This window comes from Trachypithecus francoisi, unplaced genomic scaffold, assembly GCF_009764315.1.
Source record: "Trachypithecus francoisi isolate TF-2019V2 unplaced genomic scaffold, Tfra_2.0 Lachesis_group13, whole genome shotgun sequence".
NCBI lineage: Eukaryota > Metazoa > Chordata > Mammalia > Primates > Cercopithecidae > Trachypithecus > Trachypithecus francoisi.
In genome coordinates, this window is record NW_022681458.1 from 91623871 (window position 1) to 91695663 (window position 71793).

General features: G+C 40.3%; 2 protein-coding genes across 5 annotated transcripts; both read left to right on the top strand.

Annotated features, from left to right (window-relative positions):
• The first annotated feature begins 2914 nt into the window (after positions 1 to 2914).
• Positions 2915 to 22705, top strand: NMI (N-myc and STAT interactor). 2 transcript variants are annotated; one of them, XM_033231539.1, is made up of 8 exons: positions 2915 to 3236; positions 9520 to 9606; positions 10722 to 10817; positions 13812 to 13974; positions 16937 to 17043; positions 17131 to 17317; positions 21374 to 21480; positions 22295 to 22705. In XM_033231539.1, exons 2-8 carry the CDS (start codon positions 9526 to 9528, stop codon positions 22475 to 22477), a joined length of 924 nt encoding a protein of 307 aa, XP_033087430.1. In that variant the 5' UTR covers positions 2915 to 3236; positions 9520 to 9525; the 3' UTR covers positions 22478 to 22705. The 2 variants fall into 2 exon arrangements, with proteins under 2 accessions (XP_033087430.1, XP_033087431.1); XM_033231540.1 differs by having other exon boundaries at positions 16937 to 17037; positions 17125 to 17317.
• A 9045-nt stretch (positions 22706 to 31750) lies between these two features.
• Positions 31751 to 57898, top strand: RBM43 (RNA binding motif protein 43). Of its 3 annotated transcripts, none has more exons than XM_033231542.1 (5): positions 31766 to 31905; positions 37186 to 37396; positions 40076 to 40164; positions 41250 to 41435; positions 57866 to 57898. In XM_033231542.1, exons 1-5 carry the CDS (start codon positions 31903 to 31905, stop codon positions 57881 to 57883), a joined length of 507 nt encoding a protein of 168 aa, XP_033087433.1. In that variant the 5' UTR covers positions 31766 to 31902; the 3' UTR covers positions 57884 to 57898. The 3 variants fall into 3 exon arrangements, with proteins under 3 accessions (XP_033087432.1, XP_033087433.1, XP_033087434.1); XM_033231543.1 differs by lacking the exon at positions 57866 to 57898 and adding an exon at positions 46953 to 47811; XM_033231541.1 differs by lacking the exon at positions 57866 to 57898 and having other exon boundaries at positions 31751 to 31905; positions 41250 to 44307.
• Positions 57899 to 71793: the final 13895 nt, after the last annotated feature.

Consider the following 71793-nt stretch of genomic DNA (forward strand, 5'->3'; position numbering starts at 1 on the left):
TACCCAGTTATCTCCACCACACTATCAATCTCACTCCCTCCTAGCCATTTCTAATCCTTCTTTAACAAACAGTTGCTGGCTTTGCATTTCTCTTTCCTCCAAAATCTCCGAGGCCTTGACTTACTGCTAAGAAAAAGGGAGACTCTGTATATTTTTAAATGAAGAGCACTGTTTTTACCTAAATCAATCTGGCATGATGTATGACAACATAAAACAACTCAAGGATAGAGCCTAAAAACTTGTCAACTAAGCAAGCAATTACACTGAACCCCCTTGGGCACTCTGTAATTGAACATCCTGGGTGCTCCCAATTCTTAGTCCTTTAATACCTATTTTTCTCCTTTTATTTGTACCTTATGTCTTTCGTTTAGTTTCTCAATTCATACAAAACCACATCCAAGCCATCACCAATAATTCTATATGACAAATGCTCCTTCTAACAACCCCACAATATCACCCCTTACCCCAAAATCTCTCTTCAGTTGAATCTCTCCCACTGTAGGTTCCCACGCTGCCCCTAGTCCTGCTCGAAGCAGCCCTGAGAAACATTGTCCATTATCTCTACCCACCTCTACCCACCCCTGTAGAGGACTACGTGCTCGCAAAGGAGACATTCCCCATAAGTCCTGCTCTTGCAAACGAAGCAGGGCGTTCCTTCCCTGTTTGCAGGGAGGACAAAGGAGCCAGCTGCAAAGGGCAGACCCTGGGGGCTTGTTTATGTGTAAACATCTTGAAAATCCAGAAAGTCAGGGAAAGGTCAGAAAAACAACAATGTGTCTTGTGACTTGGTAACATTCCACAAACGACTGTATAAAATAAAGCGGAGCGTGTCGACTGTATAAAATAAAGCGGAGCGTGTCGTTTGGGGCGGCTGCCATGTTTGTCTTGTCTTGTGTTGTCTTGTGTGTTCATTCCTTTGTTCAGGAAACACGTGGACCCTAACACACCCCCAAAAATTTTTGCCGCCCCAACACTTTACTGCTATTTTGTTTTGTTTTTCTTATTAACATAAGAAGACAGGAATGTCAGACCTCCGAGCCCAAGCTAAGCCATCATATCCCCAGTGACCTGCACGTATACATCCAGATGGCCTGAAGCAACTGAAGATCCACAGAAGTGAAAATAGCCTTAACTGATGACATTCCACCATTGTGATTTGTTTCTGCCCCACCCTAACTGATCAATGTACTTTGTAATCTCCCCCACCCTTAAGAAGGTTCTTTATAATCTTCCCCACCCTTAAGAAGTTTCTTTGTAATTCTCCCCACCCTTGAGAATGTACTTTGTGAGATCCACTCCCCGCCCCCAAAACATTGCTCTTAACTCCACCACCTATCCCCAAACCTGTAAGAACCAATGACAATCCCACCACCCTTTGCTGACTCTCTCTTCAGACTCAGCCCACCTGCACCCAGGTGAAATAAGCAGCCTTGTTGCTCACAAAACAAAGTCTGGTGGTCTCTTCACACGGACCTGTCCTTTCGTATCTTCTTATAAAAAATAAAAATAAAAGAAGAAGAAATGAGATTCAACTAAATAACCTTGAGAGTTCATATTCCCTCTAAAATTTCAAGGTAAAACCAAAGTAATTATTTCTCAAGTTGCAGCAGATGGAGTTGTATTTTCTTTTCTTTTCTTTCTTTTTTTTTGATGGAGTCTTGCTTTGTCACCCAGGCTGGAGTGCAGTGGCGTGATCTCACCACAAGCTCTGCCTCCCGCGTTCACGCCATTCTCCTGCCTCAGCCTCCTGAGTAGCTGCGACTACAGGCACCCGCCACCGTGCCCAGTTAATTTTTTGTATTTTTGGTAGAGACGGGGTTTCACCGTATTAGCCAGGATGGTCTCGATCTCCTGACCTTGTGATCCGCCCATCTCCGCCTCCCAAAGTGCTGGGATTACAGGCGTGAGCCACCACACCCGGCCGAATTTTTGTGTTTTCTAACTGGTCTGACAAGCCCAAAGAAGTCTAGTTTTTTTACTTAGAAATGCCACTTTACAAGAGGCTGAGGTAATGGGATCACTTGGGGACAGAGCTCAAGATCAGCCTAGGAAACACAGTTAGATACCTGCCTGCAGCCCCCAAATTAAAAGTACAAAAAATCTGGGTGTGGTCGTGAATTCCTGTAATCCCAGCTACTTGGGAGTGGAAGTGGTAGCTTTGAGCTCAGGAGTTGGAGACTGGGCAACACAGCAAGACTTATCTCAAAAAAAAAAAAAAAAAGAAAAAGAAATGTCACCACTTTAAACTAGTTCCCATCTTTTTGATATAAAGAAAATTCGCTTTTGTTAATCTGTTATTTTAGACAATTATATCAGTTATGATATGTGACCAGGAAGCATGATAACCTAGAATTTATGCCTTGAAATAATTTTGATTCATTTTCTTCCCACATCTGTATTTATGAGCAGGGGCAGCTGTGGGGTGGTTCCTTGTGTGGGATTAAGAGACAGGGCAGTTCTTGAAATAAACCAGATGTTTGAATTTTCAAAGGAAAAGTTCACACCTAGTGAAGTATTTATTTACAAGCTCCACAACGAAACGAGATTATAAGAAAACTTTCAAGGGACACGGGTCATAGAAACCAACAGGAACACCACAGCTTTCCCAACTTCACGGCCTGGAGGATGTTACAAAAGACACAGAAACGCCGATCTTGTGCTGGCTGTAAAAATTTGTAAACTAGTGTTACAATGACTAAGAAATTACAAGAGTTACAATCTGAAGAGCGATTCCTGCTTTGACTTTATTTGGTTTCTATCCACTTTTCCTACATGCCTTGTAAAATACATGCAAAAATTGGTTAAAAAACATTCCCTAAAATTACTGTGTACGGAAACTTTAGGGATACTTCTGCTTTTCTCCGCAAAACCACCCCTTTCTAAAAATCGAAAGTGAAATTAGTTCTAACTTTTTTTTTCTGTTAGTGACTCATCATTGGGGACACCAGATTCAGTATTTGAGCAGCGGTTAAGTGCTAAAGAAAAATCGCCGTTAAAGCAGTTTTCTTTTTCACTTTTTCCTTTCGCAGGGACCCGAGCTGTTACTGCGAGGCCCACCTCCTCAGGACTACTCCCAGCTCTCCCGAGGCGCTTCCGCAGGAGGCAGCGCCAGTTTCGACAGCCTGACCCTTCCCCTCCCGGTGCCTAAGGGGGTTCCGGCGTCCCGGTCGCTGCTGTTTTCCGGAAAGAGCAGGCGCGCTGGGCTTCGGGGAGCTGCGCTCGGCGGGCGGACGCGGGTGAGTGGGGAGTCCCTTTCCCGGCTGCCATTCCCGCCGCTGGCAGTCCCGGGCTGGAGAGCGGGGGGTGGAAAGGGAGGCGGGGGACCTCAGCGCCGACGGGAGTGGGACAGCGCCAGGGTTGAGATCCCGCTCCCAGGAGCTGCCCGCAGGCAGGTCGCAGAGGCCACGCCGCCTTCGAGGGGGCGTACCTGCTCCTGGGCCGGCTGTGCAGTCTCTGGGCCATCAGGGCTTCGAGCCCTATCTCTTGTTTGCTTTGCTTCATTCAGGAAATTAAAACAGAAAGTTATTTATGTTTCCTCGCTGTTTTCTCGGAGTGTCTCTAGATATAGTTCTTCGGGAAGCGGATTCCTTAAGAAAACGGTTCTTAGCAGGGGCAGTGTTGTGCATTCATGGCTGGCATTTCAGAATAGGCAAGGTTTTTCTTGAAGGAGACATCCTAAGGAGAATAGTATGTTTCCAGTCTGTACAACAGGCAGGCGTTCTCTTGCCTTTCTTTCTTTTTGCTGCCAGGCATGCATATAGGAAGATTCGATTGTACACGGCCTGGCACCGCAGTGATATGATTATACTTAGGGAAATACGGTGATGGTGATTTGTATTAGTTTCTTTTTTTATTCGCTGCCATAACAAATTACATGGATTTAGTGGCTTAAACACATAGGAACGCGCGCGCGCACACATACACACACACACCCTCACACACACAATTTACTATCTTAGGATTCCGTAGCAGCCCTGCTGAGGTCTCACTGGGTTAAAATCAAAGTGTTGGCAGGCTTGCCTTCCTTTCTGGAAGCTCTTGGGGTGAATCCCCTTTCCATCTTCTGGAGGTCACCTACCTCATTTGGCTCAGTAGCCCTTCCTCCATCTTCAGGGCCAGCAACATTGCACTTCTGAGAGTTCTGGGTTCACATCGCACTCTTGACTCTCTTCTGTCTTCCGCTTTCACTTTTAAGTATCTTCATGATTACAGTGGGCCCCCACAGATAATCCAGGATGCTCTCCATATTTAAAAGCAAGCTGATTAGCAATCTTAATTCAATCTGCAGCCTTAATTCTCATTTGCAATGTAAACAAACGTAATCACAGATTCTTGGGATTAGGATGTGGACATCTTGGAGGGAGCCATTGTTTTGCCTAGTACATGATTGCATAAAAGGAATGACCATACATCCCACTCATGCATAGAGCAAAAGTATCCAGACTGTAAAGATGCCAAAACGGTTCTTGGGGTGTTAGATAGTAGACCATTTATGCTGAGAACCTTTATTACAGGCTCTTAGGAAGATTGGCATTGTCACAATAATAAAGATAAAAAGCAATTAAATAACATTGCAGTTTCTGTCTTCTGAAATGTAATAAGAGGACTTCATATGCATGTGATGTCCTGAGTCCAACAAATACTGAAGATCCCACATAATTGTCTAAATTGAGTGTTTTCAATGTGTTAGCTTATACTGAGAAAGTGCTCTGAAGGTCTGCAGGGAGGAGTAGACATGGTCCCAGCCCTCAACATCTTTACTGACGTGTCATGGAAGATGACACAGGTACACACATAATTAAAGTGCTGCAAAAGAGATAAAGGAGGGGGAGTAACATCCTTTAGGGGAATCAGAAAAGGCTTTGGGAACTTGGGGAAAATTTGGAATGGACCTTGAAGAACAGTAAGATTTCATTAGATGGAGATTAAGGTTGGGAGAGGAGGAAGGATGTGACAGTTTGAGGGACAGAGGAAAGAAAAGGAACTATCCACGTGTTCAGTGTGGTTAGGGAACTGGGTTGAGGAATTGACTAAATAAGACTGGAAAGTGAGTTGGAATTAGAATGCATCAGACCATGGCTGACCATTAGGAAGATTTTGCAGTTGTTGATACAATAGCGATATATATGTATGCTGTGTGTGCGTGTGTGTGTGTGTGTGTGTGTGTATGTGTGAGAGATAGAGATAGAGATGTGGTTTAAATATATATGTATATATATGTGTGTATATATATGTGTGTGTATATGTATATATATCGTCTCAAACCATCTCAAACTTACAGAAAAGTTGCAAGTACAATAAAACAACTTTTCCTTTTCCTAAATTATTTAAGAATAAATTTCCAATCTGGTGACCTATCATCTTTCATTATATACTTGAGTATATATTTCCTACAAAAAAGATGTGCTCCGATGTAACCACAATACAGTCATCAAAATCAGGAATGTGGAGTGCTACCTTACTACAATTTAATAATCAGATCCAATGTGAATTTCACCAGTTGTCCTGATAATGTCTTGAATAGTGTAGGGGTCAAGGGAAAACTTCCTCTTTGCTCTCTGAAGGGCAAAGGCAGATTAAATAGGAGAAATGGCATACACATTTATTAATGTGCACAGGGGAAAAAATCACATAGTGATTATACTGCACAATGGGGTACAGATATTCCCTACTTTTTAGGGGAAAGGGAGATAGGGAAACGTGAATGATTATAGGGGGTTAGTAAATGATTTCTAAGGGAATTCAAGGGACTCGAAGAACACACAATGGCCTTGTACAAAGCCTGTTGGGCTTGCAGAGCAGACAGTGGTTGTAACAAGTATCTGTCCAGGTTTGTTGACAGACTTCAGTCTTCTTTCTGTGATATGAATTCAGAAAAAACTCAGGGAAGGGACTACAGGTAATTGTTCTGTTTTCTGTCAGGTTCCACAATTAGGCAGATAAGAAAACATTAGTGCACCTTCATGCTGTGCTTTGGGAGAGACAGAGGAGGAGAGGGAGGTCAGAGAGACCTTGAGCCATCTTCAGTTCAGGATGTCAAAGTGCCATACTTGAGGGTATCAGTTTCTGAGCCCCAATGATAGCAAAAGGATCCAGTTGAGGATCATGCTTTCTATTTAGTTGTGATGTCTCTTTAGTCCCCTTCAGTGTGGACGTTTCTTAGTCTTTCCTTGTCCTTTGAACTTGAAACTTTTGAAGAGAACAGGACAGTTGTTTGAGTTTGTCTGATGTTTCTTCATGCTTAGATTCAGATTATGCATCTTTGGCGGGACTATCGTCGAAGTTACATTGTGTTCTCAGTGCACCTTGTACTATGTTACGTTATTTTGATTTATTCTATTATTTACTTTGATTATCTCATTATGTTGATGTCTGCCAGACTTCTCCAGTATAAAGTTACTCTTTTCTTCTTTGAAATTAATAAACATTTTGTGGGGAACTATTTTGAAGGTGACTAAAAATTCCTTTCTTCACCAACATTTCGAATTTATCTGGACTCAGTTTTTTACTTTAATCAACAGATTTAATCATCACTACCATTATCTATTTTAATCTTTAATTTATCCCCAGATTTGGCCACTGAAAACCATCTCAAGGTGGATTCTGTGTCCTTCTGACACGTCATCATTCTTTAAGCATCTCCTTGCTTTTTGGCATCATAAGATGTCCCAGGCTCATCTTGCAGTTTTTCCGTCCTGGTTTTGGGATCAACCATTTCTCTAAAGAGTCCTGGTTCCTTTTAGTGGAGAATAGTATTAGAAACCAAAGTCTGAGCTGAGTGTGCTCATTGCTCATTGTGGTTCTATCTACTCTCCCAGGCCTTCTCAACAGACAGAACTAGGGTATATACATATTTGTATATAACCAAAATACACACATAGGCATTTCTTTTTTTTTTTTTTTTCTGAGATGGAGACTCACTCTGTTGCCCAGGCTGGAGTGCCGTGGCTCAATCTCAGCTCACTGCAACCTCCAGCTCCAGGGTTCAAGCGATTCTCCTTCCTCAGCCTCCCAAGTAGCTAGGATTACAGGCATGCGCCACCCCACCCAGGTAATCACAGGCATTTCTGTCTGTCTGTCTGTCTGTCTGTCTGTCTGTCTATCTATCTATCTATCTATCTCATCAATCAGAAACCACAGCTGTAGGATTACATTGAAATCTAGTTCTAATCAACAATATTTATTCTCGTTTTCTCCCTTTCCATATTTATAATTATCTTCTTAATGGTGAAAAACTTGGCTCCTATTATCCTCCATATATTTACTTACTTGATCAATTATGTGTATGTACCTTTGGCCACTGGAGCTCTTTCAGTTGGCTCCCCATGTCCCTTTTACACACTTCCATCATATTGTATGTGTCTGTGCATGTGTTTTAGTGCTTTTTACTTTTCTAGCTCTACAAGATATTCCAGGCTTATTTTGTATATTTTATGCCCCAGACCCAGAATCAGCCATTGCTCCAATGAGCCCTGGTTTCTTATATTGAAGAATATTATTAGAAACCAAGATCTGGGTGTTATGCGACTCTCCTTTTTTTTTTTTTTGACACTCCTCTAACTAAACTGAGACATGGCTAAGTATTTGCTAGTCTTCTATTTTATTTTTAAGGAGGAATAGATGTCTTTTATTTCTCTTTCAAGAATATTGAGAATTTAGCCACTTGAAATCTTGGAAAATTATATTGCAGACTGTTTATTAATGTGTATCTAAAAACATAGAATCATGATATCCTTTGTCCCATTTTTGATCCCGGAGTTTTTCATCTCAGTAAATTCATATGTAGGCAAGAGTTCTTAAATTTTTTTGTACCATGGATTCCTTTGCCAGCTTGGCAAATCCTATGGGCCTTTCTTCAAAAAAAAAAAAAAAAATTTGGTGGGGGCAGGCATGGTGGTTTATCCCAGCATTTTGGGAGTCCAAGGAGGGCAGATTGAGCCCAGAAGTTCGAGACCAGTCTAGGCAACTTGGCGAAAACCCATGTCTACAGAAAATATAAAAATTAGCTGGGCATGGTGGCGCACACCTGTAGTCCCAACTACTTGGGGGGCTGAGGTGGGAGGATCACTTGAGCTTGGGATGTTGAGGGTGCAGTGAGCCATGTTCGTGCCCTACTGCACTCCAGCCTGGGCAACAAAGTGAGACCCTATCTAAAAAAAAAAAAAAATTAAATGCATAAAATAAAATACTTAGAATTACAAAGGAAATCAATTGTATTGAAATATGGCTGGGATTATAGGCACCTGCCACCACGCCCAGCTAATTCTTTTTTGTATTTTTAGTAGAGATGGGGTTTCACCATGTTAGTCAGGCTGGTCTCAAACTCTTGACCTCGTGATCCACCCGCCTTGGCATCCCAAAGTGCTGGGATTACAGTCGTGAACCACTGCGCCTGGCCAGAAATCAATTGTATTGAAATATGGTTATCAGAATATTTTAAAAGCAAATGTTTGATATAGTGATATATATCAATGTATTACAATATATTACAAGACCTAGTGTTGAGGTTAGTAACTAATGTAGAAGCAACATTAGACACAAACTATTTTAGCATATCTGCAACAATATTCTATGAAACTATGCTTTCTACTGGTGACTATCACAGGTGCTGTGAATACTACTGTAGTTTGTTACCATATTCATAATTGAAGAGAATGCTAAACTTCAATTAGACGTTATTAGAAATAAACATGTAATTTCTTCCCAATCCATGTTTATGGACCCAGCGGGAGAGTTAGTGAAAGCTCCAGGTAAGAACACCTGTGTAGAGAAAGCATATGTTGGAGGCCTCTTGACTTTGACTTTGTTTATATTTGGGGAGAACAATAAGGAGAATTAAATATTTTAATCAAAACCTTTGAAAAACGTTGGAAAACCAAAATAGTATTCTTTTAAAATGGAGCATGATATTATGATTGGAATATGAACTACAAAGGAACGTTAATGTTCATTAGTTTCTGTATATTATTTTGTTGAAAAGCAAAGGATTTTTAGAATCTTTTTATATATTATAGATGTGAAAGTTATTTGAAATAGTGGCCAGGCGCGGTGGCTCACACCTGTAATCCCAACACTTTGGGAGGCTGACGGGGGTGCATCACTTGAAGACGAGTTCAGGACCAGCCTGACCAACATGGTGAAACCCCATCTTTACTAAAAATACAAAAATTAGCCGGGCATGGTGGCAGGTAGCTGTAATCCCAGCTACTTGGGAGGCTGAGGCAGGAGAATCTCTTGAACTTGGGAGGCAGAGATTGCAGTGAGCCGAGATCGCGCTATTGCCTTCCAGCCTGAGTGACAGAGTGAGACTCTGTCTCAAAAAAAAAAAAAAAAGGAGTTATTGAAATACAGACTTTGTTTGGATACAAGCAATATGAGAATAAAGCCTTTGATGATAGGAAAAAAGATATAGCAAAGAAAAGAGATGTTTCTTCCATAAAAGGGTAAAAGTTGTTATTTCTTTGACTGAAATTTGTGTATATATGCTATGCTTACAATATTTATTTTTTATAATGTTAGGGAATCATGGAAGCTGATAAAGACAACACACAACAAGTTCTTAAGGAGCATTGGCCACTTGAATTTATACAAGATGAACAAAATAAGGTAAAAAGGAAATTACTGGGTATTATTAAAAATTAATTTATATCTATTAGTTTTGCAGTAAGGCATGTTTTGTATGTCTTTGTCCAACATTACCTTGAATTTGGAAGGTTGTTAGGCTTTAAAAAATGTTTTAACTTCCATTATGTTATTTAAGTCTTACAAGAAGTGTCGTATTTTTATTCTTTCTCATATAAGGCTTACAACACTAACTGCTTTCTCACTCACACCCTCATTTCTTGGATTTGCATCAACAGGTTAAGAGCATAGTTAGCAATTATCTCATTAGACCCCAAGAGGGAACAGAGGCCAGGTAGATTAAACTACTTCCCCAAGGTCATATGTCTGGCTTGTTAAGGCAGCTGTGTACTATGGGATACTATAGGAATCACAGATAATTAAAAACACCACAGGCCGGGCGCGGTGGCTCAAGCCTGTAATCCCAGCACTTTGGGAGGCCGAGACGGGCGGATCACGAGGTCAGGAGATCGAGACCATCCTGGCTAACACGGTGAAACCCCGTCTCTACTAAAAATACAAAAAACTAGCCGGGCGAGGTGGCGGGCGCCTGTAGTCCCAGCTACTCCGGAGGCTGAGGCAGGAAAATGGCGTAAAACCCGGGAGGCGGAGCTTGCAGTGAGCTGAGATCCGGCGACTGCACTCCAGCCCGGGCGAAAGAGCAAGACTCCGTCTCAAAAAAAAAAACAAAACAAAAAAACACCACCACCACCACCAACAAACTGCCCCAGAATATGTCCGCTATTACAGTGCAATTTAAGTCTTATCGTGGTCACAAATAGCTGAGAGAGGAGTTGATGCAGCACTGAAGTAATATTCAGAAGATCTGATCTCAATCTTTGCCTTACTATACAAATTTCTATGACTTTGGCCTAGTGTAAAAGGTGGTTTCCTGATTTATATAATGGAGTACTACTTGGCAATGTTAGAATAGACAGGCGATGATGTAATATATTCAACAAATGCATTATGCACATAGTCATATTCTGAGACTGTCTAATGTCTTTCCTCAGGATGAGAGAAATTTATAGTCTTTAGTTCATTCAGAAAAATGAGTTTGGGGCTATTTACTTTCTTTGGTACCGTTTGGTATTTTTAAGGGACTAATTGATGAAATGACAAAGGAAAATACTCAACTAAAGAAGGAGATTGAAAAGCTTGAAACGGAGTTACAAGAGGCTACCAGAGAATTCCAGGTACTCTCTTAATTATTTTATACACTACATTTTTGATGGACGCATGGTTTTTGGAAAAAGCATTTAATTATATAAAATTCATTTTTAAAACCTTATCATCCATGGCACCACCATTTGTAATAGTTCAAAATGGAAAACAACCCAATGATTCCTTCATAATAGAATGAGTTAGTGAAGCGGGGTATAGTCATATGATAGAAAACTACACAGCAGTGAGAACGAACAGATCATAACGACATGCAGCAACACAAATGAGTTTCATAAACACAATGTTAACACAAAAAAGACAGATGAGGGCGTACCATATGCTTCCCTTTAAATTAATTAAGCAAAAGCAGGATGTTCGAAGTTAAAACAGTGGTTACTTTTGGAAGCAGGTAAGACCCAGAAGGGAACCCAAGGGAGTTTCTGGAGTGTTGTCATGTTTTGCCTGTCATCTGTGTGCCAATCACATATGTGTTAGCTTTGTAAAATTTCATCTTGCTGTACTTACGATACATGCATTTTTCTATTATTTAGGTACACTTTAATAAATTTACAAAAGCAAACATTAATAAAATTTACTGAAAAAAGATGGTCATTAGCAAATCACTGTTGGATCGAATTCTGACTTTTCTCACTGAGTTCTTTTATTATTATTCTCATCCAAGGTGCTTTGCTACTTTAAATGAGTTTCACAGTTTAAAAAATTGGACATATATTAATCTTCACTATTTAAATTCTCTCCTAAATTTTCATGTATTTTAATTATACATAATTTTCACCCATTTTTTTCTTAACAACTCAGATTGTTAAAAAATTAAAGCATACAGGCTGGGCGTGGTGGCTCATACCTGTAATCCCAGCACTTTGGGAGGCTGAGGCGGGTGGATCATGGCGTCAGGAGTTCAAGACCAGCCTGGCCAAGATGGCGAAACCCTGTCTCTACCAAAAATACAAAAAAAAAAAAAAAAAAATTAGCTGGGCATGGTGGCAGGTGCCTGTATCCCAGCTACTTGGGAGGCTGAGGCAGAGAATTGCTTGAACCTGGGAGGCGGAGGTTGCGGTGAGTTGAGATTGCGCCACTGTGCTCCAGCCTGGGCGACAGAGTGAGACTCCGCCTAAAAAAAAAAAAAAAATTAAAACATTGACACTTTTTGTTTCTGAAGTGGGAGATAGGATATTGAATATCAGGAAGTGAGGTTTTCTGTGTTTTTAAGATGGGTGACTTTGCAGAAGACTCTGTTAAGATTCTGGTTACTTCTCAGACTGGAGCTAGAATCATGCAGTCTTACAACCCAGAGAGCCTTTAGAAACCAGCCAGCCTTAGTCGACCCACTTTGCAGAGGACCAAACCCATGATCAGAGAGCTGAAGTGAATTTGCTCTCTCACAGTGTGGTCAGACATAGAATCAAGCTTTCTCACTCTAATTTCAGAAAGGCCTTGGCTCCTCAGCATACACTGGGTATTTCTGCATTATTGGGTAACAGTCTGCCTTTTCTCAGACATTGTAGATTGTTTTGATGTCAGCCTTACCGTAATCAGAAGTTCCACTGGAGTTATGTGTATAGGCAAAGAATAAATGTAAGATTAAATCGAATTACTCACTGAATATTTCTCATCTCTGTGTCATTTTCAGCATGTAAAATAACCATGGGAAGTAGAAATGCAAGCACATAGCTCATTTGTGCATTTATGTGTGGTTATACAAATCTGTTAATCCCAATAATTCTAAGCGGCTAAGTATAACCACCTACCTTTATCTTTCAGGTTGCAATTTTTTTTTGTTGTTTTGTTTGTTTTTTTGAGACAGAGTTTTGTTCTTGTTGCTCAGGCTGGACTGCAATGGTGCGATCTCAGTTCACTACAACATCTACCTCCCTGGTTCAAGCGATTCTCCTGCCTCAGCCTCCTGAATAGCCGGGATTACAGGCGGTTGCCACCACGTCCAGCTAACTTTTGTATTTTTAGTAGAGACGGGTTTTACCATGTTGGCCAGGCTGGTCTCCAACTCCTGACCTCAGGTGATCTGCCTGCTTCGGCCTCCCAAAGTGCTGGGATTACGAGTGTGAGCCACCTGCCCAGCCTCAGCTTACAATTTTTGTTGATACTGTCCCTTCTCATTTTTTATGAACCTAAGTTGTGGTAATGGTTAAAAAGTTGATGGGCAGGTGTTGGGGAAGGTGGAATTTGTAAATTTGATAACTTTAACATCATCTAATTCTGGGCCAGGTGTGGTGGCTCACGCCTGTAATCCCAGCACTTTGGGAGGCCAAGGCAGGTGGATCATGAGGTGAAGAGATTGAGACCATTCTGGCCAACATGGTGAAACCCTGTCTTTACTGAAAATACAAAATACGAAAATTAGCTGGGTATGGTAGCGCATGCCTGTAGTTCCAGCTACTTGGGAGACTGAGGCAGGAAAATTGCTTGAACCTGGGAGGTGGAGGTTGCAGTGAGCGGAGATCACACCACTGTACTCCAGCCTGGCAACAGAGTGAGACTTTGTCTCTAAATAAATAAATAAATAAATAAATAAATAAAATTATCTACTTCTGGAGTCTTTCTTTTTGGATGAAATTATCTGGATTTGAAATACCATATTATACCCAACACTATATTTCATACTTTGCAGCAAAATTAAACATGCTATCTAATGATTTCCTTTTGAGATAGTCTGTTATTGACACTTGTTTAAAAATTCCTTATTCATATGAATGATGTAGGCTTTAGAATTGAACACTATATAATATTGACAGTTTAAACACTGATTAGAAAAAAGTGAGAGGATTATGTATTTTTAATTTCATCTGTGAAATGATATTAAAAGATCAGCATTTGATTACTTTACTGAGTACTTACATGGGAAAAAGCAATTACTAAAGAGGTTAAGTAAGACCATACTCAATATTCTTAAGGTTCTAAAATTATTAGTTGACCAAATTACATTATCATTGGAAGAACTTAAGTTATTTCTTGTCTTGATTTTAATCAAACAATTTCATTTGGATTAGATTAAAGAGGATATTCCTGAAACAAAGATGAAATTCTTATCAGTTGAAACTCCTGAGAATGACAGCCAGTTGTCAAATATCTCCTGTTCATTTCAAGTGAGCTCGAAAGTTCCTTATGAGCTACAAAAGGGACAAGCACTTATCACCTTTGAAAAAGAAGAAGGTATGACTAATGTTAAAAAATATGACGATGTTATTTGGAAAGCACTTTCATAGACATTTAGCTATTACTTCGCTAATATTACTTTGCTTATATTATTTCTTATCCTCATAGTGACATTCTGAGGCAGGTATGATTATTCCCATTTTACAGATGAGAAAACTGACTCTGAGACAAGTGCTTTGAATATGATCTCTTATTCGGAAAGCCATGACTGTGGGACTTAAATCCAGGTGTTATGATGATGTCCAATACCAGCCTCTTTCTACTCCACATGCTACCTCCAAATAATGATAGTAATATATCAAGGTAGTAGAGCTTGTACAGTTCTCAGAAACATTATCACATTTTATACTCACACAATGCCATAAATGTAGGAGGATAGGATAGCTATTATTGTGTACTTTAAATATAGACATGCAGAGCCCAGAAAACAGATTCTGAGGATGTTTAAGTGATTTACCTAAGGGCACATAGCCGACGAATGGGAAGAGCCTGGGAGTTAGAGATTTGGGATGAGACCTGATGTTTGTTAAGTCTGCCATGGTGAGGGCCCCTAGTCAGAGCTGGGGGTTCCTGAATGGGGAGGATCTGGCTTTGAGTGCCAGGCTTGTCCCTTCCTGGAAGCATGATTTGGGATGGGTTCTTTATAAACCTCAGCGTTTTATACAGGTGCTTCATGGTAGTTCCTACTTCATGAGGCTGCTTTGAGTATTAAATGAGAAATGTTGATAAAATACTTCGCACAATGTTGGACACTTTATGCAAACTTAATGAATGGTAGTTGTTATTATGGCTACATGTTAGGAATTTTTCAGATAAGGAAACAGAAACTTAAAGAAGATAAGTAACTTGCTTAAAGTCTATACAGTTAATTGCAGAACTGAGAGCCAAACCCTGAGAGTCCGTGTACTTCCACTGGGCCAATATTTCTCTCGGTAGGCCACCAGCCCAGGCCTTTGTTCTTTTATTAAGTTATGTGATGAGGGACCAGATGGTGTTCCCAGCCCTTCCAGTGCTCATTTTCTGACAGTCTATAACCCATGTTTCCTGACAACTGGTGCACCACTGTAGCCTGAAAATAAATGTCCAGCAGGTCAGTGTCTGCATGTAGAAGACATACATCGCTGGTGTGTTTTCCTTCACCCTGGGGCTACTGCTACAGCTAGAAGAGGAGTCCAGGACTCATATTGGTGACTGTCCCTGGTAAACGGGATATAACTAAAAGATAGACATAAATGAGGATTTGGGAGGCAGGGTTTCTGCACAGCAATTTCCTGGGAATGTTGGAAATGGAATTCTCTAAAGAAGCACCTACATCATTGCTTCTACCCTTGACGAGGCTCTGAGCTCCTGATCTCCTGGGACAGCAATAGGTTTGAAACACAATTAACTAGGAGTTGGCTCTTGATTGTCAGAGTCACAAAAGTTGAAACAGAAGAGGTCCCTCTCAGCTGCATCAGATCACCAGATGTTGGGGTTTGCGGAGGAGTGGGAGGGAAAGAGGATCATCTGAGTATTACTCATCGATATTTTCTGTTACTGTCTGTTGTCATTAGCAAAAAAACACAAAAACACAAAATAACAAAAAACCATCATCCAAGTTATAGAGTCATATTTTGGTACATTGAGTTGAATTCCCACAGGGCCAAGGCCCTGCCTTCTAGCCCTTTTTTTCTCTTCCTCCAGCTGTGATGTGGTGCCATCTGGTCTGGTTGTCATAAACACATATGAGATTTTATAAGACAGAGAGTGAATGTCACTTATTTTCATGATACATTGGAATAGCAGCCCCAAATATCAACAAGTGAAGTGTTATAAACTCATGCCACACAATTAAAAATAAATGCCCACTCACATTTTTAATCGACATAGAGTTGCTTTTTGGAGTGCTAGTGACTTTTAGCATTTTACTAAACTGCTCCCATTTGCATAGGTAAATTAGACTTGACGGCTTTGTGATCAATATAGCAGGACTATCAACTTTTTAAAGAATGATTTCAAGAGTATTTTTGCAAAAGTGAAATTCATCATTAAGTATGACAGAAAAAAAGACTCACTCTTTGATATTCCAGCCTATGTAGTCTTTAACATGTAATCTTTGAGGAGACAGAGAAAATGAATATATATTGCTCTAGTGCTTGTAACATATGAAGGAGTAACAAATGATAAGGTTAAGTAAAATCAAGACTAATTGTACAAATGACACTTAGCCATGAACATTTTCCCAGCTTACTGAACATGGGAGAATTTCTGGCTGTGCATTAATGTACTAGAAGAATCCTCTGGTAATGGTTAACAGTAGAAGGAAGGGTATGTGGCTGGGCTGAAGTAATATATGAATTCTGGAAGATTGTTAGGCTTATCTCTTAAGAGATAAGAGAAAAGATTCATCTTATGAGATGAATCTAGAACCTGAGAACTTCTACATTGTGATTTTGCTGATGTACTTTGACATTAATATATTCTACTTTGGAACCAAGAGCAGTGACTCATGCCTGTAATCTCAGTACTTTGGGAGTCTGCTGTGGGAGGATCACTTGAGTCCAAGAGTTCCAGGGCAGCCTGGGCAACAAAGCGAGACCTCGTCTCTACAAAAAGATTAAGAAATTAGCTAGGCGTGGTGGCATGCACCTGTAATCCTAGCTATTCTGGAAGCTGAGGTGGGAGGATCTCTTGAGCCCAGGAGTTTGAAGTTACAGTGGGCTATGATCACACCACTGTATTCTAGCCTCAGTGACAGAGTGAGATCCAGTCTTCCTTCCCCCTGACCCCCCAAAATATATATTCTATTTTGGTGGCAAGACTATTATCACTTGGAACCACCCCCTGCCAAATTTTTAAAATTAGACCCTTTAATATTAAAGAAAAGTAAAAATATTCAGGATAATTTGTTCTTAAACCAAAAGCATAACAATTATTAAAATATTGGTAATTAATACTTCCTTCCTGAATTATTTTTCAGTTGCCCAAAATGTGGTAAGCATGAGTAAACATCAGGTGCGGATAAAAGATGTAAATCTGGAGGTTACGGCCAAGCCAGTCCCATTAAACTCAGGAATCAGATTCCAGGTAACAGGATGATTAAAATTTTTTGGATTTCTCTTCATCATAGGCACTTCTCTTATCCATATTTCTGAACATCAAATCATTTTCCAGGTTTATGTAGAAATTTCTAAAATGAAAATCAATGTTACTGAAATTCCTGACACACTGCCTGAAGATCAGATGAGAGACAAACTAGAGCTGAGCTTTTGTAAGTCCCGAAATGGAGGTGGAGAGGTGGACCACGTGGACTATGACAGACAGTCTGGGAGTGCGGTCATCACGTTCGTGGAGACTGGAGGTACTCATGGGTGTAGAAGGTTAACAGATGCTCTGCCATTTCAGTCATGTTCTGTTGTTTCTGAAAGTATTCCTATTCTACTTCTTTTATTTGGAATGTATTAGCATGATAATTGGGGATTTAAAAAACCTTATAAAATAGTAGAGTGTAGGAAATTATTTCCAGGGACAGTGCTAGGAACAATAATATTGCTGCAGATAGGCAGGGTGCGGTGGCTCACCCTGTAATCCCAGCACTTTGGGAGGCCGAGGCAGGCAGATCACTTGATGTCAGGAATTTGAGACCAGCTTGTCCAACATGGCGAAACCCCATCTCTACTAAAAATACAAAAATGAGCTGTGCATGGTGGTGGGTGCCAGTAATTCCAGCTACTCAGGAGGCTGAGGCAGGGAGAATCGCTTGAACCTGGGAGGTGGAGGTTGCAGTGAGCCAAGATAGCCAGGCATAGTGGTGCATGCCTGTGGTCCCAGCTACTCAGGAGGCTGAAGAAGGAGGATTACTTGAGCCCAGGAGGTCGAGGCTGCAGTGACCTGTGATTGCACCACTGCATTACAGCCTGGGAGACAGAGTGAGACACTATTTCAAAAAACAAAATTAAAAAAAAAATTGATGGATTAGATTTTTTCATGACAAAGTAATACATGCTTTTTTAAGGAGGGTGAAATAATACAGAACACACATTTAGTAAAAATGAGACATTTCAGCCGGGCCCAGTGGCTCATGCCTGTAATCCCAGCACTTTGGGAGGCCGAGGCAGGCAGATCATGAGGTCAGGAGTTCGAGACCAGCCTGACTAACATGGTGAAACCCCGTCTCTACTAAAAATACAAAAAAATTAGCCAGTGTGGTGGCGCTCGCCTGTAATCTCAGCTACTCGGGGGGTTGAGGCAGGAGAATAGCTTGAACCCAGGAGGTGGAGGTTGCAGTGAGCCGAGATTGCACCATTGCACTCCAGCTTGGGTGACAGAGTGAGACTCCATCTCAAAAAAAAAAAAAGGAGAGACATTTCCTCAAACTTCTCTTTCTCCTACTATTTAGTTCGTTATGGTTATTTCGGTGTCTTTCCAGGTCTTTCTTTGGACACATTAAAACAATATCAATATGCTTTTTTTTTTTTTTTTTTTTGTGAGACAGCGTCTTGCTCTGTTGCCCAGGCTAGGGTGCAGTGGTACTATCGGAGCTCACTGCAACATCTGCTTCCCTGGTTCAAGCAATTCTGCCACCTCAGCCTCCCGAGTAGCTGGAATTACAAGTGCATGTCACCATGCCTGATTAATTTTTGTATTTTTGGTAGAGACAGGGTTTCACCATGTTGCCCAGGCTGGTCTCGAACTCCTGACTTCAAGTCATACACCCGCCTTGGCTTCCCAAAGTGCTAAGATTACAAACGTGAACCACCGCTCCCTGCCCAATGTGCATTTTTGACCTGAGCTTTTGGATGATGTTTAGGACATCCTGGTGGGATGTGTTAGGGAGAGCTACAAAAGGAAGGGGTCTTGAGGGCTACCATAATATGTTGTCTTGAAAATTAACAGTAACTTGGTGGAAATTTCCGTAGTCAAGCATCCAGATTTTAATTTGCTAAATTCCTATATTCATTTAGCCTGTTTGCTGTTAGTTTGTCTGTATCTTGGATTTTAAAAAATCTGGCCAGGCACAGTGGCTCACGCCTGTAATCCCAGCACTTTGGGAGGCTGAGGCGGGTGGATCCCTTGAGGCCAGGAGTTCAAGACCAGTCTGGCCAACATCGTTAGACCCCGTCTCCACTAAAAATACAAAAATTAGCAGATTTGCTGTCCCACCCCTATAGTCCCAACTACTTGGGAGGCTGAGGCAGGAGAATTGCTTGAACCTGAGGGGCGGAGGTTGCAGGGAGCCGAGAGTGCATCACTGCACTCCAGCCTGGGTGACAGAGCGAGACTCGGTCTCAAAAAAAACCAAATAAAATAAAATAAAATAAACTAGAATTCAATTTATAACTCTACTGTGAGAGATAGTACTAGCTATGGAACCTGTGTCCATCTGGGGATGCTCTCCTAGAGGTTACATCTAGCCAGACAGGGAAGAATACTTCTGCAGGTTATAGGTGATCCTATAGGTAACTACTGAAGGATATGAAGGTATTCTGGAGATAAATATTCCAGATACTTCATAAACTGTGTCTTACTGACTCATCACAATAATCTACAGGGTAGATACTGTAATTATGCTTATTTTACAGAAAAGGAAACTGAGGCTTTAAGAAGTCAAGCAACATATCCAAGGCCACATAGCTCATAAGTAGCAGAGCTAGGACTGAAGCTGGACTATTTGAGTCAGAACCTGTACTGTTTTTTTTTTTTTTAACTGTGATAAAATATATATAACATAAAATTTACCATTTTAACAATTTTTAAATGTACAATTCAAAGGTACTAAGTACATTCACAGTGTTGTACAGCCATCACCGCTATCCATCTCTAGAACTTTTTAATCACCCCAAACTGAAACTCTGTACCCATTTAACAATAATTCTCCATTACCTCTTCTTCCAGCCCCTGGTAACCACCATTCTACTTTCTGTTGCTATGAATTTGCCTATTCTAGGTACCTCACTCAAGTGGAATTATACAATATTTGTCCTTCTCATGTCTGTCTTATTTTGGTTAGCATAATGTTATCAGGGGCCATCCATGTTGTGGTAGGTATCAGAATTTCATCCTTTTTAAAGGCTGAATAATATTCTCCGTGTGTGTGTGTGTGTGTGTGTGTGTGTGTGTATTTTATATATCCATTTTGTTTATCTATTCATCTGTTGGTGGACACTTGTGTTACTTCCACCTTTTGCCTATTGTGAAAAATACTGCTCTGAGCGGCCGGGCGCGGTGGCTCAAGCCTGTAATCCCAGCACTTTGGGAGGCCGAGACGGGTGGATCACGAGGTCGGGAGATCAAGACCATCCTGGTCTACACGGTGAAACCCCGTTTCTACTAAAAAATACAAAAAACTAGTCGGGCGAGATGGCGGGCGCCTGTAGTCCCAGCTACTCCGGAGGCTGAGGCAGGAGAATGGGGTAAACCCGGGAGGCGGAGCTTGCAGTGAGCCCGAGATCGTGCCACTGCACTCCAGCCTGGGCGACAGAGCGAGACCCCGTCTCAAAAAAAAAAAAAAAATTACTGCTCTGCGCATTAATGAGGAAGCATCTGCCCAAGTCCCTGCTTTCAGTTATTTCGGGTATATACCCTGAAGTTGAATTGCTGGATCATATCATGTTCTATTTTAATATTTTGGGGAACTGTCATACTGTTTTCCACAGTGGCTGTACCATTTTACATTTCTACCAGCAATGCCTCAGAGTTGCAATTTCTCCATATCCTCGCCAATGAAGGCCTACACTCTTAATCATTGTACCGTATTGCTGATTGATTCAAGGTAGATGAGTGAGAAGAGTCATAAAAAAGATGGTTGGATATTCCTAAGAACTGTTTCTGTTAAACGTTACAGTCTTGATACACATCCTTTCATCCCTCTAGAAAACAAAAATACTGCTAAAAATAGACTATTCTTTGTGTTGTAGAAAACTGATGAATTTTTATTTCCTTTCAGCTTTTCTAGATGACATTCAGTCCCCTCCCTGCTTTGGTTAACATCATTACTTAAGTTTATTGAATATATTGAAAAAAATATTTTTTTATAGTATTCTAATCATAGTTTTCACTTATAGCTTTTGAGAAACTGGGAAACATTCCAGTCTTGTTAGATGAGTGGGTTACTTTCTGCAAAAAACTATTGTATTTTTTGTAGCTCAAAGTAGATCTGTCTGAGGACATTGCAACCCTTTGTGCATTGATTGACTGCGGTGAATAATTCAAGATGGAATGAAGCCTTTAAACCTCATTATTGTTTAGTCTTGTAGTTTTCAAAATTCTGTACTGTGAAGTCTTCAAAGTGGGCTTTAGAATTTCTTAAAAATTAATCTTTTAACTCAGTATTTACTGTAATAGTGTTCTTTTTGAAGGAAGTTTTAACTTTGGTTAAAAATGTTTATGATATAAAAGAGTTTTGCTTTGCTTTTAGTTGCTGACAAGATTTTGAAAAAGAAAGAATATCCTCTTTATATAAATCAAACCTGCCATAGAGTTACTGTTTCTCCATACACAGAAATACACTTGAGAAAGTATCAGGTAAAGTCATCTCTTTTCTCTCATTTTGAGAACTTACTGCCCAAACCCACCCCACAAAAAATAAAGTTGTTGTAAGTCTGTTATTATATGAATCTTATCAAAGAGGGATAGCCAAATAGTTTCTTTACGTCATTTTTGCTTAGTGCAAAATGAGTTTATCTTTTGAAGGAATGTTTTAATTCAAAACTGTACTTTAGTATACAATTTTTAAAACTGGAATTACTCAGATAATGGCACAATTTTTATTTTTGTACATGGAGACATAAATGCATTTCTCTCATGTGTCTACTGTCAGTGAGCATGAGAAAGAATTCCTGCCTACTTTCTCTGAACTCATTATCTTTACCCCAGACCTGCTGCCTTTTCCTCTTCCTCCTCAGGTATCCAATGGTACCACCATCTACCTAGTCCACCGACTTAAAAGCTAGAACTCACTTAACTCTTCAGTTTGCTTCACCTCCAACATTCATTTGGTCACTAAATCTTGCCAGCTCCGCTTCTGACTACCTCTTTACCTGGTCTTTCTGTTCCTAGAGCATCCCTCCTTTCCTCTATGTTCCATAATGCCACCAGAGTTCTTTTTCTAAAACTGTCCCCAGAGCTTCCCCCCTTTCCTCTATGTTCCATAATGCCATCAGAGTTCTCTTTCTAAAACTCAGATCTGACTTGGATATTCTCTTGCTTGGAAAATCTTCCTAAGATTTCTTGTCTCTTCTAAGATAAAGTAAAAAATATTAAGCAGATTATGAATGTAAAGTTTTGTAATTCAGAGCTCTCAGAAATCTTTCTATTTATCATTGTTTTTCCTACTTAGATATTTTCAGGAACATCTAAGAGGACAGTGCTTCTGACAGGAATGGAAGGCATTGAAATGGATGAAGAAACTGTGGAGGATTTAATTAACATTCACTTTCAACGGGCAAAGAATGGAGGTGGAGAAGTAGATGTGGTCAAGTGTTCTCTAGGTGAACCTCACATAGCATACTTTGAAGAATAGACTTAACAGAATCCTGAAAACTATAGCTTTTTAACTCAGATTACTGAAAATGTTTGACAAAAATAAATATGCTTTTCCTTAAAAAAATGAAAACTTTAATTTTTATCATCCATTTATTTTTAGATACAAAAAACTTATTTCTGTGTTTCTGAATCTTCCTTGTTTCAAATGGTGCTGCATGTTTTCAACTACAATAAATGCACTGTAATAAAAGGATTTGTTTATAGATTATGTGTATTGGTGCCATGTCTGCTGAAATCAACCTTAAGTGATTCAGATGTCCCCTGCCAGTGCTGGCTTATCCTGTTATGGTCTTGTGGGCCAATTCAGTTGTGGCCCCATGCCCGCTAATATGCAGACTTAACTCTTAACATTTCCAAAACAAAGGCAGTTACATTCAGCAGTTTGTGATTCTTGTAAACTCAACTGAAGATTCGAAGGACTTCAAGAGCAACGATTTCCCACTGTGTGTAGCATTTCACTCCACAACTCTAAAGGTTCTCAGAGCTGAGCATGGTCTTTTTCTTGAATTTTTGTTCATGCAAGTGCCAAGTGTCCCTTGATTCCTTCCAAGCCATCCCCTCTCCAAATAGAGCTCGTAAAGGACTAGCTTTTTCTTTCTTTTGCACTTACAATGGAAACAGTTGGTATGAGAGTTTGAAAACCTTGGCATGGAGAGAGAGGTAAATACAAAGTTAGTGACTCATCACTCATCATGCTCCATGCTGGGGAATGCCTGGAGGTAAAAAACACAGTACCTGCCCTCCAAGGGCTTAAGGTTTAGTTGGAAAGAGACCCAGTTTACTAGCATCTCACTGTTTTTAACTTGCAGAAACTTCAATGATAAAATTAAAGATTCCTATTCAGAGAAGGTAAAAGTCTTTTTGGTAAAGAACCTTTAGGCCGGATGTGGTGGCTCACGCCACCAGCACTTTGGGAGGCTGAGGTGGGTGGATCATTTAAGGTCAGGAGTTTGAAACCAGCCTGGCCAACATGGTGAAACCCCGTCTCTACTAAAAATACAAAAATTAGCCGGACATGGTGGTGGGCGCCTGTAATCCCAGCTACTTGGGAGGCTGAGGCAGAATTGCTTGAACCTGGGAGGCGGAGGTTGCAGTGAGCTGAGATGGCGCCATTACACTCCAGCCTGAGTGTTGCAGCGAGACTCTGTCTCGAGAAAAAAGAACCTTTGGACAACTTCTATTCTGACATGGTAGGTTTCATGAAGAGCTGGCAGCAGAATTAAATTCATATTAAAACGCAGGCAGAAATGAAAGGCTTTTAGAAAAGTTTCTAAACCTGTTGAATGCTGCCTGGCATCTAAAACAAACAAAAGGAAAAGCTCGAGTTTTGCTCCTGATATTTCATTTTTAGTTTTTAAAGTTATATTATTCTCAGGAGTACTGATTTTCACCGTTCTTTAAGGAATGAGAGATGGTGCCTAAAAACTACAATTGATGATAAATCTTCATGTTTACCATTTAAACAAATCCCTCGTGTCTATTATTCTTTTAAAATAGAATGACTATTTAAAGCTCTCAAAAATAGTAAGAAGAAAACTTTAAAGTACCTTTTTAATTTCCATTGTGCCAGTTTCACAGGCACAGAAGACATTGTTGATAGTCTGTGGCAGATTGCCTATCAGGAAGAATTTTATGTTAATATTTATTTAGGACAAAGTTGAAATAGTCACTTTTGTTTTTTGGGGGGTTCACTTCAGGCAGTAAAATTGATAATTCAATTCTAAATTTTCATATGTGTTTTTTGATAAATATTTCTAGCTTAGAAAATGATACTTGTCCTTTGGATTCTTTTCCCCCTCACCCAAGAGCAGTCTGGCTGGATGTCAGAAAACAAGTATTGGCTCTCCTGCTTATTCCTAGAGTTTTAGAGATTTTACAGAAGGACAGCTGTCTGTGAAAACTTACCAAAAGTACATACTGACTATTTAATATATTGAACATTAAGAAAGGGGCCTTCACATGCATGTCCAAGATGAGCTAACTCCAGACATTGCCAATACGATAAGTCAGATAGATATGTATGTGGAATTAGAAGTTCCTCTTGCTGTTTGTTGATTTATCAGGCAGGACGGGCTAGGTAATGCCATCATAACAAACAACCTGCCAAACCTCATAGGCCTAAACAATTCTTACCCGTGCTGACTATCCAGCACAGGTTGGCAGGGGGACTCTGTTTATCCTCATCACTTAGAGACTCCATTTTGAGATGAGAATCAGGGAGGGTGGAGGAGAGGGAGGAAATATGAAATCTGGAACGTCTTGTATTAGCAATTAAATGCTATGACCAGAAGTGCTTCTTGTCATTTCTTCTCACATCTCATTGGTCAGAAATAGTCACATGGCCCTATTCAAATAGGAGGGACTTGGGCTGGGCACGGTGGCTCATCCATGTAATCCCAGCACTTTGGGAGGGCAAAATAGGAGGATCACTTGAGGCCAGGAGTTTGAGACCAGCCTGGGCAACACAGTGAGACCCTATCTCTATTTAAAATGTAAATATATATATGCTTATATATCTCTCTTTTAAATCTAAATATATATTTGATGACTAGGAAATTCTGTCTTTTCAAAAGTTAGGAGAACCAGATATCTCTGAGCCAGAATGATAACCAGCATATCCTACCTGTCCTACCTGTCTTACCACCAATATTTAGTTCATTCCTCTTCTCACACAAAATACACTCAAAGTCATCTCATCCTTAAGGGAGCAAAACAAAAAACAAAAAGTTCCATCCAATCGTGATATTAAATTCAAAGTGCATGAATCCTAAGTGCTCTACATCATGTCTGAATGTTACTCCTCTTTATGCAGAGACCCCCACGCATCCAATATAGAGTAGTGGAACTGGAATAAGATAATTGCAATAAACTCTTACACTTGGAAGGGGAAAGAATGGGAGACACACAGCAGTCACTGGGCCAAAGCAATTCTGAAATCCCATTCAGTAGATGTGTGCTCCATACTCCAAGGGTGTGGAATTTGGATTAGGTCCTGATTCCACTCTCTAAGAATTCTCCTGCTCATTGTCATTATGGCTCTTGAACATTCTTTTTTTTTTTTGACATGGATGCTCACTCTGTCACCCAGGCTGGAGTGCAGTGATGTGATCTCAGCTCAATGGAACCTCCGCTTCCCAGTTGAACATTCTTCTTTTTCCATTATTCTTCTTGACCATACCTAGAATGGGCATTTGAAATCTCTTCTTGGAATCTGAAAAGCTTCCCTAGTGCACTTCCTATGATCAATGTTTGTGACCAAAATTATTAAAGTTTTGAATAGTCATGTTCTCTTTAGTCTGGAGTGGTGGTTATTTAGCCGGTAAAATGGAAAACTCAATAGGCATCTTGTCTATTTTATTCTGGCAAGCTTACACATCCACAGTTCTTTTCCAGACTTACTTTTTAGAGTTGCTACTATTCTCTGCTTTCTTAGCCTCATGCTTCTTTCATTCTCCTCATTTAATTACAAATACTTTGGGTCTATCAGGCCACACTTTTGCTTTCATTTCCTTGAGCTATTTTGTCCAATTGAAAGGGTTTACTGTATTCCACAACCTTAATTGGTGTTTTCACTCTGAGAGATCTTAATCTATTTAGAGATTTACACCTTGATTTGATCCCCGCCATAAACCGGAGTTCTAATCAGTCTTTGTTATTCAACAGGCTTCTTGGTTTTATCGTTTATTATTTGGGAATGAGAACTGTTTCTTCCAACCCCATAAGCTGGAAGTTCACATTTCTGGATTTTCTCTATTCCCTTTCATTCCTGCTTTCAAACTGGTCAGTTCTTGTCTAAAGTCATTTCTTTCTTGTATTACTTTGTTAAATGCACTCAATGATAACAGACAAATGCTAGTAACTTTCTGCTTCCCATACTTAAAAAAAAAAAAACTCCCCAAACCACAAGCTAATTAGGTACATTATCTGCTTTCCAAGCTATCACATGACAGTTTTACAAAGTACTTTTATACTACATAATGTGGGTCACCTCCTTCTAATCTCTGATGCCTATTCTCTTATTATCTGCCACTTGGCCTCTAAGCCAAAGCCATGTATTTCAAGTAGTGTTTGGATTGTGTGTTTTTCTCTTGGCCATGGTAGTACTCTACTTCAGAATACCAATTTCTGTATCAATCAGAACAGGCTATGTGATGCTGATGTGAAAATGTTTAAAATTTAAAATTTTAAAATGTTAAATCTTTTTACATTTCAAAGACTTAAAACAACACACATTTATTCCTTCCTCAAGCTACATGGTCATTGATGGTTCAACAAAAAGAGCTCTGCTCATGGTAAACACTTAAGGACCCGAGCTCACGGCAGCCACCATCTTTACTATTGCTAGATGTCATGCCAGAGGAAGAAAAGAGCTTTGCAGGGTCTTTAACTGGTAATTAAATTTTTGGCCCAGAAATGATACTTGTCACTTCCACTCACAACTCAGAACTAAGCATATGGACCTACCCAACCATAAAGGACCCTGGATGTTCATTCTTACCATATGGTTGGAAGGCAGAAAGCCAAAACTGTATGGAGAATAGCATTAATGATACCTGCTTGGTATTAAAACAGAAAAGATGCTCAATCTTGAAAAATACACATAGTATAATGGAGATAGTAAGAATCACCAAAAGTACAACTTCAGAGATAATGGTGAATATTTTTGTGTTCTCCTTTCCATTCTTTTTTTTTCTCCCTAACCACATCACATTTAATGCTGTAAATATACCCGTATCTCCTATGCTATTTGTTACTTCCTTATTGTTGGGAATGAGGTTGTTTCTAATTTCTTCACACTTATAAATATTCTGATGTACATAAGTCCTTATATGTCTTGGTACATAAGTCATTTTCTGCAGTTCTGACCTTACTTCAAGGTGATAATTACTAGGTTGAAAGGCAGAAGGATGAAAAACTCTTTTAAGGATCTTGTTAAGTGATGCCAGAATTGCTTACTAGAAAGGTAGGCATTGGTTTGTACTTTCACTAACAGTGTAACCAAGGACTATCTCATTGCTCCATTTCAGCACTGAATCCAACTTACCTAAACATGTTTTCTTTATTCTATTTTTGGAAATTTTCATAACACATCCCAGGGTTTTATGAAAATAAGTAATTACCAACATACAGGTGAAACATGCTGTAATGGGTTTTGCTTTAGTTTTTTGGTATCACAAATGAAAAATGTTCAGGAAAATGTTGATTTTATTTATTTATTTATTTCGAGACAGAGTCTTGCTCTGTTGCCCAGGCTGGTTGCAGTGGCACAATCTCGGCTCACTGCAACCTCTACCTCCCGGGTTCAAGTGATTCTTCTGCCTCAGCCTCCTGAATAGCTGGGACTACAGGGGTGTGCCAACTCGCCCGGCTAATTTTTTTGTATTTTTAGTAGAGATGAGGTTTCACCATGTTAGCCAGGATGGTCTCGATCTCTTGACCTCGTTATCTGTCCACCTCGGCCTTCCAAAGTGCTGGGATTACAGGCATGAGCCACCGCGTCCGGCCCTCCAACTTGATTTTATTAAAGCTTCAAGACAGAAAAGTACAGTGAGGCAAGAGGCCTTATAATTAGGGCTATAAGATGTTAAAAGGTGTTTGGCTGGGCGTGGTGGCTCAAGCCTGTAATCCCAGCACTTTGGGAGGTCAAGACGGGCAGATCACGAGGTCAGGTGATCCAGACCATCCTGGCTAACCCGGTGAAACCCCGTCTCTACTAAAAAATACAAAAAAAACTAGCCGGGCGAGGTGGTGGGCGCCTGTAGTCCCAGCTACTGGGGAGGCTGAGGCAGGAGAATGGTGTGAACCCGGGAGGCGGAGCTTGCAGTGAGCCAAGATCCAGCCGCTGCACTCCAGCCTGGGCGACAGAGCGAGACTCCGTCTCAAAAAAAAAAAAAAAAAAAGATGTTAAAAGATTTTCTTTGATGCAGTTTTAGTTAGTAATATGCTGCTAAAATAATTTTGCCACATTTGGAGTCCTCTTTCTTCAAGGGTGTTGGAATAGTTTGGCACATATATGATTAAAGGTTACTCTAGGTCATGTTCGATGGCACAGACAGGTTGACCTGAATTCCCAACTCTAATCCTAGACCTCTCATCATTTTCTGGAAGAGAATGGAGACTTCAGTTATGAGTTAGGGAAAGCAAGAAAGACATTCAATGTGAGCAAACATATAAAGATATTTTCAGAAAGGGGCCAGGGCTATTAAGATGGTATAACGGGGTGATGGAATAATGATTAACAAGGAAGATAGACTGGGTGATGAGAGCTAGTCTTTCTGAAGAGAGGTTATTGTGTTGGAAGCTGAAAGACTGAGGGGGCGTGACTGCCCTCAGCATTCCTTCTGGGTAGCATACTCAGTTTGTCAGTTTGCCAACATTATGCATTTATGAGAACAGTTTGCTGTTTACTCATACAGCCTCCAGTGGTATACTGAGTTGATCATGACCCTCAATCTTTCGCCCTCCAACATTATTGTAGCTAAGACCCAAGTGACAGCAGGAGCCAGTCAAGTGAAGATCAGGGCGGAGCTATTGAGGCAGGGACACAGTACACAGGTCAGGCAAAACTCCCAGGCTGACAGCTTGTTGTGACTGCAGCAGAGGGTCACGGCAGTGGTAGGAGATCTGGCCAGAAAAAAAGGATTAAGGTCATTGTGGTTCAGGTGAAAGCAATGAAAACAATGAAGTATTTAAACAGAAGTCGAATCTGATTCACATTTTAAAAAGATCCTTCTGGGCCGGGCTCGGTGGCTCAAGCCTGTAATCCCAGCACTTTGGGAGGCCGAGACGGGCGGATCACGAGGTCAGGAGATCGAGACCATCCTGGCTAACACGGTGAAACCCCGTCTCTACTAAAAATTAAAAAACTAGCCGGGCGAGGTGGCGGCGCCTGTAGTCCCAGCTACTCGGGAGGCTGAGGCAGGAGAATGGCATGAACCCGGGAGGCGGAGCTTGCAGTGAGCTGAGATCTGGCCACTGCACTCCAGCTTGGGTGACAGAGCGAGACTCCGTCTCAAAAAAAAATAAAAAAAATAAAAAAAAAATAAAAAGATCCTTCTGGGTGTGGTAGCAAGAATGCAGTGAGGAGCTAGAGAGGTTGGAGACTGGATGAGGATGGAAGGGATGCAGCTGGAAAGGGGGACTGATACTGGGTCCCTCTGGAAGGCCTGTTGTTGGGGTATACTAAGAAGGATGAGGAAAAGAGAAATCAAGGACTGGGTCATGAGCTTGAGCTCATGGGTGGACAGTGCCGCCAATTCCTGAGGGGGAATTAAGAAGGGGAGAAGAGTTCTACTTATTAAATTTCAGATGCTTGCTTGACATTCAAGTTGGCACTTAGATACATACATCTGGAGAGAAAATATAAATTGGGGAATTACATACAGATCTACCTCATTCTGTTTTTCTCTTCTTGAGACAGTCTTACTCTGTCGCCCAGGCTGGAGTACAGTGGTGTGATCTTGGCTCACTCTGTCTCCTGGGTTTAAGCGATTCTCTAGCCTCAGCCCCCCAAGTAGCTGAGATTACAGGTGTGTGCCACAGGCCGGCTAATTTTTGTATTTTTAGTACAGACGGGTTTCGCCTTGTTGCTCAAGCTGGTCTGGAACTCATGAGCTCAAAGTGATCTGCCCACCTTGGCCTCCCAAAGCTCTGGGAATGCAGGTGGGAGCCACTGCCCCCTTCCTCATGCTGTTTTAAAATCTTCATAGCCTTGTGCCTTACTGATATACCATCAGCCATATAATAAATAGCTCCATTCAATGATAAACTAGGTGGATTCCAGTTTATAAAAAAAATTACTACCTGTGTTTCAAGCAATGTACAACTAAAATTTCATTGTACAATATCTTAGTGCCATTTGTGCACTATAACTTCAAGTTCAGTTCTAAAAGTAGAATTGCTGAGACTAAGAATATGTGCATTTTACATTTTTTTGCACTTTACATTTTGATAAAAATCTTTAGAAGTATTTGCATCTATCTATGCTTGCAGCAACTCTGATGCTTTCTTACATTCAGGCTAACACTTTTTAGTTTTGCAGTTCTAGTTGTAGAAAAATGGTATCTTATTATTTCAATTTACATTTCTTAGGAGTGGGATTGGGTTTCTTCATATCTGCTAGCCATCTACCTTTGTTCTTCATGCATTCATTGATTTGATTTTGAAGTTTGTCCAGAGATTCCCTGTGTCCCCGTAGGTGCCATTCAGGGGTCCTATACTAAGGCATGGACAAGGTGGTGAGCTCTCTGTTGGCAGGGACCTGGTGCTTTCATCCTGTATCCTTAGCACCCGGTAGAGGTCCAAGAGGGCTCCTGGTCTGGGCTGGGAAGGTGACCACCACGGGGTTGGGGGTTGAGGTGGGGGTTGGGGAACTGGGGTAGGTTGTGCAGAGGAAAAGGCACAGGTGAGGGGTGGGGAAAGGGGAAGAAGGCTGGACAGATCACAAGGGCATAGGAAAGACATTCAGATTTCACTGAGCGAAGGGCTTTTAAAAACTGATGCTAGAAAAACTTTACTTGCTGTTGCAAAAAACCATCTGTGTGAAGTAGAAATTGGTATCAATAACATTATAGAGAAAACGTTCTAAAAAGTAAAGGTAGCTGGATGTAAAATTCTGGCAGCAGTTTAATATCCTAGATGGTTAGGTTGAGGCCAGCAACTAATGGGACAAAAGCCTTCTGTATGGGAAAATTTGGACAATTATTGGGAGAAATATTACAGTGCGCATAAACCAAATTGAATTGTTTTCAAAAGTGTTGTAAAGTTTCATGTAGCAAAAAGGTTTTAGCCACATGCCCTTCAACTTCATGGTATCGAATATACAAACACAGAAGACAGCATGCATGCAAGATATTTAACTCCCTTACATGATAATGCATGCGATTCAAAACTGTCATTACATCTAGGGCACTCTGCAACTACGAGATGATTGACGTTATGAAAAGCGTAGCCCCCCAGTTTCAACACAGGAAGGGGCCACCACCTCCCATGTGTTTTCCCTTTTTGCGTTTTTTCTTTTTTAAAATCAGCTCTGCTGTTGTTGCTGCTTAGCAAAACGTGTAAAAACAAAATTGCAATCATTGATGCATCACCCACAGAATCCCCAAATTTCCTGTCGAGGAATCCTCTCGGCCTCCAGCGTGCTTCCCAAAGTTGCAAAAATACGGAGGGCGTCTGGGCAGGCGCTGGCAACAGCACTCCTGAGTCCGAGCTCCCACCCACAGGCCACGAGGTAGCAGACAGCCGGATCGGGTGGAAGGGCCGCCCTTTTCTTCGTAGCCTCCAAGGGAGCGGGAACAAAATAACGAAACCAAAACCTGCCTGCTCGCTCTTCTCCCCATCCCCCGCGTTCCGCTGGTTGTGGGCTTCCTGCGGCCGCCGAGGGCGCGTCTCTCCTCCGCCATGGCAAGTTGCTTTTGCTTTGGATTTTGCGGAGCAGGTCCGTGCCTGCACTGTCGCCATGGTCCCCTAGAAAGGCGCGGAACCGGGCGCGACGGGCCAGGGTGAAGGGCTGCGCGGGAAGGGGCGGCGCGCGGAGGGGCCCTGGGGACTCCGGAGAGCCGTCCACCCAGGCGGGCAAACTCAGGTCAGCCTCGCTGCACCTTCCCGGGCGGCGGCACTGCGTGCTCCTGAAATTCACGTACGGCGGTGCGGTGTAGGCCCGCTGCAGAAGCGCAGGACTAGGCTGCCACCTCCCGCACCCACTGCACAGGCGACGGGGACGCCGCCGTTTCCTCGAGGAGCTGCTTCGCAGGCTATTAGGGCTTAACTGTTGGCCTCCCACGCCTCGGGGGGAACAAAAGTGGACTGATTAGCCAGAAATGGAGGCCACAGTGCCTTTAGAAAAGGGCTAGTAAGAACAAGGACGCAAGTCAGGAAGACATCCTCATGTCTTATGTCTGCCTTGGTGCGAATTCTTGTCTTTTGTGGTCTTAGTTTTCTCTCTAGAGACACAAAGGACGTTTTTATTATTAGTGCTGGTGAGGAAGAAAAGTTAGCAAATTCAAAATTTAGCCTCTGTGTTTTGTTTTGTTTCCATCAATCGCTTAAAAGCCTTGGCAAGGCCTTTAATTCCTGCTCTAAAATGCTAGAGTCCCGGAAATGCAAAAGCAATTGTGAGATGCAAGTGTGTTTTTGTTGACTTGGTGGCGGTAAAGGCGTCGTTGTTCAAAATAAACAACTGATTTTGAGAAAATCAATATAAACAAATGCAGTGAATGAATCTTCTTTTTCTTCCCAATGCCTTACTTACAAAAGTAAAGTTTTTCTATATACTTTTTGCTTTCTGATAAGACGGCCAAGTCTGTTATAACACAATACTGATGCAAGGAAAAGCGCCATCACCTTAGTATCTCTTGGCTAAAAGCTGCTCGTTGCAAAGTCCTTGAAAGGACTGTCTTTCTCTAGGACAATTCTTTATCTTAATCGTGGGTAGAAGAGATGGATAACCCTCATTATTCATAACTGACCTCAGTAAAATTATCTATATTAGCCATACTTTCTCCAGCCTACGAAAAGAAGGACAAATACTGGCAAGTCATTGAAGTACTAATTCATTAGATGATTCATAGAAACTAGTTCTTACCAAACAAAATTTACACCTTTATGTTTTTTTCTCCTAAAAATACTGGTTCAGGGAGAAGTTTCTTTGATTTTAAAGATAAATTACATGTAGACATTCAAATAAAGAAATACGGTATTAGTACTAATGAGGGCATAGAACTGAAGTAAGAGTTCCTGAGTTTAAATTGATTGCATGTTTTTCTTTGATATTGTTGGAGTGCAGAAAATGATCTCCCTGCCAGGCGCGGTGGCTCACTCCTGTAATCCCAGCACTTTGGGAGGCCAAGGCGGGCGGATCACTTGAGGTCAGGAGTCTATACTAAAAATACAAAAATTAGCTGGGCGTGATGGCACCCACCTGTAGTCTCAGATACTCGGGAAGCTGAGGTAGAGGGATCACTTGAGCCCAGGAGGCGGAGGTTGCAGTGAGCCAAGGTCACGCCATTGTACTGCAGCCTGGGCAACAGAGTGAGGCTCTGTCTAAAAAAAAAAAAAAAAAGACTTTGAGAGGCCGAGGGGGGGTGTGGAACACGAGGTCAGGAGTTCGAGACCAGCCTGGCCAAAATGGTGAAACCCCCGTCTCTACTAAAAATACAAAAATTAGCCGGGCATGGTGGCTGGTGCCTGTAGTCCCAGCTACTCGGGAGGCTGAGGCAGGAGTATCACTTGAACCCAGGAGGTGGAGGTTGCAGTGAGCCAAGATCACACCACTGCACTCCAGGGTAGGTGACAGAGCGAGACTCCGTCTCAAAAAAAAAAAAAAAGAAAAAAAGAAGAAGATCTCCCAAAAGAAATAAACACAAATGCAGTGAGGGAATCTTCACTAGAAAAATAAAGTTTTTCTTTATGCCTTTTTGCTTTCTGATATGATGTCCCTGCCTTTATTCTTACATTGACAGGGTTGAGCACTTCTATTTTTTTGTAGCCATATTTAAATCTTCAATATTTTTGTTTTTATTTTTATTTTTTTTTGAGACAGAGTCTCACTCTGTCACCCAGGCTGGAGTGCAGTGGCACGATCTTGGCCCACTGCAACCTCCACCTCTCGTGTTCAAGCCATTCTGGTTCTTCAGCCTCCGGAGTAGCTGGGATTACAGGTGCCTGCCACCACTAATTTTTGTATTTTTAGTAGAGATGGGGTTTCACCATGTTGGCCGGGCTGATCTCAAACTTCTGACCTCAAGTGATCTGCCCACCTCAGCTTCCCAAAGTGCTGAGATTATAGTCGTGAGCTACTGCACCTGGCCTTTTTAAAGAGTTACCAGGTTTGTCTAAAAGTGAAAAACCAATAACAATGTAAACAGTAAATATTGTTTATAGCAGGTCCCAATAGTGTGCTGTGATTACTTTTTCTCCTTTTAGTCCAATGTTATGTGTATTTTTCCTTTTGCACTTCTAGGAAAATGTTCCTAGCAAATGGGTCAAATGGATTCCCTCCCTCCCTCCCTCCCTTCCTTCCTTCCTTCCTCTTTCTCTTCTCTTTTCTTCTTTCTTTCTTTCAGTCTTTCTTTTCTTTTCTTTCCTTCTTCTTTCTTTTTCTTCTTTCTCTTTCTTTCCTTTTTTTTTTTTTTTTTTGCATTCCATAATTTTTTTTTTTTTTTTTTGGGACAAAGTCTCCCTCTATTGCCTAGGCAGTCTGGAGTGCAGTGGTGCTCACTACAACCTCCACCTCCCAGATTCAAGCCATTCTCCTGTCTCAGCCTCCCAAGTAGCTGGGACTACAGGCATGTGCCACCACGCCCAGATAATTTTTGTTATTTTTGGTAGAGATGGGATTTCACCAGGCTGGCAGGCTGTCCTCGAACTCCTGACCTCAGGTGATCCTCCTGCTTCGGCCTCCCAAAGTTCAGGGATTACAGGTGTGAGCCACCTTGCCTGGTCTGCATTCCATAATTTACTTAAAATCATGCAAGTACTTATGATTTTTAGGCTGGGGCCCCTTCAAATCCCATAAATGGGGGAGAACTTGCTCTGGGATATAAATGCTAGCAGGTTCTCTCTGGAGTGTTCATTCAGGCTTTTCTTTCTTTTTTTTTTTTTTTCCGACAGAACCTTGTTCTGTCACCCAGGCTGGAGTGCCGTGGTGCCATCTTGGCTCACTGCAGCCTCGAGCTCCTGGGCTCAAGCGATCCTCCTATCTCCACCTCTGGAGTAGCTACCTGGGACTACAGGTGTGCACCACCACACCTGGGTAATTTTTTGTGTTTTTGGTAGAGACCGGGTTTCATCTGGATTACAGGCGCCTGCCACCACACCCAGCTTATTTGTCGTAGAGACGGCATTTCACCACGTTGACCAGGCTGGTCTAGAATTCCTGACCTCAGGTGATCCATCCGCCTCGGCCTCCCAAAGTGGTAGGATTACAGGTGTGAGCCACTGTGCCCAGGCTGCTTTTTAAAATTGTTTTACTTTCATTTTACGGGGCTCTTGGGATGGACAGGACACTGTGTGTGTGTGTGGTGTGTGTGTGTATGTGTGTATGTGTGTGTGCGAGTGCTTACACTGTCTTCCTGATCTGGTAGGTCAGAAATAGTTTCAGTGGAGTCCTATTGAATAGAGAGGCCGCTGGACTGAGGGCTGCAAATTCCTTTCTGGTCTGCTAACCATTACTCTAGCCCATGAGCTGTCCTGTCCAACCCCAGGTAACTTAGGACAGCTTATGTTTGAGCTCAGGTGGACTAACTGTATAAAAATTGGGAGAAGCTTATAAATCCATTTCCCGAAATGAGGCTGAGGGACAAATTAAAGCATTTAAATAGAAGCCTTAACTGGATAATAAAAGTTCAAAGAGAATGAGCCCAAGGAAGGATTTACTTCCAGTTGATACTCTGTGTCCAGCATGGTGGCCGGGTCTGCAATAGTGTGTATTTGCTATGGCTGACTTTCATGTCAGATATGTGCTGGGAGGCAGGATTTACTCCGTTGCAGTCCCTATGTTATTGCCAGGGCTTTGTTTATTTGTTTGTTTGTTTATTTAGAAACGGAGTCTCTTGCTGTCCAGGCTGGAGTGCAGTGGTATGATCTGGGCTCACTGCAACCTCCACCTCCTGGATTCAGGTGATTCTCCTGTCTCAGTTTACCGAGTGACTGGGATTATAGGCGCCCACCACCACGCCCAGCTACTTTTTGTACTTTTAGTAGAGAAGGGGTTTCACCATGTTGGCCAGGCTGGTCTCGAACTCCTGACCTCAGGTGATCTGCCCGCTTCAGCCTCCCAAAGTGCTGGGATTACAGGCGTGAGCCACTATACATGGCCCAGGGTTTTTTTTTTTATGGTAACTTTCCTGATTCTGACAATAAAAGTAGGGGATGTGTTTCTTACTCTCTCACATGCTTTAGACTCTACAATGTAAAGAAAACATATAGCCACCTCCAAATACCATATTTTGTGGTTAGACTTATTTTTAATTAATAAATTTTTAAATTTATATTTGTGATCTTTTCCTTCCTTTGTAACTTCTTCCATTATTTTTAGACCTTCCTGAATCAGACAAATATTAACCAATATTTTCAACTTATTAAAAAAAGGATGGTAACTTCTTCCATTATTTTTAGGGCTTCCTAAATCAGACACATATTAACCAGTATTTTCAACTTATGAAAAAAAAGGTGGCTGGGTGTGGTGGCTCATGCCTGTAATCCCAGCACTTTGAGCAGCTGAGGCAGCAGATCACTTGAGGTCAGGAGTTTGAGACCAGCCTGGCCAACATGGTGAAACCTCGTGTCTACTAAAAATACAAAAATTAGCTGAGTATGGTGGTGGACACCTGCAGTCCCAGCTACTTGAGACGCTGAGGCAGGAGAATTGCTTGAACCCAGGAGGCAGAGGTTGTAGTGAGCTGAGATCACGCCACTGCACTCCAGCCTGGGTAACAGAGACTCCATTTCGGAAAAAAAAAAAAAAGGTTTAATTTTTACATTTAACTCTTAAATTCATACAGAGTTTATGTTGGTATATGGTGTGAAGCAAGGATTTACTCCCCTACACCCCTTTTAAAAAGTATCTAACCAGCTGCACCAGTACTTTTATAGAATAAGATATTCTCTCTACTGAAGTGTGATGTCACCTTTATTACGTAGAGTCTTGTATTTTTAAAGAATAACCTACTGTTTCTCTTACAGGCATCAGTTTTGAATGTCAAGGAATCCAAAGCTCCTGAAAGAACGGTTGTAGTTGCTGGTCTTCCAGTTGGCCTTTTTAGTGATCAGTTATTGGCCCTATTAGTAAAGAGCCACTTCCAAGACATTAAGAATGAGGGTGGAGATGTTGAAGATGTGATATATCCGACAAGAACCAAGGGAGTTGCATATGTAATATTCAAAGAAAAAAAAGGTATTTCTAAATCAAATTTTTGTAATTTTAGAAATACTTCTTCAATGAAATTTAAAAATTACATTTTATTAAAATGATCCACGGAACTGGTAAATTTTAAAGTAGCTTTTTGTTTTTCTTTTTTTTGTTTTGAGACAGTCTCACTCAACTGTTGCCCAGGTTAGAATGCAGTGGTGTGATCTCAACTCACTGCAACCTCCACCTCCCAGGTTCAAGTGATTCTCCTGCCTCAGCCTCCTGAATAGCTAGGATTACAGGAGGCGCCCACCATCACACCCAGCTAATTTTTGTATTTTTAGTAGGGACGGAGTTTCACCATGTTGGCCAGGTTGGTCTCAAACTCCTGACCTCAAGTGAGCTGCCTGCCTTGGCCTCCCAGAGTACTGGCATTACAGGCGTGAGCCACCACACCTGGCTAAAGTAACTTTAAAAAAAAAATATTTTATTGTTTATTGAATATACAAATGGCATGATACTGCTTTAGGAAGAAAAGATATGAAAATGGCTCATGATAAAGTTGCTAGTGACTGGCAAATTCTTGAAAACTTTTTTCTGTATTTTGAATCTGTCTATATCTTGGGGTGAAAGTGTTACATTTTATTGTAGAAAACCTGTAAAATACAGACAAAAATGGGGAAAAACCCCATAAAGATGATATATAATCTCATAAACAAGATGACTACTTTGGGAATTTTCAGGTGGCCTCAACTATATATTTTAGAATAAATAGATATTCTAATATAGTATCTGCCTTATTACTGGCAAAGTTGAATTGAGAAGTGTGGCTTGACTCTGAGATCAGATTGAGTCATTCTGCTCCCTGCACCTAATCCCTGACTTAGATGGTGAGGAAACTGGGTTGGCAGAGCACACAACACCCCTTCAGCCTCATGGAATGGGCAACCTTCTTTACAACTTAGTGGCTGGCAGAAAATACATTGCCAGAGAAAAACAAGTCTCCATGCCAGGCTCTTGGAGGTGAACATACCACATGGGGGTAGGAGTAGAGGAAGAGACCTTGCTTTGCTTGAGGGAAGACAGAGTCCAGAGAAAGATCCAGGGCACTATTGATTTTCAGTACCTTTAGCTGTCACCATTAATTAAGTCATTTCTTCTCAATGGGGATGTTCAGGTAAGGAATGGCAGGAGGAGGCTCAGGGGCTCAGTATTTCTCTAAGGAGATGGTAGTGTTTTTGAAAGTTAATATTTTATATGTTAATTGGCAACTCAGAGAGAGATTGAGAGGGAGAGATTGGCCTTGGTCATTCATTCATAAATATTTTCTGAGTACCTATTATTTACCAGGCAACATGCTCGGTCTTGATACAGCAATGAGTGAAATAGGCAAAGTCTTTTTTTTTCTTGAAATGTACATCTGGACAGATTTTAAACAAATGAATCTATAATATGTTGGGTGCTTTATTTATATACAACTTAGATATTTGTTTATTTAAATATTTTAATTTATGATTATATATTCATAAATACTAAGTGCTATGACAAGATATAAAGAAGAATAAAGGGATAGAATATGATGGAAAGTGCTGTTTTAGATGAATAGGAAGGGAAATGCTCTATTTAGATGACATTTGAGCAGAAGCCAAGTAAGGGAATGATTCATGCAGATAAGCAGGGAGAACATTCTAGGCCAAGGGAAGGACCGGTAATTCTGCGAGTGGGGAGCATGCTGGGTGTGTGGAAGAACAGCAAGGAGGCCTGTGTGGCTGGAGTGGAATGAGCTGGGGGAGAGTGATAGGAGATGTGGTTAGATGGGGGGCCGGGGCCAGTTTATGCTCAGTAACTGCTGGATCATGGCAAGGTGTCTGGGATTTTATTCTGGGTGACAGGGAAGGTTTCAAGCAGGGGATTGACAAGATTGGACTGCCTTTTCTTAAATGAGCAACCTAGCAGCTGTTTGAAGAACAGGAATTATACTCATCGTTGGTTTTGATAGGGCAGTAGCAGGGCAGGTGATAGGAACTGGTGGGTATTTGGGACATGTTGATGGATTAAATGTCATTTTCTGTGGTAGAGAACACTGGGGATAGAATACATTTGGAAGGGAGATAGTTATCAAGAGTTCAGTTTGGGTCAGTGAGACGCCTATTAGGATAATGAGGTAGAGAGTTCTACAGGCAGAAGGAAGAAAGATCGAGGCTGAAGATAGAATTTTGAAAACAATTCATGTAGAGATGGTGTCTAAAGCCATGGAGATTGTTGAGATCACCCAGGGGATGGGTACAGGTTAGCAAAGAAGCATCAGGCCTGAGGTCCAGGTCTTGCCAACACCTAGAGAATGGGAAGAGGGGAGGATTAGGAAGGAGACTCAGCAGGTCAGCCAGTGAATTGGGAGGAAAACCAGAATAGTATGATAACTTGAATCAAGAATGTAAAGTCTTCTTGTGACTAGAATTAACAGAGATGGGGATATACCTTTCTTTTTTTTATTCATGCATATAATGCCTTGTGTGTTTTATAACGTGATTTGGATCATATTTATGCATACAATGAACTTTAATGAGTTAAAGTGCAACAAAAAAGTGATTTGAATGTTGAATTTAGAGGAAAAATGTAGAAAAAAATCTTAGACATTCTTGTATAATTGAATATGCCTATTTTATTAAAAAATTATTAGTGTATCGTGCCATAAACACTTTTGATGCCAGTGTTTCCACTTAGTTGCAGAGAATGTCATCAGACACAAGAAACACCGGCTAGCAAGGAAGGCTAGACATGCTGAACTCACAGTCTCTCATTTTAGTGACAAGGTAAGGTGTGATGCTGAAGGTGTACTGATAGTCCTGTATCCCATTTCTTCTTTGAAGTTTTTCTTACGGCAGGAGACACAAAGTGCTCTCACTCCGTGACTTCTAGGAAAGAAAATGCAAACTCCCTGAGTCAGTGTTAAAGGCCAACCCTGGCCCTTGAAATTTTGGTTATCGCCTCATCTGTTTTATCTTTCTATGTGTGTCACTTAATGTTTTATTTTACAAAATGTGTATTTTTTGAGACAAGGTCTTGCTCTGTCGCCTAGGCAGTGGCATACTCTTAGCTCACTCTAACCTCTGCCTCTTGGGCTCAAGTGATTCTCCTGTCTCAACCTCCCGAGTAGCTGGGACTATAGGTGTGCACCACCAGGCCTGGCTAATTTTTGTAGTTTTTTTAGAGACAGGGTGTCCCTATGTTGCCCAGGCTGGTCTCAAACTCCTGGACTCAAGCAATCCTCCCACCTCAGCCCCACAAAGTGCTGGGATTACAGGGGTGAGCCACCACACCCAGCCTCACTTAATGCTTTTAAAGTGATAGTAAGCTCTTATACTGTCATGGATGATGCCAGGTACCAACCTAAAGGCTTATTTTGGGAAAACACAATTAGAATGAACATTAAAAAGAAGCTTTGAAGAGACAGGAAATAAGAAAAAGAAGAAGAAGTTAAAATACAAAGCAATGGTTTACTAACTTGATTCTGTAAGACACTCAGAGTTGTATGCAGCCATCTGATGAACTTTAGACTGGGGGTGGGAATGACTCTTGGGGGACCCCTATCCAAGCAGAACCAGAGGAGTTTATATGTATGGTTCTGCATAAAACTGTTTCAAAAAAGAATTCTGCCTCTAAAAATGATTTGAGCACCTCTGTTTTGGGGTATGTGGTGAGGGAGTGTGAATCCCAAATTGAACCAAATGGGATCACTTTGATGGGCTGTCCTGGTACAGGAAGTCAGGAAGTCTGGGGCAGGCAGCTGGGGCCTGGTTTAATGCAATTTCTGCAGAGACAAGAAAATGGCAGAAAAGAACATGTTTATGTAGTCTCTCCCACTAGGCAGTTTTCATTTCTCTCTTTTTAATTTTAGATCTTCAGCTCTGTAAATGCCATCCTTGATCTTTCTGTTTTTGGGAAAGAAGTTACTCTAGAAACTCTGGTAAAGGACCTGAAAAAAAAAATCCCGAGTTTAAACTTCAGTCCTTTGAAACCCAATGGAAGAATCTCCGTGGAAGGATCATTTCTGGCTGTCAAGAGGCTCGAAGAATCTTTGCTAGTAAGAGCATGTTCTCTCTTAGAAAAAGACAAAAATTTTACCAGTGAGGGAAGAAAGTGGAATACACAAAATCCCCAAAGGAATCTACAGAGAAGTAATAACTCTTTGGCATCAGTCAGGACCTTAGTACCCGAGACTGCTAGAAGTGGAGAAATGCTTGTGCTTGACACAGATGTTTTTCTTTACCTGCAACACAAGTGTAGATCTTATGAAAGCACACTGAAAAAATTCCACATTCTGAGTCAGGAGAAAGTGGATGGTGAAATCACCACAATTTGTCTAAAAAACATTCAAGTTGGTTCTCAGCTAAACAATGCAAAACATGTAAAAGAGCTCATTGAGGAATGGTCACATGCTCTTTACTTAAAGCTTAGAAAAGAGACATTTATTTTGGAAGGAAAGGAAAAGAAAGAGAAAAGAATGATCAAATGGGCATGTGAACAATTAAGTTCGAGATACCCTGAAGTCCTGATTAACTTTTATAGGGCACACATTGACATTATAGGATCTTCTTCTGACACTTACTTGTTTAAAAAAGGGGTCATGAAATTAATAGGGCAAAAGGTTAGTTAATAAAATCTCAGCAATATAGTCATAAGCACTGCTTTCCCTTGCCGAGCAGTGACCATTGCCATGAATGAGGCTAGCTTTACACATCCTATCTCATTAATCCTTATGCTCATCCTTCATTGTCAGTGTTGACTATCCTCATGTTATAGTGGAAGAAACTAGGATTTGGAGAAGTTAAAACACTTTTCTGAAATTATCCAGTTGATAAGGAATGAGGCTGTGGCTTAGCCCAGTCTATCTGATTATACAGATAATATCTAAGGAATAAAACTTTGAAAAAAAACTCACCAAATTTTTTTTTTGTTTGTTGTTTGTTTTTGAGACGGAGTCTTGCTCTGTCACCCAGGCTGGAGTGCAGTGGTGTGATCTCGGCTCACAGTAACCTCCGCCTCCTGGGTTCACACCATTTTCCTGCCTCAGCCTCCAGAGTAGCTGGGACTACAGGCACCCGCCACCACGCCCGGCTAATCTTTTTGTATTTTTTTAGTAGAAACGGGGTTTCACCGTGTTAGCCAGGATGGTCTCAATCTCCTGACCTCATGATCTGCTCTCCTTGGCCTCCCAAAGTGCTGGGATTACAGGCGTGAGCCACCGTGCCCAGCAAACTCACCAAACTTTGAAGGAATCTTACTTTCTCTGTAACTCCAAATTATTAGAAAATAATAATTATTAAGAAGTAACCTTAACATATGAGAAGTTTGAAAGGTGGTTATTATGCCATGGGCAATTTCTTAACGTTTACAGTTTGTGTTGACTCCATGTAGAATTAGAATACTGGCAAAAATCACTAGGGAAACTATTTAGATGGAAAGCATATCTGATGCAGGTAATCATTATTTGACTAAATTCTATTGTTTCAAGGCTGCTGGCCACATAGGATGTTTTTACTACTACTTTTTTAGCCTAAGTGCTTACATAAATTGGTGATTCTCTTATAATTGTTCTCTTGTAATTGTGATTCTCATGTAAATTGAGTCATGCTTGTCACACCCAACTAAAACAGAGTCAAGAAGCTAGGGGGAAAAAGTACTTGGCACACATAATTCTCAAAGAATATAATTCTCTGTGAGCCTGGCTACTGAAACTACTTGCTGTAACCTGAAACCAGTTTTGTCTATAGCTGTTGAGATAACTTGCTGTAACTCTAGGACTAATTTTGCCTATGGCCATTGCCCACCAGTTGGAGCTTGCCAGCTCCCCAGAGCTTTACTAATACCAATGAGCTTTCTCTTAAGACCACAAGTAACATTCTTCGTTTAAAATAAAACCCTCAACCTTCTCTTTGTTTGTTGAACATACTAAAGATGACCTAGAATTGAAATTCTTCTCAAATAAAACACTAAATTTAGAGTTTTGTGTCTACATTTTCACTTTGACTTTGACATACATGGTGTCAGAAGTGGGATACAAAGCTGACTCACCTCAGGGAGAATCACTGGCCTTTGGAGCTATGGCATGAGGTACCTGTGTTGGGGCCCTTTGAACCCCCACACCCCCACCACTTTCACAGGTCATGCTTTCTCCTCCCAGTGAGTATCTCTTGGACAGAACTCTCAAATATGGTTTGAGTTCTGTTTTATTTAGCATATGATTAGGGAGAGATCGTTCCCCCTCTTGTTTGGTAGATCTGTTGGGTAGAATTATTTTCCCCCCGTTGACCTCAGCTGCGAGGTTTGGACCTTGAGGCTTGGATGAGGGAATTTTTCCCTTTCTTTGGAGAAGGCTTATCATTCTTACTGGTAAGCATGAATTTTATTTTCTGTCTGGGCTTTTATTTAATTGGCATTTGTGTATTCAGTGCTTGCATTTACTTGACTTTTGCATAGTTGGCATTAAATCAGAGCACCCACGAAATGAGCTCTCAAAGTTCAATGTCATGCCAGAATATTTTCTAGAACTCCAGCTAGAAACATATTCAAACATTATAGGGATCATTTAGTCTGTTGTTCTTAAAACTGAACTAAAAGATGGAGGCTATAAAATCATATACTCCAAATAAGATATGCATATTTCATTGATATCTCGAGGCTAAAAACAATTAAAATACATTCAGGATGCAAGTAATTGCCTTATTAAAAAATACTGTATCAAAGGTGGCTGGAACTTTTTCTTTTCCTGACCTTTCACCTCCCCTTCTTACAATATCCCCACTTTATCCTTCTCTAAACAGCTATTCTAACATACTACTAAAAAAACAAAAACACTTGAAAACCAGCAGATATAAAAGAAAGTCATTTTGACCTTCCTACTGTTTTTTTTTTAAAGCAAAGATGAAATTCCCATGTAAAACCTTCCTCCCTATACAAAAAAGAATGGCAACATTCTTATCTTGAACAACAAAGAATTGAGTCCAAGAAAATACTGTATAAACCTTGTTAAAAATCACTCTTGTCTTTTGGTCCTACTCACATAATTCAGCACACTTTCACAGTTAACTATTCTTTGTTCAATTCAGTGCATTGGTGAGTGACTCAAACTGCTTTATCCCAAATTTGATTCACAGCCTCTATAAGATTGCCTATTAAAAAAGCTTAAAGCTTATCCTTAGCCCATTTTGTCAGAAAAATAATTTGCATCTAATCATTTTTATAAACTGGTGAATTTTTATGTGTTTTACTATATCACGACTAAAATTCTAAAATAAAAGTTCTGATATCTTTATATGTATGTATATGTGTTTAAATATGTTTATGTGTATGTACATATGTTATATGTTGTATCTACGTAAAATCTGATGTAGTCAGCCAGAAATCCGTTAAGAAATTTTATTCTGATTGGTTTAAATAAATTAGCACTCATATAAAATGTATAGTAATTAACTCCCAGTTTTTTTTAGTTGATGTGACTTAAGTAAATCTTTGATAAATTAATTGGTTTTAAAATTGTGGATGAAATAAAATTAGAAATGTCTTCAAAATTGTCAGCATACATTTTTATCTGGGTTTACTGGTCAGACAGTTTTATATTTGCCTCTGCTAGATATTTTAAAGTCATAAAGCCTAAAACAAAATGATCTTTGTTTATATAGTTTTAAAATAAATATGATTAATATTGTTGATTTAATAAAAATAGCTATAACTTTTCTGAGTTATCAACAGGGTGGCTGTTTTTAACTTTAAGGTTCTTACTTAAACCCTAATATCAAGATAAACCCTTGATGGTAACAGTCTATAAAACTGATTAATAAAAAAAATGACTAGTTCTATCTCAATTTTCATAAATCTAGGAATAATAATTGAGAAATAAATATTATAAATGAAATAAACATTTATAAATGAGCTTTTCATGTAATTTTAAAATGTTAAAATTATGTTAAATGATACTCATTAAATATCTGGATCATATCCCAATTTAAAAATAAAAAACAAATTGCTAAATACATAGACGTTTGTTCTTGGCTTCTTAGGTTTTATAAAAGGACTAAAAGTATTTAGGTCTATTAATCAAAATATAAATTTAGGAAAATACAATTGATATATTAAAAAAACTTATATGGTAAATTTTTATCCTAAGATAAAATAATTGGTTGTTAAAATTTTTATTTTTTATTTTTATTTTTTGAGAGAGTTTTGCTCTTATTGCCCAGGCTAGAGTGCAATGGTGCGGTCCCAGCTCACTGCAACTTCACCTCTTGGGTTCAAGCAGTTCTCCTGCCTCAGCCTCCCAAGTAGCTGGGATTATAGGCACCTGCAACCACACCCGGCATCGGGCTAATAAATTTTTTTTTTTTTTTGAGACAGAGTCTCGCGCTGTCACCCTGGCTGGAGTGCAGTGGTGCAATCTTGGCTCACGGCAACCTCTTCCTCCCGGGTTCAAGCAATTCTCCTGCCTCAGTCTCCCTAGTAGCTAGAATTACAGGCGTGCACCACCATGCCCGGCTAATTTTTGTACTTTTAGTAGAGAGGGGGCTTTCACCATGTTGGCCAGGCAGGTCTCAAACTCTTGACCTCAAGTGAACCACCCACCTTGGCCTCCCATCTTCCTGGAACTTTTTGAAACAACAAGAACTCAAGGTGCAACAATTACAGGTGGATACTTTTTCATAGCACATACCCCCCAAAACCTGGGCATCCTGGGTTACTTAATGAGCTCCTTCTTGGATTATTTGCAAGAGTCTTCCATGTGGGCCTTGCATACCACTACCAAGTTCCCTGTACACCACTACCAAGTTCATGTGTCTGAAGTGATTCCTGGTGTCTGGGAGGCTTAGACTGGAGGTCTGGTGTTAATTGACTCACTCTGAAAGTTCACTGCAATATTTAATATTTAATTAAATATTTAAATTAAATAAATAATTTATTTTAATAAATCATTTTATTAAACATTTAATATTAATCTTATATTGTCTTTTTTACCCATTTATAGCATGTATTTTCTGAAAGATATAGCTTGTTCATACCCATAAAAATGTAGTATTTCATTATGTATTCACTGACACTTTTTGGTTTTTTTAAATGTCTGTTTTTAGATTTGAGTAACTTTCTTTCCCTTCTCCTGAGGACTAAGGTCTGATTTTGTATCTTGCCCAAATTCTTGTCTAAGGGGTGTGGGAAGTCATGTCCTACAAACCATAAACTCTCATCAGATGGGTTTTATTTAACCCTATATATTGTGACTTGCTTTCTAATCTGGCATGACAGGGAAGAAAATAAAAATGTTTTACCCCAACATATATTTCCTTGCCGTAACTTGAAATTGCCCTGCAAAGTCTCTTGTGGGAAAAATCCACATTCTACAGAGAATCCCCTTCTCCCTTTGTTTTCCTTCTTCCTTTCCAGATCTAGGAGATAATCAACTAAGAGCCAGGTACCGTTTTAAGTCCAATAAGAAACATTTTACAACCTGCTCTCTCTGAAGTCTGCTATCTGAGAGCTTCCTCTGCACAATAAAACTTGGTCTCCACAATCCTTTATCTTAACTGCAACATTTCCTTTCTATTGATCCCAGGTCTTCAGATAAAGTCATCCAGCTGTCAACCAGAAAATGTTTAAATTTACCTGTAGCCTGGAAGCCCCCACTTTGAGTTGTCCTGCCTTTCTGAACCAAACCAACGTATTTCTTAAATGTATTTGATTGATGTCTCATGCCTTCCTAAAATATGTAAAACTAAGCTGTACCCTGACCACTGTGGGTACGTGTTCTCAGGAGCTCCTGAGGGCTGTGTCACAGGCCATAGTCACTCATATTAAGCTCAGAATAAATCTCTTCAAATATTTTACAGAGTTTGACTCTTCGTCAATACCCCCAATGCTAGTAAGCATCATTTACTTACAGGCAGTCCTGTGTGTTAGAAGGATACCGCCTATATGGCAGTCAGAGCAGAGTGGCTGAGGGCATGAGTTTTGTAGCTTGATAGATCTGAGACTGAATTTTGGCAACACTACTTACTGACTTTTGACTTCCATTGCACATGTATAAAATGGGGATAATAGCTACTGTTAGAAATGTGTGAACCAGAACAACTCCATCTTGAATAGGAGCTGGGTGAAATGAGGCTGAGACCTACTGGGCTGCATTCCCAGATGGGTAAGGTAATCTAAGTCACAGGATGAGACAGGAGGTTGGCTCAAGATACATGTCATAAAGTGCTTGCTGATAAAACAGGTTGCAGTAAAGAAACCGGCTACAACCCACCAAAACCAAGATGGTGACGAGAGTGACCTCTGGTGATCCACAGCGCCCTGACAGTTTGCAAATGCCATGGTAATATCATAAAGTTACCTATATGGTCTAAAAAGGGGAGGCATGAATAATTCACCCTTTGTTTAGCATATCATCAAGAAATAACCATAAAAATGGGCAACCAGCAGCCGGGACTGTCTATGAAGTAGCCATTCTTTTATTCCTTTACTTTCTTAATAAACTTGTTTTTGCTTTACTTTATGGACTCACCCTAAATTCTTTCTTGCACGAGATCCAAGAACCCTCTCTTGGGGTCTGGATCTGGACCCCTTTCCTGTAACACTATTACCTCATCAGATTTTGTGACAATCAGGTGAAGTTCTCCACCTAGGGCTGGACTCTTTGTATAACTAATGGTGGCCAGTGGTTCCTCTAATTCCTGCCAATCAAGGGAGAGAAAGTGATGCAGTTCATAGTAAGAAGGGAAGGTGATTTGCTTTTGCTTCAGGCCTTTTTCTGTAGTAGAAAAACGGGAAGACCATGCTTGATATTACAAATCTCTTATCTCACAGATACAGAGGTATAACTGAAGCAGGGTTCATTGTTTCACAACATAGTTTTGAGAGGGAATATCAGAATTCCGTCCTGATGTTTTTCATGCTCTAGGGCAGAGGGAGTGGTTTGTGTCCTGGCGGAAGACAATAGGCGACTCCAGCTTTTGAGAGGGCAGAGCTCTGGCTTTATTATGTTAAGGAACCGCCGGGTTCTTCTCTAGTCTGGAGCATCTTAAAGGAACCACGGAGATAGCTCTATGTAGTGCCTCTAGGAGTGTGGATCGGAATAGATTCTTTCGGTTTTCGAATTTCCCCTCTGATATATTTTTTAAAGCAGGGTCAGAGTTGGACTTCCGTGGTTGGCTATATATTGTAAACCATGCCACATGGTCAGAAGATTGCTTCAACCCTTTTAACTGATCCATTCTGTTTCACCACTGTCAGAAGACAAAATGACAACAAATTTAGTTGAAGTTCTTTTTTTTTTTTTTTTTTTTTTGACGGAGTCTCGCTCTGTCGCCCAGGCTGGAGTGCAGTGGCCGGATCTCAGCTCACTGCAAGCTCCGTCTCCCAGGTTTACGCCATTCTCTCGCCTCAGCCTCCCAAGTAGCTGGGACTACAGGCGCCCGCCATCTCGCTCGGCTAATTTTTTTGTATTTTTTTAGTAGAGACGGGGTTTCACCGTGTTAGCCAGGATGGTCTCGATCTCCTGACCTCGTGATCCGCCCGTCTCGGCCTCCCAAAGTGCTGGGATTACAGGCTTGAGCCACCGCGCCCGGCCTGAAGTTCTTAATTGGCTTTTATTTGCAATTCTAAAATTGGGCAACACTGCGTTCTATAAGATAGAATGAGTGTTTTGATGAGCTGTGCAGACAAGGTTGGCTTTATAGACATAACAGGGCTGAAGAGAGCAGAAAGAGAACAAAAAGTGGACTGCTTGATTCAAAGTTACTTTTCTTGTAAGGGTGAAAGCAGAGGGCACTTCTTTATCCTGCTGGCTGAAACTGGCCTGTTTGGAGATTTGGCTGTTTTCTTTCTTCTGATTTATCAGTTCAGATAAACAACTGAGTTTCAGGTTAGTAGCGTGAAACGTTAGTAAAGTAGTCACTTTAGCATGAGTGACTCCATTTTGGTTTGGTCTGTTGGGTCTAGTGCAAGAGCTCAGTTCAAACCAATGGCCTCCTATAAATTTTATTTCAAATCACACTGGGGCACAAGATAAGGTCAGTCTTTTTAAATATTTAAATGAATGACCCTAATCCTTATTATTATTTTTTTTCTTTTCAGTTTTAAGATGGTTTTTTTCTTTCTTTTCTTTTTTTTTTGATTCTCTCTCTCTAACTCCCAGGGATACTTACTCAGCAGAGGGTGTCAGGCCTAAAGGAAAGAAACCTGTTAAACTTGCCCAGTTTGCCATGGGAACCCATCCTGTTTAACAAGTTGTCTCCAGTGGTCTGTCATTTTAGTGCAGTCCTTGTCATCGTGCTGACCAAGTCCTGTGGCCATTGCTGATGGCAGTACTTTCCACAGGTGAAAAAAGAAGAGTCTTACCAGTTAGACTGAGCAGTGTTCATTACATAGCAAGGTAGGCCGGCTCCCGGGAACACACATCTTTAGCGACAGAGCCCTCTCTTACAGAGTTGGCCCTCATTATTCACGGATTCCGTATTTATACATCTGCTTACTTGCAAACATTTATCAGTAAGCCCCACTCCATGTGCACAAAATGGCAAAAAATTTGAACCACCTGTATGTTCGCAGGTGTGACCTTCCTGTTTCAGCTCTCTTATTGTAAACAGGTGTCTCTTTTGAGGTCTATTTAATGATGCATTTTCCATGTTTTTATTTATTTTTTATTTTTAGAGACAGGGTCTTGCTCTGTTGCCTAGGCTGGAATGCAGTGGCGCGATCATGGTTTATTTGGTTCAAACACTAAGCTTGGGCTCATTCTAAACAGCAAAATCACCAACTAAATGCACAAAAATGTAGGGCAGGTATGGTGGCTCAAGCCTGTAATCCCAATGCTTTAGAAGGCTGGGGTGGGAGGCTGAGGTAGGAGAATCACTTGAGGCCAGGAGTCTGAGACCAGCCTGGGCAACAAAGTGAGACCCCCATCTCTACAAAAAATAAAAAATAAATTAGCTGGGCATGGTGGCACACACCTTTAGTCCTAGCAATTTAAGAGGCTGAGGCAGGAGGATCCCTTGAGCCCAGAAGTTCAAGTCATTTTTGTTTTTTTTTGAGACAGAGTTTCACTCTTGTTGCCCAGGCTGGAGTGCAATGGCACGATCTCAGCTCACTGCAACCTCTGCCTCCTGGGTTCAGGCAGTTCTCCTGCCTCAGCCTCCTGAGTAGCTGGGATTACAGGTGCCCACCACCATGCCTGGCTAATTTTTATATTTTTAGTAGAGACAGCAGGGTTTCACCATGTTGGCCAGGCCCTCAGGTGATCCACCTGCCTTGGCCTCCCAAAGTGCTGGGATCAAAGGTGTGAGCTACTGCACCTGGCTGAGTTCAGGGCATTTTTAAAAGGTACATTCCTGAAAGAAGAAAGAAAGCTCAATTGAAGTTGAGAGTGAGGCCAGGTATGAATTTGGCATTCTCTTGACACAGCTGAAAAAATTTCTTACACGTGCAAGAGACCAGTCTTGAAAAGCTATGTTATTGCTATCCTGAGAATTCCTATATAAGGGACTTTGGGTGTGTTCCTGAGATGAAACTAATTTACACTTGGCCTCACTCTCAACTTCAATTCGGCTCTCTTTCAGGAATGCACCTTTTAAAAATGGCTTGAATTCCTGGGCTCAAGGGATCCTCCTGCCTCAGTCTCTTAAGTTGCTAGGACTATAGGTGTGCCACCATGCCCAGCTAATTTATTTTTTATTTTTTGTAGAGATGGGGGCAGGGGTCTCACTTTGTTGCCTAGGCTGGTCTTAGATTCCTGGCCTCAAGCGATTCTCCTACCTCATCCTCCCACCCCAGCCTTCTAAAGCACTGGGATTACGGGCTTGAGCCACCACACCTGCCCTACATTTTTGTACGTTTAGTTGGTGATTTTGCTGTTTAGAATGAGCCCCAAGCTTAGTGTTTGAAGTGTTTTCTAGAGTTCCTAAGTGTGAGAAGACTGGGATGTGCTTTACAGAGAAAATACATATATTAGATAAGTTTCTTCTAGGCATGAGTTTCAGTGCTGTTGGCTGTGAGTTCCTTGCTAATGAATCAACAGCTTATATTAAATAAAGTGTCTTTAAACAGAAACACACACCAAACAAGGCTATGTATTGATTGATTAATGAAAATGTGACCAGAGGCTTGTGGGCACCTAATCTTGTATTTCTCCCGAGAGTGATGGTTTAGTATTTGTGGATTCGTTATTCTCGAAAACTTTATAGGACACAACTGTCAACAATCAACAACATATACAGCCATTTCCCTAAGGTGACCCAATAATGCCAGAGAGGATGAGTCAGAAATTCTTTCCAGACTCTCCTAGTTCCTAGTTTCTACTTTTTACTTTTGTGATGGAGTCTTGTTCTGTCACCCAGGCTAGAGTTCAGTAGCACAATCTCCTCTCATTGCAACCTCCACCTCCTAGGTTCAAGTGATTCTCCTGTCTCAGCCTCCCTAGTAGCTGGGACTACAGGTGCATGCCACCATGCCTGGCTAATATTTTTTGTGTTTTCAGTAGAGATGGGATCTCACCTTGTTGGCCAGGCTGGTCTTGAACTTCTGACCTCAGGTGATCCACCTGCCTCGGCCTCCCAAAGTCCCGGGATTACAGATGAACCACTGTGCCCAGCCTCTCCTAGTTTCTAAAAGATCATCCCTATCCCTCTTGCTGTTTTTCTGTGGCCTGGTACTTACCTGTGTTCCCTAGACAAGGGGACTCTGTCCCCTTTGTCACTGCCATTAACTGGGGAGGGGTGGCAGTGATATGGCACAAGGTGGAAGGGTAATTCAGAGATACGATGGTGCAAATCACCCTTGCCCATCTCAGGCAGTCTTCTTCCAGCTCTGCTCCTGTGGTCTTTTTTTTTTTTTTTGGCCCAGATATGGAGAAAATTTCTCATTCCAGCCTCAGAATGATTTGTAGTGGGAATATTTACTGTCTTGCTCTCATTTCTCCGACACATAATTGCAAAAATAAAACAATCTGACACTGGTACATTTCCTGAGATCTGAGCTGTCCACTTGTAGCCAAGGTCATCCTGGTAGAGAATGATGTAAATGCTATAAACAGTTATCTGTGGGTCCTATTTATGTTATTCCTAGACTAAAACTTCAGGATTCACTGGAGAGCGAGGAGTAAATCAACACTGTCCACAGTCAAATCGGGTTTGAGCTGGGCTAGATTTAATTCACAATCAATCAAAACTGTATTGGATTTGTTGCTGAACCTTAGCTTTTGGTGAAGAATTCAAAGGTGGCAATGTTCTCCTAAATTTGGCATTCTCTCGACACAGCTGAAAAAATTTCTTACACGTGCAAGAGACCAGGCTTGAAGAGCTATGTTATTGCTACCCTGAGAATTCCTATAGTCTCAGGATGTGTTCATTAGATGTGTTCATTAGATGAAACTAATATTTACCTGGCCTCACTCTCAACTTCAATTCAGCTTTATTTCTTCTTTCAGGAATGCCCCTTTTAAAAATGGCTTGTGGCAGAGTAGCTATAGTTTTAAAACATAAATATACAAAAGTGTCTATAAAACTATGTATTTCTATATACTCAGAGATGAAGAGGTTATTCATGGTAAATAAGCCTTCCTAGATTAGGTGTATGTTTTCTTGCCCTTGCTTTCTTTTTTTTTATGCCAGTTATAATACTTTGTACAATCAATTATTATTTTAAAGTACATTAATTTAGTAGATGTCAATTATTTGTAACACTTTCTATGCTTCCCTTTTCTTGCCACCTGGTGCCAAGGCCTGGTCTTAACGATTTTGTCTCTCATCTTTTTTACATTTTTTTTTTTTTGAGACAGGGTCTCACTCTGTCATCCAGGCTGGAGTGCAGTGGTGCAGTCTCAGTTGCAGTGGTGCAATCTTGCTGCAGCCTCGCCCTTCTGGCTCAAGCGATTCTCCTACCTCAGCCTCCCGAGTAGCTGTAACCAGAGGTGCGCACCACCACGCCTGGCTTATTTTTCTACTTTTTGTAGAACAGGGTTTCGCCATGTTGGCTAGGCTGATGTCAAACTCCTGGGCTCAAGCTATCCATCCAGCTCAGCCTCCCAAAATGCTGGGATTACAGGTGTGAGCCATCGTGCCTGGCCCTCTCTTCTGTTCTATTTTCATCCATTTGATGCGATATCAGAAACAGCTGTAAGAATTTATTTCTTTTGGCGAAAGCTCCGTCTACTCCCAATTCTAACCCAAATGCAATGATGAGTAAAATGAGAAAGTGGCAGTTTGAAATAAAGGAGCTGTTAAAACAATAGGAGTACCTTGGAAACAGCAGCAAGACTTCTGGCAGAGATGATGATGTTACTTTGATGTTGTTGCTGTTGTTGTTTTAAGTAAGTCTTTGCACTCCTATATGATGATGTTACTTTAAATGATGGAATATGACATCTCCCATAGACTGTGGAATAAACATGTAGCTTCTGACTCTGTACTTAATATTCAGTAATCATTATCCTTCATTATTAAAGAAAATAAAATAATTCCTTCCTCATTGTTGAATGGTGTGATGTAAGAAATATGCAGCTAAAAGGGCATACAACATGGAATTATTTACATTGGGATCATTTTTCTAGTTATTTGGTTTGAGAATCAGAGGCTGTTATAATCTGAAAAAGCACTAGAGGGAGCCAGATCTCTGTCTGAGGAATTCTTTGCTCTTGTGCTGAAACACTGCTGTAGCCCACATTTAAATCAGCTGTGGTGGCTCCAGAGGCGCAATCAGTTAGCATGGTACTTACAAATCAGCTTGCAGACTTGTGAATTTCGTGCTCAGCCTTAGTTCACAGGCAAGATTCCACGTGCATTAGAAATGTAAAAATCACAGACTTTAGAGGGTAAAGTGTTACACAATAAAGGGACCTAAGAGACTTCCAAATACAATCGGTGGAGCGTGTTTGGATTATGAGTCAAACAAAACAGCCATAAGAAGATGCTAGTGAGGGCCGGGCGCCGTGGCCCACGCCTGTAATCCCAGCACTTTGGGAAGCCGAGGCGGGCGGATCACGAAGTCAGGAAATCGAGACCATCCTGGCTAATATGGTGAAACGGTGTCTCCACTAAAAATACAAAAAATTAGCCAGCCGTGGTGGCGGGTGCCTGTAGTCCCAGCTACTTAGGAGGCTGAGGCAGGAGAATCGCTTGAACCCGGGAGGCGGAGGTTGCAGTGAGCGGAGATCACGCCACTGCACTCCAGCCTGGGCTACAGAGCAAGACTCCGTCTCAAAACAAACAAACAAACAAACAAGATGCCGGTGAGACAACTATGGAAATTTGAACAGGAAGACGATCTTAAACCATATTATAGAATTACTGTTAATCTTTTTAGGTGTCATAATGATATCTTAGGACTGGGCATTGTGGCTCATGCCTGTAATCCTAGCACTTTGGGAGGCGGCGGTGGGAGGACTGCCTGAGCCCAGGAGTCTGAGACCAGCCTGGGCAACATGGCAAGACCCCGTCTCCACAAAAAAATAAAAAATATGATATCTTGGTAATGCTGAAATCCCTTTTCTATTAAAGATACATAGGGGAATTGAAAGTATGTGTGCGTGTGTGGAGGGGGTGGGAAGATAATAGAAGAAAGAAGATTGACAACATCTGATAATTGTTGGAGCTGGAGTTCATTATGCTATTTATTCTCCCTTCGTGAATGTTTTAAATTTACCTTTAAAAGTGAAAATGAAAAAGTAGAGACATTATATTCTTGCAATATATATTTATGATGTAGGCCACCATTTATGGCTAATGTATATTTCTTAGGTTGCAAACTCAGTTTTGCAAGAAAATATCACCTTTCCGCATAACTGATTTTAATTTCTAGTTTGAACTTTTATTTTACTAGCTGTTAGAAACCAAATATCAGTTAAATCAGAGTAATCTCACATTGCACCGAGTCAAAAAATTAATTCAAGATCATCTTGGTCAATTCTGGATTTTTCCACCTCATCTGACAGCAGAATTGCTGTCAGAATTGCTAAGTGAAAGCAAGTGAGTGAGAGGTGGTGATGGTGAGTCAGGGGCTGGTCCTTGGTTGTCACCTCCTGAGTCAGACATCTAGTCAGACAACCTTCACCTTCTCTTAGGTAGGTTTGTCCTTGCAAATGACAGCCACATTGTCTGATGACCATCCACAAAATCTCTCCAGATGTGCCTCTCCCTAGCTCTGTCAAACCTTCCTGGGGATGGGGAAACATTCAGAGGCTTTCACGCTGACTTTCTCAGCCCTGCCCTTATAGTCATTTAGTCATTTCTGCTGTATTTTTCCAATACTATGTTTGTCATGGAAGGTCCTGGAACACTTCTTTAGGACATTTGCCACTTCCACAGGTTCTATCTGGGAACAAAGGCATTTTCTGCTTTCAAACCCTTAACAAATCTAGGGGCTTCAGGGTTCAGTCCTCAGAGACTAGGGATATACACAGGCCACATTCTTAAGGAAATACTTCAGTGTCTAATATCTCTTCCTGAAGCCTGTGGTGTCTTTGTCTGGTCTGGTGGGGAGACTTAGCTCATAATCTATGATTGCTTACAGCATAAACATAACCAAAGTCCTTCAGAGCTCTGGATGCAGAGAAAGGTCACAGGTTCACAGAAATCATGAAGAAAAATTTTCTTCAATTAACAATAAAATATTGTGCTATTGAATAATTTTAATTCAAAACTTAACATTTGCTTCTCACCACAGAAATAAACTAGGGAAGCAGTAGTAAATAGTAGTTATGAATGCAGTTTCTGGGCTTAGAGACCAGTGTTCTAATCCTTCCTCTGTCTTTTTAGTAGGCATCAGGCACAAATTAAGGTTTCTAAATCTTATGTTTTTAATTCATAAAGCAGAGATAGTAATATCTACTGTGCAATGTTTTGGGAGAGGGTTTAACAAGAATATGTATATAAAGTGCACATAGAGTTTGGCCCTTTGTATAAACCTATAAATGGCAACCATTTTTATTATTAAGAATAGCAAACAGGCAGGAAAAGTCCCTTATGCAATTTTTGTATCTGGTTAATGAACCTTTCTCCTATGACTTCCTAAGTTATTAGCTCAGATCTCAAAGAACCACATAGGAATCTGGGTGCAGCCCAGGGCACTGAAATGATCACAGTTAAAAAAAATTCTCTCTGGTATCCACTGCAAGGTACATGGAGCCCAAACTCCCAGGCCATTTTAAGAAATAACTGCTTAGACTTTATTTCTAGTGTGGCCCATTCTTTATGAACTGTCAGTGGAAAGGAAGCAGATGAAAAGAGGAATTCCGAGAGTATAATATCACCATGACCTCATGAAAGAGGAGAAATGAAACCAAACAATTTATAGTGGACAATTTCTAGATGTTTTTTTGCCAGGACCTTCTGCTCAGAGTGAAAAGAATATCCACACGAATGCCATGTTCCTCTCCAGCATTGTAAGAAAAAGCAAAGTTACTTTATTCAGGCACCCATCTCCCCTGCTTCGATGGCTTTGGTGTTCTGGCTAGGAGAGAAAGATCCACTGCTGCTCTGTTTTCCAAGAAGGCCTTGACAGGGATTCCATGCTGAACTGGCTTCTGATTTCTCTTTGTTCTTGGATGTTAGATTTTAACCCCCTGGATAGAGATGTCCAGTTTTGTAATTAGCCTCCTTCCAGAGGCAGCATGGTGCTGGTAAGCTACCAAGAATTGGCTTGGAGTGGAAAACTGCAGTCTTAGATAAATACAGGCTCTCTATCCAGATGCAATCTATTAATTAACCTTATGCACCCAGAGTATTTCATTAAGCTTTAATGCTTTAGTGCTTAAAGTAGGTTCTGTGAAAAAATGCGACTCATATTGAGAAATCAATTGATGTTGCACTATTATTTGACATTAACCTCTCAGACTAGGGTATTTTTAACATATGTCCTTGGTGGGCATCTGTATTCATTTCCTATTGCTGCTCTAACCCCTATGATTATGTGGGTCCATCAAGATAATCCAGATAATTTCTTTGTCTCAAGATCCTTAACATAATCCTCTCTTTAATGTCACTTTTGCCATATAAGGTAACATTATCCGCAGGTTTTAGGGGTTAGGATATGGACATCTTTGGGGGTTTTTATTCTACCATCCACAGTCCACCTCTGCCCCCCAAATCTTTACTTCCATCCACATGTAAAATACATTCATCTCATCCCATCTCCAAAGGTCTCTATCCATGACAGCATCAACTCAATGTCCAAAATCTCATCTAAATTTCATCAGCTCAAAAGTCCCAAATCTCATCAGGTCTGGGTAAGGCTTTGGGTATAATTCATCCTGAGGCACAATTCATCTCCATCTGGAAAGTTGTGAACTCCACTCGAGAAGCAAGTTATTTGTTCTCCAAATACAGTGGTGGGACAGGCATAGGATAACAGATACAGACATTCCAGTTCAGAAGGGGAGAAAATGAAAGGAAAAAAGGAGTCATCAGTTTCAAGTGACTTTGAAATCCAGCAGGGCAAACAACATTAGGTTTCAAGGCTTGGGAATAATCCTCTGTTTTGCAGCTTTGCCCTCTGGGCTGAAGGCTCTGCCCTTGAAGTCATCTTTTCTTCTTCATGAAGGCTAGCATGTGTTTGCAGGTGAGTAGTATTATCACCCTGTTTCCTACCTGTAGAATTTTGACTCTTCCATGATTACAAAATGCATGCACAAGTTTTTCTCAGTGTTACTATTTTCTGAATTCTCTAAAATGATTTATAACTTGCCAAAGCACGTTCATGTAAACAAGATTTCAGATTCTACATACGTATAAACTTTTAGTTGGTTCTCACAGGATTTTCAGTTTTCTGGTAGCAAGCAAACTTGAGATAATAGCTTTCTTATAGAAATAGGATTGTTGGGCTAAATTGTTAATGTAGTCTTTGAGAGAGAAGGCACAAATAACTATGTGTATGTTCTATGGGATAAGATTATAAGAATTATTGGCTAGTGGATCCTGTCTACGTTGCCTAGATAAAAACCCCTGTGACTGATGTTCTTTTCTTAAAAAAAGAAAAAAAAAAACACATTGATTTTAGTTTTAAGGATACACATACAGGTTTGTTCTGTAGATAAATTGTGTGTTGTGGGGGTTGGGTGTGTTTTGTGAGCCGGGTCATAAACATAGTACCTGATAGGTTGTTTTCCGATCCTCACCCTCCTCTCACCTTCCACCCTCAAGCAGGCCCTGGTGCCTATTGTCCCCTTCTTTGTGTCCATGTGTATCAGTGTTTAGCTCCCACTTATAAGTAAGAACATGGGATGCTTGGTTTTCTGTTTCCGCAAGCTTAAGATAATGGCCTTCAGCTCCATTTATGCTGCTGCAAAGGACATTATCTTGTGTTTTTGTTTTTTTTTAATGGCTGTGTAGTATTTTCTTGTGTATATATACTATATTTTCTTGATCCAGTCTAACACTGATGGGCATTTAGGTTGATTCCATGTCTTTGCTATTGTGAATAGTGCTGTGATGAACATACGTATGCGTATATCTTTATGGTAAAACGATTTATATTCCTTTTGGTGTATATTAAATAATGAGATTACTGGGTTGAATGGTAGTTCTGTTTGAAGTTCTTTGAGAAATCGCCAAACTGCTTTCCATAATGGCTGAACTAATTTACATTCCCACCAGCAGTGTATAAGCAGACCCTTTTCTCCACAGCCTTGCCAGCATCTGTTATTTTTTGACTTTTTTTTTTAGACACAATCTTGCTCTGTTGCCCAGGTTGGAATGCAGTGGCATGATCCCCGCTCACTGCATCCTTTGCCTCCTGGATTCAAGCGATTCTCCTGCCTCAGCCTCCCGAGTAGCTGGGATTACAGGCGTGTGCCACCATGCCCGGCTAATTTTTGTATTTTTAGTAGAGACAGGGTTTCACCATGTTGATCAGGCTGGTCTCAAACTCCTGATCTCAGGTTATCCACCCACCTTGGCCTCCCAAAGTGTTGGGATTACAGGCATGACCACTGTGCCCAGCTTTTGACTTTTTAATAGTAGCCATTCTGACTGGTGTGAGAGGTATCTTATTGTGGTTTTGATTTGCATTTCACTAGTGATCAGTGATGATGATCTCTTCTTCATATGCTTGTTGCCCACAAGACATATGTATATGTCTTCTCTTGAAAAGTATCTGTTCATGTCCTTTGCCCATATTTTAATGGGGTTATTTCCTGCTTGTTAATTTGTTTTTCTTATAAATTCTGGATATTACACCTTTGTCAGATGCATAGTTTATGAATACTTTCTCCCAGTCTGTAGGTTGTCTATTTGCTCTGTTGATAGTTTCTTTTGCTGTGAAGAAACTCTTTAGTTTAATTTGATTTCATTTGTCAGTTTTTGTGTTTGTCGCAACTGATTTGGTGTGTTTGTCATAAAATCTTTGCCAGGGCCTATGTCTAGAACTATGTTTACTAGGTTTTCTTCAAGAGTTTTTATAGTTTTAGGTTTTACACTTAAGTCTTTAATCCATCTTGAGTTGATTTTTGTATATAGTGTAAGGAAGGAGTTCAGTTTCAACCTTCTGCATATGGCTAGCCAGTTATCCCAGCACTATTTATTGAATAGAGAGTTCCATTTATTGTTGACTTTGTCAAAGATCAGATGGTCATAGGTGCACAGCTTTATTTTTGGGCTTTTTATCCTGTTCCATTGGTCTATGTGTCTGTTTTTGTACCAGTACCATGCTGTTTTGGTTATTGTAGCCTTGTAGCATAGTTTGAATTATGATAATGTGATATCTTCAGCTTTGTTCTTTTTGGTTAGGATTGCCTTGGCTATTCAGGCTCTTTTTTTGGTTCCATATGAATTAAATTTTTTTTCCCCTAATTTTGTGAAAAATGTTATTGGTAGTTTGATGGGAATAGCATTGAATCTATAAATTGCTTTGGGCCGTGTGGCCATTTTAATAAGGTTGATTCTTCCTATCCATCAACATGGAAAAGTTTTCCATTCATTTGTGTTATATCTGATATATTTGAGCAGTGCTTTGTAGAGTTGTTGTAGAGTTCTTTCACCTCCCTGGTTAGCTGTGTTCCTAGGTATTTTATTTTAAATTTTTGTGGCTATTGTGAATGAGATTGCATTTTTGGCATTGATCTTGATTTTTATACATTGATTTTGTATCTTGAGACTTTGCTGAAGTTGTTTGTCAAACCTAGGAGCTTTTGAGCAGAGACTATGTGTGGGGTTTTCTAGGTATAAAGTCAGATAGTCTGCAAACAGAGATAATTTGACTTCCTGACTTCCTATTTGTATGCCTTTTATTTCTTTCTCTTGACTGATTGCTCTGGCTAGGACTTCCAGTATTATGTTGAATAGGAGTAGTAAAAGTGGATATCCTTGTCTTGCTCTAGTTCTCCAGGGGAATGCTTTTGCCTGTTCAGTGTGATGTTGGTTGTGGGTCTGTCATAAGTGGCTTTTATTATTTTGAGGTATGTTCCTTCAATGCCTAGTTTTTTGAGGATTTTTAATATGAAGGGATGCTAAATTTTATCAAAAGACTTTTCTGCATCTATTGATTGTGTGGTTTTTGTTTTTAATTCTGTTATGTGATGGATCACATTTATTGATTTGCATATGTTGAATCAACCTTGTATTCCAGGAATAAAGCCTACTTAATCACAGTGAATTAGCTTTTTGATGTGTTGCTAGATTTGGTTTGCAAATATTTTGTTGAGGATTTTTGTATCTATGTTTATCAAGGCTATTGGCCTGAAGTTTCCTTTTTTTTTTTTTTTTTTTGTCTTTCTCTGCCAGGTTTTGATATCAGAATGATGCTGGCCTCATCAAATGAGTTGGAGAGGAGTCCCTCCTCCTCAGTTTTTTAGAATAGTTTCAGTAGAAATGGTATTAGCTGTTTTTTGTACATCTAATAGAATTTGGCTGTGAATCTGTCTGGTCCTGGGCTTTCTGATTGGTAGGATTTCTATTACTTATTCAATTTCTAAACTTGTTATTGATCTATTCTGGGTTTGAATTTCTTCCTTGTTCAGTCTTGGAAGATTGTGTTTCCAGGAATTTATCCATTTTTTTCTAGGTTTTCTAGTTTGTGTGCATAGAGGTGTTCTAATAGTCTCTGATGGTTTTTTATATTTCTGTGGGGTTAGTGGTAATGTCTCCTTTGTCATTTCCTATTGTGTTTATTTGGATTTTCTTTCTCTTTTTCTTTATTAGTCTAGCTAGCCATCTATCTTATTTATTCTTTCAAAAAACAACTTCTGTTTTATTAATCTTTTGTATGGTTTTTCATTACTCAGTTTCATTCAGTTCAGCTCTGCTTTTGGTGATTTATTGTCTTCTGCTAGCTTTGGGCTTGATTTGCTCTTGTTTTTCTAGTTCCTCAAGGTGTGATGTTAGTTTGTTAAATTGAGATCTTTCTAACTTTTTGATGTGGGTGTTTAGTGCTATAATTTTTCGTCTTAATACTGCTTTAGCTGTGTCCTAGAGATTCTGGTATATTATATCTTTGTTCTCATTACTTTCAAATGATTTGTTGGTTTATGCCTTAATTTCATCATTTACCCAGAGGCCATTCAGAAGCAGGTTGTGTAATTTCCATATAATTGTATGGCTTTGAGTAATCTTCGTATTGATTTCTATTTTTATTGCACTGTGGTCTGAGAATGTGGTTGGTATGATTTTGGTTTTTAAAAATTTGCTAAGTATTGTGTTACGGCTGATTGTGTAGTCAATTTTAGAGCCTGTGCCACATGCAGATGAGAAGAATGTATATTCTGTTGTTTTTGGGTGGAGAGTTCTATGGATGTCTGTTAGGTTCATTTGGTGATTAACCTTCTTGAGTTCAGACTTTCACCACATCCGTCCTGTATTAATGTCCTATTTCTTTGATAAATTACCACCAATGTAGTGGCTTTAAGATAACACAGATGTATTATAGTTCTGAGGGCAGAAGTCTAAAATGTGTCTTACAGGCTAAAATCAAGGTATTGACAGGGCTGCTTCTTCCAGAGACTTTAGAGGAGAAATCATACTTCACCATTCCTAGCTTACAGGCTGCCAGCCTTTCTGGGGGCATAGCTCCATATCACTCTGACCCTCTTTCTTCCCTCTTATAAGGACTGCTGTGATTACATAGGCCCCACCGGATAATCCAGAATAATCTCCACATCTCAAAATCCTTAACATAATCACATATGCAGTCTCTCTTGCTGTGTAAGGTATAACATATTCACAGGTTCTGGAGATTAGGATGTAGATTTCTTTGGCAGGCTATTTTTCAGTTTACCATATACCCATTAATATTGTGCTTCACAACTAAATTGGCTCCTGCTAGTCATCTTCAGTGGCTTCCTACTTCTTCCCACACAAATTCATATTTATTTTAGTGTTTTTAAGGCCTTTTATATTTGGAGTCCCTTCTTTCTAATTTCAACCCTCACTTCTTCCTTGCATGTAACCTCTGTTGTGATAGGCTAGTCTTTGTATATTTAGTCAAACTTCTGTGCCCTTATTTGTGTCCGTTCTCTCACTGGGAATGTCTTTTCTTTGATCCATAAAAATCCTACTTATTATTTAAGGTTCATGCTGAAATCTTGCCTCTTTTTTTTTTTTTTTTTTTTGGAGGGAAAAAGATTTTCTTTATTTTATTTTATTTTATTTTTTCCTTTTTTTTAAAAATTATACTTTAAGTTCTAGGGTACATGTGCATAACGTGCAGGTTTGTTACAGATGTCTACTTGTGCCATGTTGGTGTGCTGCACCCATCAACTCGTCAGCACCCATCAATTCATCATTTATATCAGGTATAACTCCCAATGCAATCCCTCCCCCCTCCCCCCTCCCCATGATAGGCCCCGATGTGTGATGTTCCCCTTCCCGAGTCCAAGTGATCTCATTGTTCAGTTCCCACCTATGAGTGAGAACATGCGGTGTTTGGTTTTCAGTTCTTGTGACAGTTTGCGAAATCTTGCCTCTTAACTGAGACTTCTCGTGGTAACTCTGTCCTCTTTGATTTCTTTCTTCATGATCTTCTAAGGCATTTGTGGTTTTTGTACAAAACTTATTATATATATGTTTATATATACAATATTGGTTTTTTACTATTACTTCACTTGTGTTTTCCTTGCCTCCTCATTTTGTTCATAAACTCTTTGAAAGCAGAAAAAAGTCATATTTCTTTTGCATATTGAATCACCCTTAGCATGGTTTTAAGCTTATGGTAATGCCAAATAAAATATTTGCTCACTGCCTCATTGGGAGCTCTTTTGGTAGGTCCATGGTTTTCAGAGACTTTCACTTAGAATATAGGAAAACAAAGCCCAGACTTGCCATGTACTGAAGAAATAAAAGGGGATTCTTTATGTATCCATTCTGTAATCCACTGTAAAGCTATTGTTCTTCATTTGCTTTTTTTTTTTTTTTGAGACAGAGTCTCGCTCTGTCGCCCAGGCTGGAGTGCAGTGGCCGGATCTCAGCTCACTGCAAGCTCCGCCTCCCGGGTTCACGCCATTCTCCTGCTTCAGCCTCCCGAGCAGCTGGGACCACAGGCGCCCGCCACCTCGCCCGGCTAGTTTTTTGTATTTTTTAGTAGAGATGGAGTTTCACCGTGTTAGCCAGGATGGTTTCGATCTCCTGACCTCGTGATCCGCCCGTCTCCGCCTCCCAAAGTGCTGGGATTACAGGCTTGAGCCACTGCGCCCGGCCTCTTCATTTGCATTTTAAGATCTATGATTTATAGTCTTTATAACCAAACTTTCTCAACATTGTGATAAGAGCTAACTGGCACCCAGTGCATCCATTCTCCCAAGTGACTTCCCTTTGTGGTCTAGTGCTCGGTTTGGTCTTATGTTCTTGTGGTTTATGGAGGACTCTGTTGCCTCTCCTGAGCTCAGTTGGGTTCCAGGGACGAATAGCCATCATGGAAGTTTCCTGATAGGCTTAGTTCATTTCGCTCCTTCTGCAGGTAGGTTTTTTTGGGAAGCCTAGTTTATTCAAGGCCCAGTCATGATCTTCTGTTTCAATGGCAATAGTCATCATCATTGTCAGCATCAGATTCAATATTGCTATTATTTATTGAATGCTTTTTCTTTACCAAGCATTGTGCTGAGTATTTTACATGTAACATCTCATTTAATCATTTCATTACACTTGAGGATAATTCAAGGAGTAGGTTTGGGTTAAGTAAAGGGGTATAAAGATGTTTAATTCTGTGTTCAATAATTTCTCTTGAGATGTTACAGCATAGCTCAGTAACAATAGACATTCTTCTGGACAGTTTTCATTTTGGCCCAAGGCCTGACAGGTACTACATATTTCATCACAGTATGGGGGGCAGTGAGTCAATTGTTTCTTGAATTTTAGAACACTCAGCTACCTTGCCATTCAAACAACTGACTTTTTCCAGTAAGTTCCAGTGTTTTCCAGAGGGTGCTGAATATTCTTATCTTTTAAAAATTTAGATGTGGGTCTCTTTCTTATTGGGGTTGGGGCCAAATGGGAGGAGAGATTTGGAATGCTGCTTAAGCCATTAAAGTCTGAGTACAAATTGAATGTGACAAGTAAGACTGTCAGTCTAGAAGTTATAACCAAAAGCAACCCTCCCAGTTTTTCCTAATGCTATATATGTTTTTTTGTTTATATTTTTCTATGCTCAGTATTTATGGTGATCTGAAAAACAAGTCACATTATCTGACACATCATACATCAAGATATTTGCAAACATGCTCACCATTTCAACAGAAGTTAGAATTTTATGTACAATATGGTATCTTTTTGTAGTTCTGGGCTCAGCTGTGAAAATCTGTTCCATTCTTGTAGTTTTGTGAAACTAAAATTTTGACTCTTTGTAGACTATGGCAGAGTGTATGTGAATGACAAAGTAAATCCTCTCATTTTGTAATTTTGGACTTAAATTTTGGTCTCGTGTTAAAGTCTCTTCCATGATCTATGTAAGTGAGTGGATGAGTGAAAGAGCATATTCATTGGTATCTTCCACAAGGGCCTCTCTGGCCAGTCTTTAGGATGACCAGGTACTTATACAGAGGCCCTGTGTATGAAGAGCCTTTAATGCAAGGTGATTTTTGGAGGACTTGAACGCAGAGACAAGACCTTTTTCAAACTTACAGGAATAAACTATGTGGCTTTTTTTGTCTGTTTGCTTGCTAGTAATTATTAGTGCATTTTGGTATCATTTTGTCTAACACTTGTTTTCACTATAATATGCAACCAGGAAGGAAATTGTGGAGTAGTGGAAGATGCCCCTACCTACTTCTGATTGTGAATCTATCAGGCAGGCTTTTGACATTTACCAAAAAACCCCCAATAATTGCTAAATAGGCAGTTTGGCTTAGGTCAGTTTGCAATACTGAACCTGGCAGAAAGGTATTATTATTGCTTTCATTTTATGTATATATCTAATACACTTAAATGAATATACTAAAGCTCATAAAATTAAGCAACTGGTCGGTGGCAGAGCTAGGCTGTCAGAGGTATTTGTATTTGCTGTTTATCTTTATGTTAAACAATTGAGTTATGTTTATATTCACCCTGGATAATTGGCAAAACCCTCACATATGAAGAATATAACCTGCCATATAGAGTAGGGCAAGAAAATGTTAAAAGACTTAATAGTACTGAAACAAAAATGGCTTCTCTTTTGGACTAGTGACACTTAGAAGCGTGGCACATATTTTGCACATTAAGTAGGCATATTTTGTCTCTTATTCCTGTTGCTATGGAAAAGAAGATACGTAGGAAGGAACTTATTGACCTCCTCTAAGGCAAACTCACTAGTGGAATTTTGCCTGAAAGGGATTCTATTGCCCAAATTTCACAAGGTGAGAAGCCGTTATTGACCCAATATCATGAAGACATAAGAGGAGTTGGCCTGTGTAGATAAAATAGTTACTGACATAGAAATTGATTCCTGGACACACACACACATACACCTCACATGCACAGACACCTTTATATTCTATAAAGCTATTTCAATTCATTTCAATCAATTCATTTTTCTCAATGTTGATGTCTCAAGTTATGGACTATTTTACATATTATTTTGGCCAGAAATAGCTGTCTTCAAAGAATATAAATATTGACTATAATAAAATGCCAGCATGTAGCTTCTACATTTGTATTAATTTTGATAGATATTAAATGATAATTAATTTCTACCAAAGCAATTTACATTGGGGTATCACTTTCGGTAAAATTTATAAAACACTTCACATAGCAAAATAAAACATTTGTCTCTTAGGGGTAACTACTGATGTCTGATTTATACCCTGTGAACAAAATATTAGACAGCCATCTGCATCACTATAGATTATGGAAGATTAGAGTAATAAAAAACTACGTTTTAGAAAAAGTGCAGCAGTGCAAAATGCTCGTCTCAAATTTTTCTTACTAGCTGATAAACTCATCGCAGCTAGGGAACATCTTTAATCACCATGAAATAAATAAATAAATATCTGCTGTTACTCCTCTTGCAGCACAATACATGGGGCTGCCCACATGACAAGCAGCCCTATTGCCATCCAATGCATATGTTATTTCTACTGCTTAACTTTGTGGTTTTTAATTTGTGCCTCATGTTTGAAACCATAGTTTATTTTCTCTGTTCAAAGAATCCTAATATATATGAGGTATTTTCTGAAGCTATTAATCAACTTAGTATTTTATGCTTCAGTTTCTGCTGTTTTTTAAGAGTGATAGTTTGCATTTTGGATGTGCTCTCCAGGTTCTCCTTAAACACATTTGATGAACACTATTACACAAGCTTGCTTTTTATATCTAGGTGATTTCAAATATAACTGCATATTTGGTAAGTGTTTGATTGGGTTTTTTGTGCTTGACATAGTAATAAAAAAAACTAGATGAAACTTAATTATTTATATAAAGTAGAAAATGAGGAATAGGAACTGATATACAAAAACAAAGCAAATGATAATCCTCATCTCTGTTGTAGAATTGTGCAAAGCTAACTTGAAATTTAACAGAAATTAATGTAAAGTTCTATCCTTGGGTTCAAACAGCAACCTGCATAGGTAAAGGTTGGGGGGATATGTAACATAGAGTAAAGTAGATATTATGGTTGTCTAACATTCATTGGACACTTCCTCTCTTGTGTAGCTGCTATATGGTTTAGGTGAGCCCCAGAAGTGGGACCTAAGCCATTTGGGATAATAGAGGTTTTATGTCATTTGCCTCAACGATTGGTTCAGGTGACCCAGGCTTTAGCCAATCATGGTTTGTGTTTCTCCAACCACAGGGATTGGTTCTGAGGTGGTACAAATATCAAGTAGCTCAACACCTTTGATCAATGATTGTGGAACTTCTCTGTCTCCAATAGGGAACAAGAATGCATATGGCTTTATATTACTGCTGCAAGTGATCTTGCCTCCATGAGAAGAGTTAGCTGGAGGACAAAGCCAGCACATGATGGGAAAATTACAGAGAAACAGAGTGAGGCGCGATTGAACTATATCAGTTCACGTTATTTCTGGACTTTTGAGTTACTTGAAGCAAACTTCCTTTGTAGATTTAATTAGTTTGAATTGGATTTTTCTGTTTTTTTAAAAATTGTGTATTTATTTTATTTTTGTTAAAAAACTTAAAATAATATAAGTATCATATCTGGAAAAAAGACCTAGAGAGGATTTCTGGGATTAGAAAATAGTAAATTGAGCTAACAAGGTTACCCATCTGCTACAAAAACTTTAATATACTGGAGAAAATATTTTTTTTTTAATTTTTTTTAATTTTTTTTAATTTTTATTTATTTATTTATTTTTATTTTTATTTTTATTTTTTTGAGACGGAGTCTCGCTCTGCCACCCAGGCTGGAGTGCAGTGGCCGGATCTCAGCTCACTGCAAGCTCCGCCTCCTGGGTTTACGCCATTCTCCTGCCTCAGCCTCCCGAGTAGCTGGGACTACAGGCGCCCGCTACCTCGCCCGGCTAGTTTTTTTGTATTATTTTAGTAGAGACGAGGTTTCACCGTGTTAGCCAGGATGGTCTCGATCTCCTGACCTCGTGATCCGCCCGTCTCGGCCTCCCAAAGTGCTGGGATTACAGGCTTGAGCCACCGCGCCCGGCCGAGAAAATATTTTAAGGCAACTAGAAATAAGGAGAGACTGAAAGCCTCAAGTTTAAGTTTTCAGGGGAATGACATCACCATCTGGAGCTCTATATCTGATCCAGACATGAATCCTAATGGTCAGAGGTTGGGGTTTTAACCTCCATATAAAGGCAAGAGATGGAGGCAAAGTGGAGTCTGCTGGAACCAAGAGTTCTACAAAGCTTAAGATCCAGGGAAGTCTTCCCTCTCCATAACAGAATGGATACTAGAACTGTAACAACTAGCCCAGATAAATCACAAGAGTGTTTTCTTTTGCCTACATGGAAAAAAAAAAAATCCCTATTAGAAAATAAACCCCCTGACTGGATATGGTGGTGCACGCTTGCAATCCCAGCACTTTGGGAGGCTGAGGAGGGTGGATTGCTTGAGGTTGATAGATTACTTGAAGCCAGGAGTTCGAGACCAACCTGGCCAACATGGCAAGCCCCATCTCTACTAAAAATACAAAAATTAGTCGGGTATGGTGGTGCACACCTGTAATCCCAGCTACTCAGGAGGCTGAGGCATGAGAATTGCTTGAACCTGGGAAGCATAGGTTGCAGTGAGCCAAGATCACACCAACCGCACTCTAGCCTGGACAAAAGAGTTAGATTCTGTCTCAAAAAAAAAGAAAAAAAAGAAAACCCCTGTGTGAATGTGAAATCTGAATGTGCACTATTCACCTAGTGTAAGAACAACTTATCCAAAAAAGTAAAAATAAAAACTAACTTCAGCTAAGTGAAATTTCCAGTGTGTTTTACAGAAATAATGTGGAAACAAGTTTGCACAAACACAAATGGCACATGATATATTTCACTAAAAATGTAAATAAGCTCAGAAGGAAGGAGTGAGATATAAAGTGCAAGGAAAACAAATAAATTGTAAACCTGGTTAAATCTGAATAAACTGATGATCAAAGAACTCCACAATAAAAAAAATTGATTTTTTGAGGGGATGTAGATGGTGGTACTTAAAAAACAGGGTGAAACTAAAATACTGAAAAATGATAAATGGAAGATAGGAGGGAATGTTTGAAATTAGTGTCCTAATTTTTTAAAATCATTCAGGAATTATTATAGAAATACTGAATAACTTCAGATATTTGGCTAAGTATGCATGTTGAAAATTTAAAGTTAATGCTAAAAGAATAGAAATTGAAATACAGGCCAGGCGTTGTGACTCACACCTGTAATCCCAGCACTTTGGGAGGCTGAGGCTGGCGAATCACCTGAGGTCAGGAGTTCAAGACCAGCCAGGGCAACTTGGAGAAACCCCACCTCTACTAAAAATACAAAAATTAGCTGGGCGTGGTGGCACACACCTGTAATCCCAGCTACTCAAGAGTCTGAGGCACGAGAATTGCTTGAACCTGAGAGGTGGAGGCTGCAGTGAGCTGAGATTGCGCCACTGCCTTCCAGTCTGGGCCACAGAGTGAGACACTATCTCAAAGAAAAAATAAATTGAAATACAATATGACTATGTGTGGATTTAGGTCACTGTGTAAATTTAAAAAAAATTGATGTGTAACATAGTAGTACACTAATCTTATGTGTGTTCAATCAAATTAAAAAAAAATACCTGTTGTATTAGGGTTCTCTAGAGGGATAGAACTAATAGGATATATGTATTTAAATATACATACATAAACTCCCCTTCGTATATAATGACTTACATGATCACAAGGTAAGGTCCCACAATAAGCCATCTGCAAGCTGGGGAGCAAGGAAGCCAGTAGTGACTCAGTCCAAGTCCCAAAACTTCAAAAGTAGGGAAGCCAACAGTGCAGCCTTCAGTCTTGGCTGAAGGCCTGAGAGCCCCTGGCAAACCACTGGTGTAGGTGAAAGAGTTCGAAAGCTGAAGAACTTGGAGTCTGATTTCGGGGGCAGGAAACATCCAGCATGGGAGAAAGATGAAGGCCAGAAGACTAAGCAAGTCAGCTTCTTCCACCTTCCTCTGCCTGCTTTTCCTAGCCACACTGGCAGCCAGTTGGATGGTGCCCACTCACGTTGTGGACGGGTCTTCCTGAGGGTGGGTCTTTCTCTCCCGGTCCACTGACTCAAATGTTAACCTCTTCTGGCAACACCCAGAAACACCCAGATACACACAGAAACAATACTTTGCATTCTTCAGTCCAATCAAGTTGACACTTAATATTAACCATCACACCTGTTTACCACTAGAATAAGATATGGGACATCACCATCACCCCAGAAATCTCTCTTGCAATCATTGTCCTATAGGTAATCATTATTCAAGTTTCCAACTTCATAGATCAGTTTTACAGGTTTTTGAACTTCAAAAAGTGGAATCATATGTATATATGTATACACCATGGAATACTACTCAGCCATAAAAAGGAATGAAATAATGGTATTCACAGCAACCTGGGTGGAATTGGAGACCATTATTGTAAGTGAAGTAACTCAGGAATGGAAAACCAAATATCTTATGTTCTCACTTATAAGCAGGAGCTAAGCTATGAAGACATGAAGGCATAAGAATGATACAATGGACTTTGGGGATGAGGGGGGAAGGGGAGCAGGGTGGCGAGAGATGAAAGACTACACACTGGCTACAGTGTACACTGCTCAGGTGATGGGTGCACCAAAATCTCAGTAATGACTGCTAAAGAACTTATCCATGTATGGCCAGGCGTGGTGGCTCACACCTGTAATCCCAGCATTTTGGGAGGCCGAGGCGGGCAGATCACCTGAGGTCAGGAGATCGAGAGCAGCCTCACCAACATGGAGAAACCCCATCTCTACTAAAAAAAAAGAAAAAGCTGGACGTGGTGGCACATGCCCATAATCCCAGCTGTTTGGGAGGCTGAGGCAGGATAATTGCTTGAACCTGGGAGGCGGAGGTTGTGGTGAGCCGAGATCGTGCCATTGCACTCCAGCCTGGGCAAAAAGAACAAAACTCCATCTCAAAGAACAAAACAAAACTTATCGATGTAAACAAAAAGCAAAGCAAATAGTTTTGTTCCCCCAAACTATTGAAATAAAAAAAGTGGAATCATACACATATAATCCATTGTGTTTGTCCTCTTTCAACATGTTGTCTGTCAGAATTATTCATGTTGTTTGTAGCTGTAGTTTATTATTTTTCAAACTGAGTAGTATTCCATTGTAAGAATATATCATAATTTATTTATCTATTCTATTGTTCATGGATATTTGAGTTATGTCCTATATTTGCTATTATGAATAAAGCTGCTATGAGCATGCTTGTACATGACTTTTGGTGCACATATACACTGATTTCTTGTGGATATATCCTATGAGGGGAACTATTGGACCACAGGGAAGGGGTATGTTTAGCTTTATTAAATACTGTCAATAGTTTTCCAAATTGTACAAATTTACACTCTCATCA

Bases quoted from the DNA above. Each gene is read 5' to 3' on its own strand.
- NMI (XM_033231539.1), top strand. From the start codon at position 9,526: ATGGAAGCTGATAAAGACAACACACAACAAGTTCTTAAGGAGCATTGG. The intron at 9,607-10,721 runs GTAAAAAGGAAA...GGTATTTTTAAG, and splicing joins TACAAGATGAACAAAATAAG to GGACTAATTGATGAAATGAC. The intron at 10,818-13,811 runs GTACTCTCTTAA...CATTTGGATTAG, and splicing joins AGGCTACCAGAGAATTCCAG to ATTAAAGAGGATATTCCTGA.
- RBM43 (XM_033231541.1), top strand. The intron at 37,397-40,075 runs GTATTTCTAAAT...GTTTCCACTTAG, and splicing joins AATATTCAAAGAAAAAAAAG to TTGCAGAGAATGTCATCAGA. The intron at 40,165-41,249 runs GTAAGGTGTGAT...TTTTAATTTTAG, and splicing joins TCTCTCATTTTAGTGACAAG to ATCTTCAGCTCTGTAAATGC.